This window comes from Orussus abietinus, unplaced genomic scaffold, assembly GCF_000612105.2.
Source record: "Orussus abietinus isolate OABI.00-Male unplaced genomic scaffold, Oabi_2.0 scaffold6, whole genome shotgun sequence".
NCBI classification, from domain to species: Eukaryota; Metazoa; Arthropoda; class Insecta; order Hymenoptera; family Orussidae; genus Orussus; species Orussus abietinus.
This window is the reverse complement of record NW_019396002.1, coordinates 2041868-2102815: the sequence shown is the minus strand read 5'-3', so window position 1 is coordinate 2102815 and position 60948 is coordinate 2041868. Positions and strand designations below refer to the sequence as shown.

The window sequence follows — 60948 nt, the reverse complement described above, 5'->3', positions numbered from 1 at the left end:
CCACCAGGCACCGGCGAGTACCTGTCACACGACAAGAACATTTTTACTCGATGTCCTTCACGTCTCTCTCCAGTTCTCCATATTTCTTTTTCTTAACAAAAAGCACATTATCTCCTCAACAAGGGACCCAACTTCGGGGCAGAATATTCATAGGGCCCGCGGATATGCACAGACTACTTCCTCCAAAATCCATGCTCATTATCTCCACCCTGACAGTGGCCTTCCCATCGCCATAACTGCATATCGGAATAGTTTTCAACTATCTCCCACTACATCCGGACAGCATGGCCCCGGAACAAATGCCTTATCTCTCGTCGCCAGAACGTAACTGGTAGTGTCCGTCCAACGTGACGGGGAAGCAAAGCCGCACCGAGGAGAGGAAAAACAAAACCCCAACAAGTACCTTGGACATCCTAGAACCATCGACAGGACATTTAAAATGTCTTTCTCCCTGAACAAACAGAAAAATTCCTGTGAAATACCTCCCATACCCGGTTCACTCCTCCTCCGTCCAATGGCGCGCGACGCAGTTTTCCCTTTCTGGGCGAGAACTCGCGTCGGGCCCTGGGCCCACGCCTACGCTCCGTTGCGAGGCCGTGGGGACTCGGGAATAAGGGATAAGGAAAAGCTACACAACCCAAGATGGCCGCCTCCCCACTCCGCGGGCCGCCCCTCTCGTCGGTCCCTTGGCGAAGACTGCTCAACGTGTGCGCTCGCTCTCTCCTTTTCTCCCCTACCGGTCGCCGCGAGAGGGACGAGGAAGGAGTCGCTTCCCTCCTTCCCCCTCTCCGGCGCTAGGGCCCAGCCCGCAGCGCGCAGCCCGCACGCTGTGCCGGCGCCCGGCTCGCCGCGGAGCGCGGCCCGCAATCAGTCGCAGTGCAACGTTCCGAGCGTGCGGACGTTTATCGCGGTCGATTGCCCCAGCCGACGGGATGTTATCTCCTGTTACGCGTCTCGGGGACCGTATGAGCCACCGATAGCGAACATTAGACGCTGCGAACATGCCCGACTCGCCTCTGCGGGAAGGAGACGAACTCGCGCTCGCCGTCTGAGAGCGTGGGCCAGTCTGCGCCCGACGCGACACCGCGACACTGCGGGGCCCGGTCCCCGTTGTCTCTTTCCGCGTTGACTCGATGCTTGGTGGACGATCGGCGCGCCCTGGGACTACCTGGTGATTCTTTCACGGATTCGTCCCTGCAATCGTAAGTATTTAAGTATTTAAGTATTTAAATATTTAAATATTTAAATATTTAAATATTTAAATATTTAAGTATTTAAGTATTTAAGTATTGTGAAATCGCGATGGTCAATACTCACGAGTCTTTGAGCCCGTTTTGGTGAGGGTCGTTTAGAACAGGGTCCTTTGAGTCTCTTCGTCGGTCCTCGAGTGCAAGACTTCGACTACCTGCTCGACCGTTGGACAGTGCAGGCAATGAGAGGGCACGTGGTGCAGGGGTGGCCCAAGGATGCCGAACCACGCGTTAAGGTGATATGAAAGGGTGAAAATGTTTATAAAACTTTTCTTCAAACCGGGTGCACCGAATCATTTGAAACTTCAGCACGTAACTGTGAAGGGTCCAAGGAAGAACACGATGTTCATGAAATTTTGATTTAAAAGAAAAAAAGAAACGTATGTATTCTTGGTTCTAGTCTGGGCTAAATAATAAAGTTTGTTATTAAAAATTAAATTTCACGAGGATCACGTCCTGAAGTTTCAAATGATTTTGTGCACAGAGTTTGGAGAAAAGTTTTATAAATATCTTGACGTTTTTATATATAGAATGACCCTTTCATCTCAACTTAATGGTTGTCGGGTTGATATCTATGTAAACATCGAAGACCTCTTTTGTGGATACGTGGGATTGCAGTCTGATCTTGATGACGAGCTTCGCGGGAACGCAGACGGGTGTTGTCCGAGACAATGTTTGAACTTGCCTATCTCGATATACGCGGACAATCGTTTAACGACCGCGTAATGTGCTCATGCATGCTGGGCTGAGGGATCGGGGAGGAAACTCACACCGGAGATTCGATACGCGTGGTAGAGCATGTTCGGCGCCGACTATGCGGCGACCACTGTGCCCGGCAGATTTCCCTGCTCAGTGGGCAATAACCTCGGCCCAAAGTGGGAATCCGATTCCCGTTGAGGCGGCACATATCTCCAAAAGTCAGAGTTACCTGGGTCTCGTGGGAGCCCGACGTGAAGGTCGATTTCTACTACCCGGTCGGACCTGGCGCGGAAACGGAGCGTTTCCGGCAATTCTTGAATTTTTGTATTCACTGTTCACACGAAAGTGGCGTTTATGAAACTTTTCCTCGGAATCGGGTGCACCGAATCGTTTGAAATCTTACCACGTGAATGCGGAGGCCACGAGGAAGGTCTTCACGCCCATGTATTTTTGTCCAACTTGTTTACATACATATTCTTTTTTAACTTTGTATGAAAATTAAATTTTATTAGGATCCTGGCCTTCCTTAAAGCCCCCGCTTTCACGTGATTAGATTGCAAACGATTCGGTGTATCCCGTCCGAAGAAAAGTTTAATCAGTTTCATAAACGAGTACCTTTAAATCCCACTTTCATGCCGCCTTAAGGTGAAGTGAAACCCCCTTCAAATCAGTCGATTCGAATACAACACTTTTTTTCAAGGATATTAGACCAAACTGTCCGAAACTTTGACACGTCACTCCTGATCATCTAAAAATTGTCTTGACACATCCAAAATTTGGATTTTTGGAAAAAATTGTTTAACTTAGGCCAGCCCTGAACATACAATTATCGAAGGCTCTGATAGGAGAAATTAAAGGGTCAGGACAATTTTACGACAATTTAGAACACTCTGGTAGTCGATAAACTCGCATTTTATCGGGATAAGGGCAAAATAAGTGTTGTATGCGCTTCTATGCTAAAACGATGGGAATACAAGGTCTCGGAGTGAACATTTAATTGACCTGGAAATCACAGATGGCGCAGGGGGTCCCTCTGCAGTCAATTAGGGCCCTTGAAAGCATGAACTCAGAGGATTTCTGGAGTTTTACTTCGATTTCTTGATATTTATTGTGCGAAAACGACAGGTGGAGTATGCCATTTGGTACAATACCCAATATAATTCGACACGGCTGTCAATATAAAAACGAACGTCGGCAACGTAGGCATTTAGAAAAATCTTTATCGACGTCGATCAAGTTCCTCGACGTGTTTCACTTCACCTTAATGTGTCGTATCCGCGCCGTGTCCAACGGAGGGTACGAGTCGACTTTAACGCGTTGTCGGGGGTCTCAGCGCGGACTGGGAAGCAAGAAGGTGTACTCGATGGGATGCCGAAGTCGTGTATGATTTTAACGCCTTGCCATTTTATTTCAGCACGGACACCTGAAAAGCAAGAAGTCGGATTCGGCAGGATGCTGAAGCACGTGTCGCTCTCGCCATGGCGGGGGCGAGCGGACAGTCTGAGCCTCGCATCGGGCACCGGCTGCGGGGGGCCCGGAGGGTGCGGGGACCCCGGTAGCTGCGGAAGCGGAAGTCCCACTCCAGGAGACACGCCGCCGCCCTCGAGGGCCTCGTCCTGCGCCTCCCTCGCAGCCCTCACCAGCCTCTCGCCAGCGGACGCAAAGTCCCAACAGGTTAGTCCAGAGTATGTCGTCCCTGTCCGGACAGACGTGACAATCGCATCGTGTATGCGGTTCACCTAAATTATCACCGTATCATCTGCAATACAAAGATGCCCTCATATGACAATTTCATCCTCCGTAACTCACTTCCATTCTCAAGCCGTAAAGAACTGATATAACGCGTTACACTTGGGAACGTGGGATATTTGTTTACAAACATAGTTTATATACTTTTTTATAAATTCATATATCGATACGTTTGATTTAGAAGTATAATCCTTGGTTGCTAACCAGTAATGCACTGAGTTATGTCGGACATATTAAATGAGATTTAAAATGTTAATGTGGAGGTATGCGAGTTCGGGGTCGTGCGCTATAGAGGGTTAAATTTGTGCTACATTTCAGCCAAATGTTCTGTTTATCTACGTACGGGTCTGCAGGCGGTATGTCAGACTCATATTGTCATTCAATGACTGCATTCATTCAATTTAATGTCCGATATGAAAGTCAAATTAGACGTCACAATGTGATTTTAATATGAGTGCAGTACGAGGACGCAGAAGAAGCGCATTGCTATGAAGAACACTGTGACTCATGAAGTGGTATGACAAGTAGAAGCATCTCGGATTATGGGCTTATGAACTGATATTCCAGTGCCTGCACATGCGTCGAAAGCAGCGCGGAGTTCCTTTTAACTTTTTTCAACTCGAATAACTTTTTAATTCTTCTAACCATTTCTGATGAAATTTTCGACGAAGCATATTGACGTCATAAGGTTTCTTTTTTTCCCCCATGAAAGTGCGACACCATTATGACATTCTTAAAATGACGTCATTTTGACATCACGCCGTTACGACATTTTTTAGCGACGTATCGGTCATAATCAGAATTTCACGAGAAAGCGAATGTGGTTAAAATTATCGCGCTAGGAGTTAGGTACGGAGTTGGTACCAATTAGCTATCTAGTTAATATGGGGATCAACGTAGGCAACGAGGATGATATATAACTTATCCCTGAACTTTGGACCAGGAGAAATTCAGCGCCCGATCGTAGAAACCTCGTCCTGGGAAGTGTGACGTTCTTAACCATGCAATTACGGTTGATTCAACACTTTCTCGGGACAGGTATGCGGCGGCAACGAGTTGTGACTAATCTCACCCGAACAAGTGCAGTCGGTAATACGGTCGGGCAGAATCCGTTTTGTCCATAAAGGGGGATGAATCAACCGGAATCGGATTTGTCGCGCGGCGGCGAAAACGCGCTTGGCGCGAAACGCAGCCGAGTGTCCCTGGCACGCCCGAGTCTCTTTGTTCGCCGGGGCATCGACTCTCATTGCCTGCGAATCTGGATGGGTTTAGTAGAACTTTCGGAGGGCTAAGTAAAAACGGGAGCGAGAGTAACGTCTGAGGATCCTTAATTGATGGGAACGAGTCGTAGAAGAGTCCCTTGGGTGCGTGGGTCCGCCTCTCTCGAGAGAAAGAGAGGAGCGGTTCTCTGGCGGATCGAAAAAACCGCAAGGGAGCCGAATGCGTCGAGCCGGGAATTGTCGCGCATATTGCGACCAGCTGAAGGCGGAAAAAAGGAGCCGCTGCGGATCGAGGGTCCTCGGGCCCCTCGAGACAGAGAGAGAGACCGCGAAGAATGGGAGCCGGCCGAGAGAACGGAGCAGGATCTCGACAATTATTTCTCTAAAATAATGAGAGGAAGAGAGAGAGGGAGGGAGGGAGAGGGACCGCCTTGAAATGCGTAGATCGCAAACTTTTTCTCAGGCCCGACAGTCGCGGAGAGTTTCACTCTCGGCTCTCGCACGCGCCAATTGGACGGCGGGCCCGCTGCGGTTTCCACGCTGTCGGACCCCGCAGACGACTTCCGCTCGTTTTCCCCGCTTCTAGCCACTCCCTCGTCGACCGACGTGAAAATCGCTACGATTTTCCAAACGAGAACCGCCTTTAAGCCGCAGCTCGGAGTCGAGGGAGACTTGCGATTCCTAACGATGAGCTGTGGTCGCTGACGTTTAATCGATTGCATTGTTTTGCATAATGACTGGATATCTGATGTCCGATAATATACATATTGCGATTATTAGAAGCAGGATTATGGGTCCATGAACTGATATTCTCGTTTTCGGTACGAGAATTGGATTTTGCGTTTTGTCGCGTGCGTTTAAAGCAGCGCGTCGTTCGACGTAATTACCTATACGTTAACATAAAAATTGCTATTGTGTATGTTTGCTACTATATCCATCACTATCAGGAAACTTGATAGGGTTTCGCGCCAAGTACTTGCACACTTGAAAATGTGTTTACTCTGAAACTACACATTGTTACAGTTGCTTTGCACGTGTATACGCCTTTCTTGGTACAATTCAGCGGCGATGACGTGTCTGCAATTTGTCGGAAAACTCTCTGTATGAAATGGGAATTTCAATTAGTGTAGGGATGAGTGGCCCGTTGTAAAGCTTTTCTTATCGTTGAGTACACAGGGTGTTACTCGGAGGGTATCTTTAAGGGCCAGGGAAAAGTATAACTTTTGAGCTCGGTTTCACGATAGGGAACGTTATCCCCTCGTGGCGGTCAAAACACGCCCTCCCACGGGGTACGAATCTTAAGATAAGGGGCACCGATGTTTCCCTTGGCTGTAATCGTGCCGGAGATTACGACGGGGCAGTAAACAATTGCAGATATAACGCGGCGCGAATTCCTCGGCGGCACGGAAAACGTCGTCCGCCGGTATTTATAGTCTCCATTCTAGCCACTCCTGATTAGTACGACGTTTCCGAGATCGTTTCGACTTCCGGCCATTTTAGGCATCGCGCGTTCCATCCGACAAGAAGCTGCCGGAGAAGTTGTAAAAATCCCGGTCGTTCGCGGAATTTACGTCACTCGTATCGAAGGAAAACGCCGGTTCCGGCAATCCGGGAACAAAGTGCCCCTAAGGCGACTCATTTTCGGATACTCACCGATGTAACGCGTAACTTTAAAATCTACAATTTCAAGTCCTTAACTTACACCGGTATCCGCTATGTCGTTGTTACCGAGGAACAAGAAATTGATCGTTAATGCCCACGACAATTGCCACTAGGCTAACAATGCGGTAGGTACGGCATTGCGTTTCTCTCTGTATAACGTACCACTTCTTTGTCAATGTTTCCTTGTTACGTATATTTTCCTCGTGGACGTAGGATATATGGAGCCTGAAAACTCCGCCATTTCCTCGATGTTCTTCAGACGGCAGCGGGAAGAAAAAAGAGGGGCAGAAGACTATCCCTCCTTTTTTTTTTCTCTCTGTATTGCCATTAAATAATCGTTAAATTAGCCGTCGCCATATTCCTTTGTGCATTTTTTTTTTTCACAAGAAAAGAGAGAACAACCTCCCCGTTATCGCTTTTTCGGTTCTGCTATCTTTCTAATCAAACCAGGGTATGGGGTTCATGTATCCTACGGCCATATATATACCATATATTCCTTCTCTTTATTTCACGTCGCCCTGCAATATCGATAACTCCGTCGCCATGGAAATTTCTCGTTTTTTGGTCCTTGGTCATGTTCCCATTAAGCCCGAGTTTTGCTATATTGAATATTTTCTTCGGTCAAGCGTTAGCTAACGCATTTTTTTTTTTTTTCGAGAGAGAGGGAGTATTTCACCTTTCCGACGTCATGTTGGATGTTTATAGTCTTCCGTTCCGAATTTCAAACCCACTGCCGAACTTCTTGGCATTTCCGCTGCGCGATCGGCGCGCCAGTCCCGGCCGGTAGAATCAGGTAGAAGGGAGAGTTCTACTTCAATTTACGTCTATGACGTTGGCCCGCATCCTGACGTGCGTGACCCGAGATCGACGCCATGTTGTTGTCGCGGCTAGCACGGAGGAACGCGTTGCGTCTATACACGAACGCTCACAATTGGCCCGTAATCAGGATACGAGTCGTAATATTCCGGGGGATCGTCCGACTAGATACATCCGGGTGTAGACACGTATAAGGCTGCCTCATCGCTCTCTCTTTCTCATTCGTCCTCCCGGATTTTTTTCTTTTTTTTCGTGGTCACTCGACGCATTGGAGCGTCACGTATGCGTATAATGTGTTTTTGAAAAGTGATAAGTACCAAAGAATTCAGGAGTTTCCATAGAAGTACTGATTTGATAATTACGCTTGATGCTCTAAATCGACTGACAAACCAAGATTAGGGGTAAAAGAGAGAACGCACGTGTCCTGCCCCATATCGCCATAAGATTAAGGGGATGTGAAAGTGGCGTCGAAGAGGTTTTGTTTATAAAACTTTTCTCTCAATTCGATTTACCGAATAGTTTGATACTTTACACCGTGAATAGGGAGACTGTAAGGAAGGTCCTGAAACTCATGAAATTTCCATTCTTTTCAAATTTGTTTATTGGTATTTTAAAAATAGTTTACAAAAAATGAAATTTCGCGAGTTTCAGGACCTACCTTAGGGTCTCCATATTCACGTTTTAAAGTATGAAACGATTTGAGAGACCCAGTACGTAGACAAGTTTTATGAACAATTGAGCTTTCGGATGCCGCTTTCACATCTTAAGAGAGACGGAGGGATGATCCCAACGCCGCTACCGGTTGGCTAACACACTAATTATTGAGCACGGCGGCTCACGTGTCCGTATCCTTTTGGTCTCGGGTGTTAGTTTTGAATTCTTTGCCAGTACTTAACGCCGAAAAGGTTAGCTATGTAAACCGGGCCCATGGATAGTTGGCGGTTCTTGTGGGAGGAGAGATACGACGTTTTTTACGAGTTTATGGTACCACGAGAGATTACGCGTAGCCTTCATGGGCGTAGGATGTTTGGGACTCCCAAATCCCCAACCCTTCTCTTGGTGTTCTTTCGGAGATTGAGAGAAGGAAAGAAGTCAAGCAGAGAAGACGCCTCCTTCTCTTTTGTCGGTAATCAATCATATCTCGCCATGCGCGATTGTTCGCGGAAAAAGAAGGGGGGGAGTGAAAGATCAGCCTCTTTGTCCTCGCTTTCATTTTTAATGCCTTCATTGTCGGATTAGGTTGCGTAGGCTGTATATCCTACGTCTATGGTTGCTTCGCAACCCTTTGAGGGGTGGCTGGAGGGGAGTTCCCGGAGTTTCCTGCGACGAGACGCAATCGGAGCGGCGAGTCGGTACGCAGGTGCGACGCACGTGCAACGATAACGCGCACACCGACATCCGCGTTCGCTCGTAGGACAACAAATCCGGGACAAAAACCCGGAGCCGGAGCCCGGGTAAATCTCGAGGTTCGGAAATAGACGCCGCGAAGGATCTACGAGCACGCGACCCTCCAAAAGTGGCGCTTTTTTGTGCCCAAATGAGCCCTCGCATTCGGGGAATGCGATCATTACGAGGTAAATCGGATGCATAGAAACCGGAAGCGATGTTTGCTATCAAGGCTCGGCTGCGTATGTGACTTGAATAGAGACTCAGGCTTATCCATATCGTGTCCGTGAAATGATCTATCTAACGTCTTCTTGGATTTATATCGGAGCGTTCATACCCTAGTAGCACAAAATATTTGTCTTATATTTTTAATATATTCAACGAATATCGTACATTTTGTTAATATTCAGCAGACATTTTAAATATTTGCAAAACGTTTACTGTAGAATATTATCTCTTCAATATTTATATAATATTAGCTCCATGTGTTTTCATGATATTTTCCTACCAGGTATACAAAACATATCGTTTGATTTTAATACAAGTATTTTTTTAATATTATCCACCGAATACATTATAAACGTTTTAAAAATACTTAAAATCAAAATCACACGTTTTGCTCCCATAATGAAATAGCGGAACGAAAATATTAGAAAAATTTCTCGTGATTTTTCATACCAAATGAAGTGTCCGATAATAGTCGTCAAGTAGGAAATGTATTTTTACTATGTTCATAGGTTAAAAAATATAATTTCTACATATGTTTATAAGTTATTGAAACTAAACGTGTCATTGAGATTTCCAAGAAATATTTCAAATATGTTCGAATGAAATCTACAAAAAATGTTAAAAAATCTGTCGCTTGAGATATTTAGCAGATTACGGAGAAATATTTATTAATTATTCTATGCTACTAGGGTACGTTTCTGAATAAGTATCCGTCCGTCCGTGTCAGTGGTCCGGTAGGGATCCAGAGCGAAATTTTCACGGAACGGACGTCACGGCGCCGGAACGGTATAGCATGTTTCAGTCTCCCTTCGTATCGGGGTATTTCTATATTTCCGTATCCGCGTTGATATAAAATTGATACGGAAATGTATGAATACTCTGATGTAAATCTAAGACGTTTCAGTCAGTTCACGGACGTGACATGTGAGGGCATGCCATGGACATCGTACGGACGCGTTCGAAGCGGCCTTAACACGTAATAAGAACGTCACCGCACTTGTTCGGCCAGATGGAAAAACGACCTAACCTGGAAGCTTTCGCGAAGCTACCGTACCCAGAAAGGCGTAAATACGTCGGTGGATCGTAAATCAACCGTGCCAGATGCTAGGCCACCCAACAAGGTTACGCGGCTTCCGTTTTTCGAAGACCCATTAGCCGGGAATACCGGGAAGAGACAAGCAACCGAAAATTAGTTTTAGAACGGTGATAAAGGCGGGCTGCGTCGACTACGAGTTCGTAGAGCTCCGGGTTAGAGAGGAATGAATGCCACCACTGTGTCGTTTCTACGTCCCTGGAAGATTCGATCTGAATCCTGGCCCTAGGCTCGGGTCAGATCTCGGGTCAAGTCGAGTCGTATCGGCTCGAGCTCCCAATCTGGCCCCGAGGCCGATACGCGATCTCCGATTACGATTCGATCGAAACTCTATAGCTATTAAGTTGAAGTGAAATACGCCAAGGAAGAAGATTTATCTAAATGCCTACGTCGCCGACGTTCGTTTTTATATTGACAGCTGTACCGAATTATATTGGGTATTGTACCAAATGGCATACTCCACCTGTCGTTCTCGTACAATAATTATAAAGAAATCGAAATAAAACTCCAGAGATCCTCTGAATTCATGCTTTCTGGAGAACTAATTGACTGCAGAGTGACCCCCTGCGCTATCTGTAATTTCCAGATCAATGAGATGTTCACTCCGAGACCTCGTATTCCCATCGTTTTAGCATAGAAGCGCATACAACACTTTTTTTGCCTTTATCCCGTTGAAATGCGAGTTTATCGGCTACCAGAGTGTTCTAAATTGTCGTAAAATTGTCCTGACCCTTTCGACTCTCACATCAGAGCCTTCGATAATTGTATATCAATCGAAATATGAGAGCTCGACGCCATTTTGGTTCTGGTCTGGGCTGTGTTAAAAAATTCAAATTTTCAATGTGTCAGGACAATTCTTAGATGATCAGGGGTGACGTGTCAAAGTTTCGGATAGTTTGGTATAATACCCTTAAAATAAGTGTTGTATTCGAATCGACTGATTTGAAGGGTGTTTCACTTCACCTTAATGCGCTATAAACGGTCGAATTCGTGGCAGCGTGCGCTTTCTTCCCGATTTGTTTATACGACATATGGGGAGCCGTAAACGAGGATTCGATGAGCGGGCAAATGTTGCACCTGTGCCGCACCTGTCCTACCCCCTAGAACCCGACGAGGGCTGTTTCCTTCCGATGGGAACTCCGAGAGTTCCCGGCCCATCGGACCGGTGGATCTTCCTCGAGGGTTCCGGAGCATGGTCGAGGTTACCAATGAAGGCTTGGGTTAGGACTTTGGGTCAGGAGGTGTGGAGATGGTGTAGTGTACCCATTTGTTGTTGTGTTTCATCCCGGGTCTGCCTGTGAGGACTCGTCAGTAAGGCTTTCAGGAAGACCCTGCCTTAGACACCGAAAAATTTCTCCTGAGCGGGATTTTCGAAAAAACCCGAGAGAGTACGTGGTATGAGCGTTGTGCGTAATCGCTGAGCTATCGAAAGCCCGCGTAGAAGGTAGAACTTCTGATATATATGCTATGACCACCACAAAGGTAACCGCGATTCGGGATAGGAATCCGCGTTTTCCCTTACGGAAATTATTCCGGGACCTCCGGATAAGTGAGAAGCCTCTGCATCGGCCTGGCTCTCGTTTACGGTCATGACGGAGGGATCCGTGCGGAACGGGCGCGGATTTAGACGAGGACGTGTCGCACCTGCGTCCGGGTTTTCATTCTCGGTTTCTACCCTGTAGACCGCCCCTGGTTTGAGGAAAGTCCAAGAATACCCGGGACCTTCTGGTGTCGCGGCTACTGGTGCACACGTTGCCGACCGGACCCCATTGACACTCGGTCAAGTGAAGTCAAGAGGCCGAGGTCGAGGCTCGCGCCGACTTGGCGCGAGCCTCGATTTTCGACGCGCAATCACCGCCGATCCTCTCCTCTCGCCTCCGGAATACTAAGGGTGGATGCACACGGAACGAAGGATCATTGCGAATCGATTTGCATGGAATTTACTCTGAGAGGAAATGTCGTCGAACCAATGAAATATTTCATTAAACGATACTAAAGAATTATTCTATCAATTCAAAGAATAATTATTTAACTCAAACTGGATGCAACGTTTAATCGGAATTATGACAATTTATTTGAAATCATTATTTTTTTTTTAAATCATACAATTTTCTTTAAAATCATTATTCTTGGGTATAACAAGATATTTCTTTGGTTGTTCTTCGGTGTTTGCATGCTCCCTCATTTGAATAATTCCCTCACATTGGTATGTCATATCAGTAAAGTAATGATAAAAAGATCGATGTAAAAATCCCGTGAATTCATGACTGTTTATATTTTGAAATGATCCGTAAACATTTTGCTCGCGTGCGAACTAAATGCCAACGCAGATATTTTTTTCGTAGACACTGCGGAACTCAATTCGACTGCTGGGATTACAAAATGCTACGATTTATCGGTACGTGTGGAGCAAGCTTTACTCAGCATGCGTGCAGAACGCACGGCGCGCCTTCGGCGCGCGTCACGCGCGTCCGCGTTCCGCGGCGGATCGCGACACCGCGGACTTCCCGCCGGCCTCGCGGATGACCACTCGCGTGGCGTCATCCAGACCGGCGGCGGTAAAAATAGCGATTGGAGGAAAAGTCGGATCGTCGGCTCCTCCCGGGCACCGCTATCGAGGAGGTGCCACCGGCTACTGTTTGCTTATCTGGAATTCACGTAGAAAGCGTGGATACGTAATGAGTAACGGGACAAAAAGGGTCAATGATGGGCTAACCATTAGCGCTACATGCCGCAGTAAGCCTGGTTGAGTAACTGCCGATCCGTTTTGGTCCAACAGCAGCTTGAACCGATGAAGCCTGACTCGTTGATCCTGCAGTCGGATGCTGATAGCGCTCGCCGAGTTTAGACGCATCTTATCGGGCCAGGGATATATACGGCTCTGGAAACTCTTATGATAGGGGGGCGGACAATTTTCATAGACATTCTTCACGACATGTTTAATTATCAGGGTCGCGGTAAGGTCTGTGACGTACAGGCGGAAATCAAGAAACGCGATGGAGCTTCGCACCACATGCATATGTGAACGGCGTATAAGAGCGAAACACTTATTCAGGCGTTATTTGTTTAGCCTGGGAGGTTAGATTGGACGAAAAAAATGTTTTCCTGAATTTTTCATCGAAATAACGGAGGCTTTCATAAGGAACTCTAGATCGCAATTGTTTCGTGTGATCATTTAACTTTGAAGGAATCCCATTGTATGGTTAATACCGAGGTATGCAGTGTTGAACATGTGAGAGTTCGACGTCGTTGATCTCTGTCCCCCTTGCGCTAACAGGCGGAGGATCAGTCAAGGTTGCGTTTGACAGAATCATCTCGTGACTGTAATTTCCGAAGAAAGGTGACAGGACGATAATTGACGGCCTCCTCCGGCGAAAATTGGGTTCCAGGACCCCTTATACCCGCGGAAAAAGAATGCACAGTTATAGCAAGAAATTTAACTTGCAGCAACGAACGCGAAAATGGGCCAGCCGAATTTCGAGGTCCTAATGTAGGAGTCCATCAGCTGCTATCGAGCAATCTGAAATCTACGACTTGTGTGATGTCTCGAAGGTCTAGTGTTCGCTCATTATCGGTCGCGTCGTTCACCCGTTCACGTTCGAGAGTCCTTTCGATCGTCGCCGACCTTCCGGCGAAGGACGGTCGGCGGCATCGCCGCGAGCGCGAATGGTTCGCGCGTTCACGTTAATAATCGCGCGTGTCGCTCGCCGGCGGCCTGGAGGACGGTCGCTCGAATTGGCCGAGTTGTTCTCGTTTAAAACAATCAACGTTAGAAGGAAGGACCAATTAAAGAGACGCGAGCCGGCGCGTCGGGGAGTCGCCGCGACATGTCGCGCCGAGCCGGCCCTGGAGGCCCTAGAGGTGCGCTCTTGCCAACGAAAAAAAAGAAGAAAAAAAGGAAGAAGAAAAATCTCGACCAGAGAAAGACAGGGAAAAGGCGCGAGCTGCGTTGTGTCTCGATACACGCCGCGAAAAAAGAGGGCGAGCAAAATCGCAGCTGTCGAGGGCCAGGATGTACCGAGTCGAGCCAGACCTCCCTCGCGTACACATAAACACGCGCTCGTGGTTACGAGCAGCTGATTCTTCGCGCACATGGCGTCTTACACCGAAAATAGAGCATCGCGAGCAGATATTGCCGTGTAAACGCCTACTTCGTACGTCTGAACTTGTTACGCAAAGAGGAGTTCCGAGAAACCAGTCTACCGGGTCGACTGCGCCCTCGTCCTCCAGAATCCACGGATGGAGATCATCCCTAAAAGGGAAGATCTCTTCGTAAGCGGAAACGGTGGCTCGTATAGGTGCAAAAACACGGTAATCGAGTATTTTAATTTTATTTTTGCCACATCGGGACGCGGGATGCATCGACGCCGAACGTGGATACGTAGAAACTTCCTCAGAATCGGTAATTCAATTTTTTGTAACGACGAATACATGTATTCATAATTGTTACGAAATTGTGAGAAATGAACCCGAGGGGCGGTGAAAATTAGTTGTTCTACACGTAATCATAATGTATCATTTATTACACGTAAATTGTAACTCCGGCTAGATTTCCCTTTTATGAACATACTGGTTATACATGTAATTACTTTTTATTTCTCATTTACAAACATACTAGTCATTGATGAAATCAGAACCGTAATTATATATCATAATTCTATTTTCCATTCTTACGACGTTGTTCACGTTTTACACGTTTTCCGTCGCTCTTATTCCGTGGAAGTCGAGATCAGTCGAATTTTGTTTTTTGCAATCAAATCGATGTATCGTAATTCATTTCTCTGTCCCGTGTTGCATCGTCACGAAGGCGCGATAATTTCATAATTAGAGGATCCCTTCTGAAGGTGATATGAAAGTGACATCGAAGAGGTTTTGTTTATAAAACTTTTCTCTCAATTTGGTTTACCGAATAGTTTGATACTTTACACCGTGAATAGGGAAACTATATGGAAGGTCCTGAAGCTCATGAAATTTCAATTCTTTTCAAATTTCTTTATTAGTATTTTAAAAATAGTTTATAAAAAATGAAATTTCCGGAGTTTCAGGACCAACCTTTGGGTCTCCATATTCACGCTTTAAAGTATGAAACGATTTGAGAGACCCAGTTCGTAGAAAAGTTTTATGAACGATTGAGCTTTCGGATGCCACTTTCACATCCCCTTAAGGTACGATCAATTCCTTGGGGTACGATTAATCGAAACTACAAAGTTTCTGACCTGCACGCAGGTTTACTGGTGCGTGATCCGGAAGGTCCGGACAGATCCGGGTCGACCGGAAGTCGGAGCTCGAAAAGGAACGGATTATCGTCAGTAGTCGGTGACGCTCCATTGTCCGCTTGAGAACCCTTCCGGGCGTGCTTGAAAAAACATTCGACGGTACACAGCTCGTCAGTAAAACTGTCTACAACCCTAACGGTGGATCGCAGAGACGCGTCGATGGAAAAACATCCACCGCCTTTGGAGTTAGGGTCATTAAACGCACCTCCCTTTCTTCTAGTCCTGCGAAGCTTCGCGGGTAAACATAATTTTTTAGGGGAAATTATCTCGTTCTTGGAGTAAGGATGGGACACTTATAGAAACGGAGAGGACACTTCTATACGTGTACATGTTGAGATGTCTCCTCGGTTTTTATAAGCTCTATTAAGCTTTCTCGGAGTCAAACTCCTTGACAACCATGAAATTTCATTTTCTTCATTTCTATGTAAACATTTTTAATTCTGTATTATATGTATATAAAAGAAAAGAAAAAAAATAACGAAATTTCACGGATGTTCAGGATTTACCTTAAGGCCTCCGCGTTTAAATGATACAAATTTCAAAAGATTCGGTATGTACAGTTCGGATAAAAGTTCCATAAACGGTTAACTCGGTAGATGCGAATTGCGTATTAGTTTAACCCTTTTAGTGCCGGTCGAAGTCGTTAGGACTTGTGAAACGACGATATATCGTTGTTCGGTACTAAGGGGGTTAAATTTTGACTTTAACACGACATTGATAGAACGTTTTCAGGGGAGTATTAATTTTTCTCGTTTGTACCCTCGAGTCATCCCATCTTCCCCTTCACTGAATCTTTCCGAGCCTTAGGGCACGAGTGCAGGTACGCATGGTTTAAAGCACGTGGGGAAAGGTACGCCGCGACATCTGGAGGCAGGAATCGGTATCTCCGGGATAGAAGCCACGGAGGCGGCGCGGCCGGAAGCTCGTAGGAGGGCGCTCGTCGAGAGGGAAACTCACTCCGTGAGCCCAGCTGTCGTTTCCTACGGGCGGAGGGCACGCGCCGCTAAGTGTTCTCTTCCTTTCGGCTGCTCGCCCGGGCTCGCCTCGTCGCGCCCTCTCGATCGCTCGCAGGAAGCCGAGGCGCGGGCCCGGTCGTTTATCGTCGCGTCGTATTCCACGGGAGACGGAGAGGAGAAAAGGTACTGCGAGAAAGAGGAAGAGAGATGAAAGGACGTCCCGATAGCCCCCTCTCTGGGGGGGCGCAGGGGTCAGAGGGGGATCTCGGCGCGCGCCGTGCATGTAGATCAGGGCTTCGGGAAACCCGGTCTATTGTCACGGAGTGCCGAATCCGCGCGGGTAGTTTTGGGACGAAGGGGTCGGTTACTTTCAAAGGAGACTTTTGAAGGAAACCCGCTCCAGGGATGCGACAAGCCGAATACTTGTCCTCGTTAAGGTGGTACGAAAGGCTCGTTCTATATATCAATCTGTGAAAACATTTGTAAAACTTTTCACCAACTGAGCGAGTGGAATGATTTGAAACTTCGGCACGTGATTAGAAAGGCCCTAAGGAAGAACGCGAGGTTCGTGAAACGGTCAGGTCCTTGGCTCCTGGCCTTACGCGTTACACGCGTTCCGCGCCTATCGGAAGCTAGCATAGGCAGTCGATAAAGTATTCGACTCGTCGCATCGCTGGTCCTCCTGCAAGAGGGACGTGGATACATCCGAACGAGAGAGGCGCGACTCGGCGAGAAATGGGAATTTTTCGGGGAGAGGGAAAGTGGGACTAGCCTTGGCGTGGATTGCCCACACGGTGTCGCGTCGCCTACGAGGGGAGAGGAAATGAAAGGAAAGAGGCACGCCGAGGAAGGCCGCGGACACGAGGGAGGGCCTCGTCCACCTACGGGGCACCTTGTGAGGTAACTCGCGTGCCGCGGGCTTTCCCGGGCACGAGTCTGTTGCGACGTCGTCGACCTGCCCATTGCCAGGTGGATTCCGCGTCCCACTGGAACCTTCTTAACCCTTTAACTACGAAACGCCTCTAAAGTGGCTTCCGCCTGACCAACGTTTTTTTCTTTTTTTATGAAGCGTCCCTAGTGGCCACCTTTATTCCCATGCATTCTTAGCGACAAATGAATACCGTACTCATATAAAATATTAGCAACTCGCGAGTCGCAGGCTTTCCTAAGTATGACTTTCCTGCGTGTCGTCGACCTGCCTATTGCCAAGTGGATTCCGCGTCCCACGACTCCGGACCTCTCTAAGTTCCTCGAAGAAGCGGAAGAAGGTTCGAGAGGAGGAAGGTAACGAAGTGCCCACTCGATGTCCGAGGAGGGGCGGGAAGAGGACGACGAGGAAGGCCGCAGGACACGACGCAGGAGGGCCGACACCATATGGCTCGCATCCTGCCCCGAGAGGCGTCGTGCCACGGGCACGCAGGAAGGGCCGAAGCCAGCGTCGCGGCGCCTCGGCACGCGTCGAACCGCCGGAAGGACCCGTTGATGTAGAATGCATGGAGGCCAACCATGATCATATTCATATCGAGGAAGCGAAAGGGAAAGCGCGAACAGAAGGGTTCTCTCTTTTTTCTCCCCCTAGACAGTCGATAGGCGGTCGCCATATTGCGCCGCAACCCAAACGTTTCGCATAGAAAAAGAGAGAAAGGGCGAAAATACAGCCCCTCTATTTCCTCCTTTATGGTTCTGCTATTTTCGTGGGTAGATCGGTGTTATATGTCCATTATCCTCCATCCATGGAGCTCATGCGCCTCGGGTGTGAACTTTAGACACGTGCAGCCTGCAAACCCTCTCTTGAAATTCTTGCGAAGGCGGCGAAGATAAAGAAAGACCAAACCTCCCTGTATTCTTTCTCTCTTTCTCCTCCTTTCTCTTGCTATTAGATAGACCATCGTCCCGTCGCGGTGCGTAGCTGTTTTATGCAGCAGCAGGGAGAGTCCAGAGGGAGAGAGAACAGAGGATTCTTCCCCTCTTTTCCTCTCTTTCTCGGTATTTCTCTCAATTTCGCTTTACAGTCAGATCGCGGTGCGGGGAACATATAGCCTACGTTTATGGAAGAATCGCGCTATAGACGCAGGAAAGTTGCGCGGATCCGTGCGAATCGTGCCGTGCGACGCGCGACTCGGCGAGAGGACCGAGAGGCGAAGCAGCGAACAAAGAGCTCTCTCTCTCTCTCTCCCCCTCCCTCTTTCTCTCTTTTTCTCTCTCCCTCCGTCCGATTTGGAGAACCGAAACGCTCGCGCGAGTCCGCCGACGCATCTCGCTTTCCCAGAGGTCTCTCTGAATGCTGTGCCGGGAACCGGCTGACTTTCGCACGCGGTTACGCGGACCGGAGAAGTCTCGTCTTTTGACGCGATTTTATCGAAGCATGGGTATGGTAGGGATTGGAAAGCGAGGGACTAGCACCAAAATGGAAGGAAGCGACGACAACGAGGGCTTCGCGTACCCATCTCGAGTCGATGAAGAGCGTGATCGCGACCGGACGTTGCCGGCCGCAAGGGCTTTCGCCGGTGAATGACTTCGCCCGAAACGTTTGAATGCTTGAATGAAACGGGAAATGCCGACGTAAATGATATCTCGCAGATGCTGCCCTCGGGAACGCTCGCATTCTGCTAAATTTCACGCGATGCGGTATAAGGGAAGGGTTATTCGAGGCAACTCAAAGGGAAGAATGAGGCGTTCACGCAATCGTTCCGTACAACTCCGTCGTCCTGGATTTATGCTTTATAGCCACTATAGTGGGTGACTTTTCAGAGATATTATATTTAACGGAATGTCCCTGTCGTGGATGGCTTCTTTATCACGCGTTCAATTATGATGCGAATGTCGTCGATTCGTCATCCGTGACAGAGCTGTCCGGACAGGCGGCTCTTCATCTCGGCCACATCCACCGCAGGAGGCGGACTCGGGAATTAGAGAAATTAGATGCGGTCTACAGCGTGATCTGTCCTCATAGACGGAAGTGAGGAACTAATTTAGCGCTTGTGCATTACTCATTACATGCATTACAGTTCGCTCACCGACTGGTACGTCACGATCGTCCGACCACGCGTAACATACGACTGCGTATAACCCAACTCGTTAGCCATTTTAACTGCAAATCTTCGAGTAACATTAGATGATCTTTCTCTTCAGTAATATTATTTATGAATATTATTCGATTTAAACGTCTTCCGGAAAATGTCGTAATACTTCTGTTATTACGGAGTGGTCGGTGGAAATATTATTTCCAAGTAAAGCCGTACACCGAAGACATACAAGAAGCACGCAGCATTTATCCCACCACAAAGCAATTCATTCAACAAATGACTGTTTTATAAGCGGAGGTATACTCAAATATTAGGTTGAGGAATAAGTTATCGCCGTTTTTAACGTAACGTGATGCAATTAAAACAGCGGGGAGATATTCCTAATAGACAGTTGCACTAAATATTTAAGTATCTGCCGTGTACCTACGGTATGCGGCTTTACTAGCAGTAAGTGTGCGGCTGATTGTGATAGTTGCCTAAGTCATTTATATCGTATTTTACACGTATGTAACACGAACTATGGGAGAAATCCATTTTCTCTAGATTTTCTTCTTAGCCCACTGTCACAATTACCGGTACTTATTGCCTGTAATAAATTCGTGGCGAGCGACTGTAGTCACCCATAGTATATGAATGGTGTTTTTTTTCGGCCATAGTTACCCATAATAGCTAAACGAGCGTTGAGATCTGTTCTTTGATCCACAATTTCGGATGTGGAACAACGGAAACTCGTTGGGCGCAATCGATGCCCACGCGACAAGTTAAACGGGTGTCTTTTGCAGTGACCGATCGGTGTCGGTTCGCCGGTTATCGATCGATTGCGCCACTCTTGCTTTGGCTGATAGATTTCACAGTTGCCACAGTGTCGGTTAATCCGATCCGGCCCTATTTGGGACTCTTGGGCGCAGACCAAACATTCCCGCTTGTCGTGGGCTGGTTGCACCAAACTCGACGCGAGTTGTCATCGACGATGAGAATGTCGCGTCGCAAGCAGACGCGTCGGTTTAGAGTTTATTCGACGAACAATAATAACGTCGGCTAAAGACAACGGCGAGGATATACGACACGCGGCGCTGCCGACAAACCCGATAGTGCTTCGACAAAACTGCTGATGGCGGCTACGCCGGGTCGGATGGCTCCCAAGGGACGAACAGGAGTGACGGCAATCCTTCCAGGTCGTACACGAACAGGGTTCATGACGTTTCGTCCTCGTCGTTTTTCGATATTCAATATCCACGCTGATACGTTAAGACGTATGATCGTATGATCGTACGTGTGCGGTAATATCGAAATCTATAGATAGTAACGAGCAAAGTTGGTCTTGATCTTACAGTCTTGCAGAAAATTTCTTTTGCACCCGCAAGGTCGAGTCTTGCAAATACGGCCACCATACATTGGCAGCACATTATCCATAAGAAAGGCATTCATGTCCGCCAGTGTACAGACGGTGAGCATAACCGCTGGGCTATCGAAGGCCCGGGAAGAAGTAGATACTTCCGATATATATGTGTTATAACCGCCATAGTACCTCTTCGTCAGTGACAGCGATGTGGTGTACAATGGCGGGCATGAATGCCTCCTCTGCAGATACGGCATCGCCTGTGCAGGATGGGAGGGCATTTATGTCTCCCAGTCTACGCTAGCGGTTGAAGTGTGAGCACTTTTCTTCATCACTTCTTCACGCGAGGACGCTTATTAACGAAGAAAAATATCAATTAATTCCTACTCTTCTGGTATCAAAATATTATTCTAAAGTTTATTACCCGTTTAGCTGAAATTATAAAAAAAATTACGAAGTGGGCCCGGCTGATGCCAAGGTTCAACATAATTCAACATAATACAATTTTTTACATTTAGCCTAAACCTAACTTCTGGGTAATAAAAACGGTTCGTTACAAAAATCATTATAACGTGATATGATGTATAATATAAACAGTGGCCGGGAATGCTTAATATAAACGTCTCGCTTCACCTGAACGCGGCTCGGATTCTGCTCGTATTCTATTCGACCTATCTTTCCAAGGAGTCCTTTGTCCGCCAACATGTGTCGGTCGCGATTTTGGCGCCGGCAGAGTTGGAGCTGGACAGGTGCCGATATAGGACTCGATGCCTTGGTGAAAATTGCCGCGTTATCGCGACAGTCGTTATCACTGGAGTCGTGGCCGTCGAATGTAACCGGGGACCTTTGGTTACAAGACTGCCGGGATTTGGAGAAAGATATGAATGCCTCATACCCACCCAAAACGTTGAGTTCGGTATCTAGGGACTATACGTGGCCGATATCGACGTCCCCTTATCGGGGGACCGACATTCTGCCGGCCGATTCCTGCGGTTTTACCCTTTTTCCGCCATTACGCTCCACCGGAAGCTGGCGAGGGTAAGGACCTGCGGGAACAGAAGCGGCGAGATCTACGGGTCGCAGTCTACGCATCTAAGAAACGCTCTCGAGTTTTGTCTTTTGCTTCATCTCGCGTTCTTCTATCCGCTTTCAGTGGCGGCGGCTCGAAGGAAACGGGGAGATCGATCGGCGGAAAAGAATCGCAAAGAAAACGCCACGTTTGGTCGCGGGGTTCTTCTGGGAGCGCTGAACTCCCTGATCTCTGTACTGGATATCTATTACCCCATAAGGTGGCGTGGCGATTATAACTGACTACGGTATATCGAATTATCGATTGATACGGATCATGAGTCATCTCACGGTCTCAATAAATTCTCGCATGTCCGTACATTAGCAGTAATTTTCTCCGCCACGTATTCCTATTTAATTCGATCGAAAATCTCGGAATCTCGAAATCAACTGACATGTCTTTTAGCAGCGCGGCTCACGTTCATCATTACATGTGTGTCTCCGAATTTGTACAAAACTCCGTTTAGAGCGAATAGGAATCACCTGTTCGGTTATTATAGAGATCAGGGTTTGGTCCCCATCGACGACGTCAATACCGCATCCATGTCAGAAGAGACGCTTCTATCTTGGGACACCTTCCGATATCCTTCTTCCCAGTTTGGCTGACAGTATTTCATTCTTCCTGAAGAAGACCGCAGGGTCAAATTTTTTCCGACCACCTCTTGGAACGGTCCTTACTTGGTTTCGCGGTCGAACGTCTATTACACGCGTCAGACTCTAACTTAGAAATGTCGAATTGGTTAATGCACATCACGAAGGTGAATCTTGGTGGGCCGTTCGCGTAAATATGTCCACCCACGCAGGACTCCGAAATTACGATCCTCTTTCTTTTTCCTCCGCAGACGACGATCAAGGTCTACGCGAACTGCCTGCGGCCCGACATCGAGTACAAGACCCTGAGCATCACCTACGCGACGACGTGTCGCGAGATCGTCCGCAACCTCCTCAACAAATATCGCATGAGGCATCGAGATCCGAAGCTCTTCTACATGACAATGGAGGTGACGGTCAGGAGAGCCAACGTCCGCACGATTTTGCCCCTCGACGAGGACGCGAGACCTGCGGTGCTTCAATCTTGCCACCCTCGTGGGGACTCCAGGTTGGTTTCCACATAGTTAAGCTACCTTTTCATTTGCTGCCACGCATCTCTGTAGATATTAAATCGACAAAAACAAAAGGTAATAAATGAGCACAATATACAAGTCTTTATGGCGTAAGTATGTTTTCCGAATTTTTTTTTTCTGCTAAAAAGTTGGTCTAACTAGTTGCAAGAGCTGTATTCCGCGGTATACCGATTTCGCAGGAAAATCAGGCCCAATTGAAACATGTTTTGCTCCATGCTGCAAGTGAGGGGGTAGCATTAGTATCTCTATTTTCCGATTGCGTGGATTCTTTTTTAAGAACTATTATTTAGGATTCTTAAGGTGGACTACAGATTTGCATATTCTTGCAGGTTCTCGCTGCAGACGCGACGCGGAGGCCTCGTCAAGATCTACGACAGCGCTCTGATGTCAGGGGTGAGTAAAGAGGAGACTGGGCTTGAGAATGCACGGGAGTCCGCGATTCGGCGAATCCTCGGGTTTTCGGTGTCACCGGGACATCCGATCGAATCGTAGATTCGAGTTCTGGAAATCCTCCAAGAGCTGGTCCCGCGCCGCCTTAATGCGTTCCAGCTCCGCTTAGCGGTAGTATTTTTAGGACTCGCTCGTGCCCGGGATGACAATGCGCACCGGTGAAGCTACCACGGCGAACGTGCCTCCGAAGTATCTTAGATCCAGATATCGCGGTTTATCTCCGAGTACACGGAGTTCCTTTCGCTTTCCAGTCTAAGTACAAGAGCCTCCTGATTTCGGAGCGGACCACCGTGGACGAGCTGATTCAGATGCTTCTGAGCTGCTACGGCTCCACGGAGAGGGTGGAACGGTTCTCCCTCTACGAGGTCTGCGAAGCCGAGGAGTACCAGAGAAAGCTGCACCCCGACGACTCGCCTCTGAGAGTTACCCAGAGGTGGACCGACTCGGATCACCACCTGCGGATCAGGCGCAACCCTGATTACGTCCCCCACGTGAGAAAGGTGGGCACGGTGCACCTACTCTACAGCTGACGCCTTGACCGTAGATAGCCCCTAGAGGTGTGAGGCATTTTTCCGGGGGAAGCTTACTCGAGGCTCGAGTTTCGCATTTTAAATGGCGTTTTGCTTTTTGCGAGCTTGCCTCCTCGGGGAAGTAGGATTTTAAAGGCGACTTCTTGACCGCAGAGCACGTGGACCTCGGACTCGGCCGTGGCGATGGCCATGTCGAGGCTGCACCTGCGGACCGCGACGCAACTCCGCGCCAACTCGGATGACCACGACCGCAACGACGAGGATGCCCTTTCGCCCCACCAGCAGCATCGGCGCCACCACAGCCACCAGTACAACAACAGGTCCGTGGCAAGAGACGACAACAACAACAACGACAACGACCCGAAGAGCGACCACGACGCCGACCGGAGGAAGGAGGCCCTGTCCAGGATGCAGACCGCGAGGCCGCCGACGAGCGTCGCTCAATTTTCCCGAGGAGTTCCTTCCTCCCCGATCACGGCGAGTCACCTGTCCAAGTCGTCGCCCTACTCCACCTACGAGAACTACTTCTTTATCTGAAGAAACCCGGGCGAAAGCGACGGTCGCCGGCTGTCCTTTCCGTGGAAACGATAATCCCAACTTTGATGCGTCAGGGCGAAGCTCTGCTTGTCCGAGCGAGCATCCCCCACTCCGGCGACCGGGCCATGCGACTCCGCGCGGTGGGGAGAGAAGCAATGGAGAGCCGAGCTCCATTATCCGGGAACGAAGATGCCAGGTTAACCTGCGCGTAGGAATGTAAGAAAAAGTCGGCAACGGAGGAAACTATACCAAAGGTAGGCGCAAGGACTTCGCAGTGGTCCGTGTAAATAGCGCCGAAGAGACAGAGGTGACGGACGCGAGGTCCGTTGGACGGTTCTAATGCGCCTATAAAAGGATCGCTTTGTGACGCGCACGGAGCCCCCGGGACCCGTTCGATAGGGAGCTTTCTATGCGTCCTTTGTGCTCGCGCTCGCATAAGTACACGCACGCATACACGAGACAAGTTATTTATTATTGCACGCGTCGCTAGTTAAGCGCCAGATCGTACGTAAGGAGTAGAAATCGCCTTGACCTTCTGCCTGTTACCGACGACGTTGGACGAATCTCGAAGAACGGTTCCTTCGAGGCTTCGGGGATCCAAAACGTGAGAAGCTGGGAGTTTAATCGGGGTATCGCGGTCAAATCCGACCAATTAACGTGTCTTAGTTTAATTAACTGACTAATCTAATCGCATTTCCTCTCCCCGTGGAACCGTTCTTCAACGCGCGTCCGATTTCCCTCGCAGCTTCTTCCCCGTTCTATCCAGAGTTGCCAATTATAATGTAATTAAGGTATTCCACTACAATGTCTCGCATGCGGAGAGCGGACCGTAAAAGCCAATAATGGTAGGCCGTAGCCATTAAAGTATTATAGTACGGAATCTGGGGCGGAAGTCGTGTCGCGCGGTGATGTGGTCGATGACGAAGAGCGCATCGGTGGTACCTCCAGGGTCTACATCCCTCTTAGGTCGTTTCCGAATGCGACCAACGATTCGGACGAGGGTTGTTTAACTCCTGTAATGCGACTCGGTCGTTTGCACGAGCGATTTCAGCGTTCGGTTTCAAGTATTAGGTCACCGACGACTGCCAACCTCACCCAGCGAGGAGGATTACGAGACACGAAGACGTTTCTTCGACGATGCGCGTGGAGTGGCGGATTTCGCGTATAAGGGGAGCTGCACCGTGTCGTAGGTTGTCACCTATATTTCTGTAAAGTCGTGTACAGTATCGTTACGTCGGGTCGGTTGGCAACTCTGGGCTCGCCGCGAACAGTGCCGAATGGATTACGGGGTGAAATTCCGTGAAATTCCGTGAAATTCGTTCCGTCTCGGTTGAAGGCCTGTGAAGAATTCCCCGCCGATTTCGGTGTCGGGTCTGAAGGTTGAGTACGAAGAGAGGGGTCGCTCCTCGCGCCTTGAGCGTTGTACCAAAGAGATGGCAATTCGCGACATGCACGTCGGAAGGTGAGGCCCCCTCGATGCGTGGGCGGTGGAGGTCAGCTTTTCAAGGCCGGTCCACTTGACGACGGAGATGATGAGCGATGCGTCGAATTCCAGCTGGTACCTAAGATAAGCGTGTAAATAGTGGTCGTATCATTTGTTTGTACTTTGTACTTGCCGAGGAGGCGAAATAAACGTTGTACCTTGGCTCGACGCGCATTGTTTCACCTAACGAGAGGCGTCCTTAATGGCATATCGTTAGCTGAGTGAACCTGGAATCCAGTCTGAGTCACAAAAACAATCAACAGGCTTATTGGAATGTTGCTGTGATGTAGAAATTTGTGCCATTTTATTTTTCTAACAAACACCAGAGCTGTTAAAAAAAGAATAAATTCCGTAAATGACCATTTTACCGTTTCCGAGGTTCTGGGAGGCTCTGAATTTTCCTACCGCCGGAGAAGCCATTATAGCAGAGATGAGTTGGGAGATTGCTCACGGACAGGATTGTGCGATCGCATCCTGTGCTGCCCTCTGGTTTTGTACGTTAGCTTTCACCGTTTTTTGCCCCCAAAGGCGGCGCAACGAATTTCTTATAGGAGCTCGCGCACTCACGATGGAGGCACCATCTACCAGTCGTCGTTGGCGGCTCACGTACTCGTGGTGGTAATACCATGAGGCAGTTGACGGTGGGGGCTTACCTACGATTACCGACACTGCTCGCTTTTCATGGAAAGGGAAGAACACTCGTGACGCTCCATTAGACTTTATCAACTTATCTACTGCTATTAAGTACATTGTTGTCCCGAAGTCGACGTGATGCGGAGCTTTGGGGCACGCGTCGGTGTCGCTTACGGAACTCTCGGAAAAAACGGTGAAAGCTAACGTACGAAACCAGAGGGCAGCACAGGATGCGATCGCACGATTCTGCCCGTGAGCAATCTCCCAACTCATCTCTGATTATAGTCGAAAATCCATATTTCAACGATTTAGGAATTTGTTTTTCTTTTTGGACAGCTCTGGTTTTTGTAAAAAAAAAAATGCCATAAACAAAACTCAACTTGACGTAAACGTCTATATCGTAGAAACATTCCAATAATCCTGTTAATTTTGTTTGTGCCTCAAACAGGATTTCAGGTTCACCCAGCCCAAGTCGTTGCAGGAGGCCTGGTGAGTCATTGGACACCTTTGACACCCAAGGAGACATTTGTCATTCAAGATACCTGTCCTTAGAAGAATTGAGACCCTCCGTCAATTTTCGAAGCATATACGCACACGAGTCGGACTTCCCCAAGTACACAGACACACACAGGCACACGGGCTCATGACGTATGTGATAATAAAAATTTTATTTACAAATGCAACAGGTGTAGGAATCTCGAGTTTGGTGATTTTTCGAAAAGAGGACCCATCTCGTGCCGAGGTACAATGGTGGACATGAATGCCTCCCCTGCAGATACGGCATCGCTTATGCAGGATGGTAGGGCATTGATGTCTCCCAGTGGTACGTGCATCGTGCAGTGACTTCGCGAAGCGCGCGCAGAAGGCTCCTCGTTTCCGGGGGACTCCCCCAAGCCGTGTCCTCTGACGAAGAACCACTAATTCTCGCAAGAAAAATCACTGCCACCGATGAAACGGCTCTCTTATTCTCTCTCTCTTTCGCTCTATCTCTCTCTCTCTCTCGCTCTCTCGCTCTTTACATTAAGTACGATTAGAATTTAACGGTTCGAGGGTTACGCGGGGCACACTCGTGGAAACATCGATTCCTCGAAGAGCGAGCTCTCCTCGCGTCCGGCCTCGACGAGCCCTCGAAGGCTCCAAGGCGTCTCGAATTCCGGTCGTTAAGGGTGCCCTATGAATTTTCTCTAAGCATAGGATGCTAGCCGTCGACGGGTTTTGACATAAGTATTCGGTATGGCTATGGGGTGGAAGGCGGAATTTAAATTGGTGGCCCGGTTAATGGCGGGAATTTCGAAGGTCCTTGCGGCCTCGAGGGCGCGTCCTCGCTGGACAGGACGAAGTCCTCGAAACCGAGACGCATCGAGACCGGTGAGGTGGTAGACACTGTTTTCAAAGTTTCCAGGGGTAACATCACAGCATCGGTAATATCGGTATATCGACATAGAAACGATCTTGCGGGAGCCTTTTCTCGGGAGAGCGCGTCGAGGCCCGTTCTTTTCCTTTCGGCGGTTTCGCGGCGCCTCTATCCGGCTGGACCGAAACGATTCTGGAGATCCGGAGATTTCCGTCCTATTAGGAGCACTTATGGCTAAATTAAAGAGACATCGAGGGGGTCACCCCGTCGCGGTGACAAGATCCCGCGGATAAAGATGGCCGAGGTCGCGTTCGGTCTCTCTCATATCGCGCGGCGATTTCGCCCGGTCGAAAGTAGTCGCGAACTTCTCGTAAATCACCGATCGAAAAGTATCGATAAAAGGGAGATGGATAGTAAAGGATATTATTCACCGCAGAAGGAGTCGGAGGGCGGGGGAAGTATCGGGTTGTTCCGTGAGTTCGGGGAGAGATTTGCAAAGGTAGAGATATTAATTGGTTTTTTTCTTCTTTTTTTTCCTTTTTCAATAAAGAGAAACACGTAATAAGGGGGTTAGTGGGTTGCGAAATGTACGTTTTAACCAGTTAACTGCGTTTGACGAGGGTACGCGGCAAACGGAAACGTTATTTCGGTAAATTATGCAATTAACTGGTTAATCAAGGTGAGCTTAAAGGGAAACGAAGAGGTAATTATAGGAAATATTTTCTCTAGAGGGTGACTTTATTTGACTTTCTACGGAGGCTTTGTAAATAAAAAGAGTGTTTTAATATCTTTCATCTCGAACTCGTAAAGACTGGAAATTTCTGACTTTTTTGCACGTTGTACACGATTCCAGGATAGCGGCAAGTCAGGAACGAAAAGTTAAGGCGGTTCAGAAACTAAAAGAAATCGTTTGAGAACCGATGGCACGAACTTTTGACGAAACCTTTTGTTCAAAAGGTATCAACGATTAAAGCGCGAAAAGCATTGAAAAGAGGATTCCTGTCGGCGTCCGTTAACTAGAATCTGAATCCCTCTTTTATTGAAAAACCGTGTCATCGGATCTGATATAATTTTTCCTAATTTCCGAAGCCAGGAATTTTTTGTTTAAAACCTCCTTCATCTTGAACTCTCCTTAGAGCATCAAATAAAGGACCCCCTTAAGTAATTATTTTCAACGCCTTTTCAATCTCTCTTAACCCACATGGAATAAAACGTATGTCGCAACCTACTCAACCCCCTTATGAAATAATACAATATACGCGGTTAATCACTTCTTCCCACCTTCCCGGGAGTTTTACTCGAATGCGCAATTATCCGGATAGAATTAATTGCAAGGGAAACATGTCCGCGAACTTATGGAACGGACCAATAGTTCCCGGGGGAAGCGAGGACAAATTTCGGAAGAGACTTCTTTGAAGTCGGAAAGGAGACGAGAAAAGCTCGGCTCGTCCGACTCGGATTTGATCTCGAGGTCGAAATTCGTGATTCTAGGCGATCCCGTAGCTGGTTCCACGTTTGATTCCCTCAGACTAGAGGGAGGGAATGGAGGATTCGGCCGTTTCTATTGTGGGGTCGCGATCGCGAGGCCACGAGGGCGACTCCCTCGGGAGCGGGTCGCAATATGTCCTACACAGGCGAGGCTCCCGAGCTATCGTTTCTCGCATTACTTTCCGGATAAAGGGGGCACCTTGATCGAGAGAAAAGAATGTCTAGTCGGGGACAAGCAGGAGAAAAAAGCTCCGAGAATGGTACCGCGCCGTCGCCCGATGGACGACGCCGAAAACGACGGGACCGACGCGAGCGGTCGAGACCCTGAAGAAAAGGAACCTCGGAGGAGTACCTTGCTTCGCAATCTTTCTCATTAACCCTTTCATTCCCCATACGAGATATCTCACGATCTAATACCGATCTTGTTAACGTTTTGATATCTCGCGGTGCAATACTGGGCTTTTTACCAATTTTCACGAAATACTTCGCGACCCAATACCGACCGTTTAACCCTTTTCACGAAAATTTCGCGATCAAATCCTGACCTATTCAACGTTTTCGACTTGCCAGCTGACCCTGACATTATTCTGCATTTTTAATAAGCTTAGCAATTTTCTCGAGTGGTCTCTCTCCATTCCTGGTGCACACCTGTAAATATACAGGTCTTGGCTGAGATGAATTCGCTAGATACCTTTCGTTAAATAGTCGGCATTGGGTTTCGAGATATCTCGTGAAATGCGTTAAAAGGTCGATATAGGGTCGCAAAATACCTCGTCAAGAACGTTAAAGAGTCGGTATTGTTATTTCCCTCATGGTCTCGACACCTGGGGGTCCCGACGAGTAGGGTGGCTTTCTATCATTTCGTAATGGATGCTCAGGTGGAAAGTCAGGACGCGCGCAGCTATAATGACCGATTGACGCACCCAACCGGCACCTATTTCGCCTAGCTACGTAGTAACCGCGCGGGGGCACTGGTAAATCACCCTCCGCCTAAGTAGTCGCATCGTCGTTTATTTATAAGATTAATCGTTAATAATAATTACACGCGACTGCGAGCTCGGTGCGGCTGCGCCGGAGTATCGGGGGTGCAACGACGGACGCTAATGCCTTCCCTGTAGATGCGCACGATGTGGCACTGGTGTCCGTCGATGCACGTCGGAGGTGCCCGAGACGCACGCGAAGAGTCCCCGAAGAGACGACCGGGCCCAAGGCCCAATCTCGCCGGGGACTTTCAACGGTTTGACGAGTGGTCGGCTCCGATCGAACCGAGCACCCGACACCCGCGTAGTTCCTCTACATCGCTAGGGTAATCGATCATAGGACTCCCTGGACTGCGCGATACATAACCTAGATACGATCGCAAAGTCGCGGTAGAATCAAATCGCAGACACGAGAAGTTCTCACTTTACGAGGTCTTTATCATTGCGGATTCTCTCGCTTGGAATTTTAATTCCAATTCGTGCACGGTGATACTTATGAATCCTCGATTTAGGTGCGGATTAATTTGTAGAAATCCATGCGACGAATTCAGAGGAGGTGAGAATTAACCGCGTTGGAAAGGATACCGGGAGAGAGCCCTCAGCACTGAGAAAATAATAATATTGAACGTTATCACCCGAGCCGTGAAATAGACGCCAGTCTCTGAAAAGTATATGCCACGCGACTGCGATTTGAAGAGTTACGACTCGCAAAGTTGTTCCGTCCTTCCGTAGTTGCATATCGTATGCGTTTTGAGGACTGGCGTCTGTTTGGCGATTTATTTTTCCTCAGCGTGGAATATAGATCTCTTCGAGGGTGTGGGATTTCCCTTTCCAGGGACTTGGAGGTCTGCCAGCGACGTAGAGGATTACGCGCGTGGCACCCGGTGGCGGCCGCAACAGGCAGCGCCGAAACGGATCTGGATCGGAGTTCCGACCCCCTAAGAGCTTTTCTTACACTATGTACAGCGACGCGTCGTCTATGGAGCCGTCTCTCGACGTGGACGAGAAAGCTTCGCGTCGACTAGCCGCTCGCGAGCTTCGAATTCCGATTAACGACCTCATCTAAGATCGCCGTCGAGGGTCCAAGTGATGCTCCGCGCGACCGTACTTTTGGCGAAACTCGAATCGCGCAGGGCGGACGGGAAACCATTACGGATTCGGCATCGGAAACAGAAACCGCAAATCGAAATCCGAGATTCTAAAGCGAGGGTCGACGCGATGCAACCATGCCGTAGAACTTATAGGAATGGAGGGTGTCAACCGGGAGGTGATCGTGCTCGGAGGAGACCGGACGGAGAGCCGTCTCTTCTTTCTAGAGATTCCGCGAGATTCGTTGTGCGAGTTCACTACTACAGCTTACGTTGACCTACTGTATAGCGCGCGCGCCTCGCCTGCACTTAGAGCGAATGGCCCTTAATAAGCATAGGTCGGAAATGCCACGTAAGTTAAGTCGACTTGGGTAATGAAACGTCGCGCGGGAAGCGTACCGTATATTCCCGGAAAGTTTAGAGACAAAAGCCGGCCACCCTCTCGAGTCTCTTTGGGCACTCTTCCTACGTAGCGCGCCAGGCAAGGACGCGAAGGGAGGGTCGTTAACGATACGCGATTCGTCCGATCGTGGTGTATGCTCGGAGTAATCTGGACTAGAGACCCTCTAGGTCGGGTCTGGTCTCAACTTTCGACTAGGTACCGCCGGTTACGGGACGGTCGACTAAGGTAACCGCTGGCTAATCGCCTGGGTACCGTCTATCGTTGTTGGCGGGGCCCAAAGTGGCCGGATCGGCTACTGGATCGGGTCCTAGCTAGCCGGGACACCCGGCAAAATGTGCGTCCTAGCGAGTGCCTCTCCGTTTCTATTAAGCTCTACGGCTCGCTCGCGGTGAGGATGGTCTCAGAGAGGCGGTCCGAGAGGTCAGGACGCCGCGCGGTGTGCGTCGTGGATCAAGGTGGGTCTTTCTCGGGGCCCGAGAGGACGCGGCTCGAAAACAAAGGGCCCCGGGGCTCTTTTCGACTGTTAATCGGGGCGCCGCGCTCCTTCTGCCTTCGGAGTGGACACTTATGGCGCCGGACTCGCGGGATGCGTCCTTGCCGCCTCCTGGACGACGCCGCGGATCGCTGGAGACCGGACATTTCTACATCCCGGACAGATGACACGGTGTCGGTTACCTTTAATCATTAATAACTCGACGAATTAATTATTCGAGGAAAAAGTGAAACAGGAGATCTCATCAACTTCCGTCGGTTTCAGGGATTACCACGAGTTCCGGGACAACTTGACCCTTGCCTCTACCGTTTCCTCTCTCAATCACGACTCGAATCAGGGAGGTCCCAGCGGTTCCGGCGCGCCGTGTAGGTGACGGCTCGGTCACCCGGACGAACCCCTCCGGTTAAGTGGCCACTCCGGGATCTGCTCGAGGGGCTGCGCGCGGCGCGAGGGTGGCCCGACTGCGGATCGGACTAGAGGGCGGTCGTGCGCAGGTGCGGACAGCGCTGCAGCGACAGGCCCCGGGGCCCCGGCTCCTAGATGGCTCCGAGAGCTCTCGCGTCTTGCTGCTGGCGACGTCGCGGCGCTCCTCCGTACTCGGCGCTTCCCACGTAGGAGTCCTCCTCGACGATGCCCCCTCCGCCTCCCCCATAGTCGTGCTCCCCGCGGTCCGCGCCTCGGTCCCGCTCCAGTCTCTCGAGCCTCGACCTCCTGGTGCTGCCACCTATCGTGTGGCCGCCGCCGCCTCCGCCGTAGCTCGACGATCCTACCCCCGGACAGAGAGGAATCGGATTAAATGCTGCCCGAGTTCTTTGCCCGAATCTGCGACCTCGAAGTCACCCATGCGTGCGTCGCCGGGGTTTCGGCCCGGAACCTGGGACTCGGGGCCCAGGAATTGGACCGATCGACCTCGAGCACGCATGGGTGACCTCATCCGGGAAATGTATGGAAAAGACGAAGGTGGCGAGGTGCACACTTTTACCTCATGTGAGCCATTAACAGATCAAAAGGACTCCCTGAACACCAATTTTATTGTTTTCCTTACCCTCCCCTGTGGGTACATCTTGTCCATACTCACGCTTTTTTCATTGTTGGCTTTATAATGTTTGGAAAAATTCACGGCTAATTCTAACAACGGTTAAGATGTTCAGAAAGAGATCAGGGGTGTCACGGAAACGAGGCTGGATTTCTAGTAAGTTAAAACCTTGCAAACTTCCATACATTTCCTCGGTGGAAAAGATTCATCGGCGAGACGACACGGGCCAAGGTGGTGCTCTTCAGGATCTCATCTCGAAGACCAACGGTGTCGACTCGCGAGTTCTACCCAAACACCGTGCACGAATACCTACATGTTAGTAGTAAAGCGTTAGAGCGAAAGCGTCGAATCCCAGACAAACAAACGTGGGCCCGTAAGGCCCATCTCGGGCGACGTGCATGCACCGTGCAAGCGTCCATCGGTAGCATTAAGAGGTTAGGATGCGAGGCGACTCATCGAAACGAAGCCTGGACGTTCGGCAAAGACCCGCGAAAAGGAAAGAAAAGAAAGTAAAGAGAGACAGAGGGAGAGAGAGAAAAAAAATGAGAAAAGAAAAGAAGAAGGGTGCCGATCGAGGAGGTTCTCCTTAGCGACGAGGAACTCGGTGGACCAGTCGGGCCCATTATTCGGGGCCTTGTTCCCGAATCCCTCCCGAACCACGTCCCCGCGACTCCGAGTCGAGAATTGCGCCCTGAAGTGGACGGATCCCGGATTGACAACCGTACACAGCGCCTTACTCTCTATCGTTATTCGACTAATCTAGGTCCTAGTCTATGTGAGAGCGTGTATAGTTCGTGGAGGCTACAGAGGTCAACCGAAAACCAACAAACAGTGGGACGAGAGGGTGGCAGGGGTGTTTGGGGACACGTCAACTAGCCAAGAGACAAACGAAACACGGGCTGGAAGTAGGGGCGGGACGGGGTGCTCCAAAACGAGCGAAGTCAGGACGTGAGTCAAATTCTAGACCAAAACTCAGGTAGAAGGTGAAAAAGTACGTTATAGTTACGGGGGGCCACCGAGCCGAGAGTCGATGAGACTCGTGATTCCTTCCCGTCCGTTGCGCTCGTCCACTTTACTCTTAGCTTGCCTTAAAGGGGGGTTGATTCTCGGGGTGAGTAGAAAACTGGTTGGTTTCTCATCCGGGCCCATGCATCAAACCCATCCTCGTACTTACTAGGGGCAAGCTAGCCTTTCCCTCTTTCCCCGCACCCCTCCCCGGTCCTCTGTCCTGCTCGCGGAATCGATCGATCGCAATCCGTGGACGTACGCAACTGGACCGATTTCGTCTTACCACGTGCTCGGGAGAAAAGGAGCTTTAGAGACGAAATTTCGGAGTACGTCCTCGGCCATCGTACAAGTAACGTGGTTCTCTCTTGTAGGACGAAATAGAAAAGGACCGCGTTACTTGTGCGATGGACCGATACGTACCTTGAAACAACTTGTCAAAGTGACTCCGCTGCGTTGAATAGCTTCTCCCACAGTGCGAGTAGGGGAAGCTATTAGACATCGCGGAGCCACTTCGCCCGATGCCGTTTTATTGAAAAAAAAAAAAAAAAAAATCGAACGTTCGCACGAATTGAGGTCCAGTCGATCTACGCGAGTCGAACGCTGCGTTTCTGACGTTCCTTTCCTGTTTCCTTCTCTAAGCTCCGTTTCCGCGACCTCGTTGCTCGGCCAAATCGTGCACGTCCAAGGTGCGATCCGTACCCTCGGTCGAGCGGGAGAAAAGGCCTACTCTAGACGACCGATTTAGACTTCCGGCCGATATTCCCTCCGATTTCCGGCTCGGCCGGACATGGTCGGGGGCCCCTTCTCTGTCCCCCGGGTTCTCGGCCTAGAGCTACGACACTAGGATCTTCTGAGTGCGCGCGGGCCTAGGCTATTGTCTTCCGAGAAAGTGCGGCCAAGAGTGGTAGAAGAAGTGGAGGACAGTTAGCCCGGTTGGGCTAACTCGACTCGTCGCCCTCGCCCTCGGGCCGGGAACGGGGCCGGGGTCGGATTTTGGAGTCGCGCAAGCTGAGGCGACCCTGCTTGCGGATCACTCCCGTAGCAGCCACCGCCTCCACGGCTTTTGCACACACGAAACAGAACAAGATCACGTGTAGAGCAACCAGTGGTTAGGGCTGGACCGGGAGGCCTTGCTTTTCCCCCCAGCAGACGGGGAACTTGCCCATAGAGCTTATAGAAATGAAATAGACACATAAGGTTGACAACATTAACAGCCTCCACAGAAAGTTAGGCGGGATATACTTCCGTTTATAAATTTTTCCGGAGGCTTTTATCCGGCCAGTATAGAGCATGTAACGTTTTATTTTGAAAGAGAGATACCACAAAATTAATACATTTTTTATTGAAGACGACAAGTTTCTTTAGATATTCTTTATCACTCATCCTATCACTTAGGTGAATGCGGCGTCAAAGAGGTCTCGTTTATGAAACTTTTCTCCGAAATGGGCGTACCGAATTGTTTAGAACTTTACAACATGAACATGGAGGCTATAAGGAAAGTCCTGAGGCCCACGAAGTTTCAATTTTTTTTTAATTTGTTTATAGACATTTAAAAGATTTGGTACGAGGGATGAAATTTCATGAGCGGCAAGACCTTCCTTATGGTCTCCATATTCGCGTCGTAAAGTTTGAAAAGATTCAGTACTTCGGAGGTAATTTCCATGAACAATTAAGATGCCGCTTCCATAACCTCTTTAATTTAGACTGAAATTTAAGTAATATGCGTGCTGTTCTGGAAAAGTTTAAAAACGGAAGATTTCTCGGTATCTAATCTCCTATGGATACCTGAACAAGTACTTATGTTATACCCTCTCCATTCCTATAAGCTCCATGATTCCATTTTCGGGTCTATGCACTTCTGCAGCTAGGAACCCAACATTCAGTTAATATCTTCCCGTAGATGCTTCCAACCAAAATGCGAAGTGCACCTCCAGCCTTGACAACCACGTTATTCCTGGTGCCTGATAACTTGGAACTCTTGACAGAGACAAACTACTTAGATGACCGACTTGCTAGGTCTATAGACCATTCCAAGAGTTCTGTCGTGTTATAGACGAACTTTGAAGTAACATCCCAAACAGAACACCGATAGTAACGCAATCCACCGTCATTGTCTGTCTTATCTCATCTGGAAACGTGATTGTCAATGCCGGTTCAGATTCTAACAATTATGTGTTCATACGAGAACTTTGAAGCAACGTCACGAGCAGGGTAGCGAAAGTTACTTAGCAATTACCGTCATTGTCTATATCCTAAATACTCAGGATCTCGGCAAAAAGGGTTGCTAGAAAACGACATAACTTTTCGAATGATATGGGAAGAGTGAATATGTTGGGTTTCTTGAAGCCGTAAGTCAGGATGGACCCTGAGACAGTTCCCGTCGTCGCGTAAGCCCTTACATCGGTCAGGCCTTGAGCTAGTTTATACGGGGAGATTAGTCCTGGCTATTAAGACTTGCTGGTTACGGTTAAGGCTCCTGCCGGGTCCTAGAGTCCCTTGTTCAGGGCGGGGTTAGACTTCTTTCTGTCATTCCACTATAGCGGACTCGACTCCAAAGGGTCATGCACAGTCACGGAGCCCAAATCGAAAAGCGACTTTTAACGTTGAAAGAGTTTCTTCCGATTCAGTCCGACATAAAGGGTTCCACGAAACGTTTTCCTTCTATATCCAATTCAAGGAGATTCGTCATTTCCCTAGGGAGTAACTTCGTTTGGCAATCAATCGTCCGCTACGAGGTTAGGTTGAATTTCTTTTTTTTTTTACATCGATTTTAAGCCTCCTGCAAAAGTCGTTTAGAATTTAATCACATTGGCGGCTTAATTGACCCCCGAATTTAATAAAACCCGTAATTACTTAGGGCCGTGCAAGCGATCCACTCTGACTAATCAATTTACATCACCGGAATTGCATCGCCGTCAAACGAGCCGCCGCTAATTTGCATTTTACTTGATAATTGATTAATTGATTAGCCGGCCAATGGCGTCCGCGCGAGTGCGATGGTCATGCCCGGTTCCACTAGCCTCGGTTAAATCATTACCTAACCGTAGGTTAAAGTTAACGTCTAAGTTAATCATGGGTTAAAAACGTAAATGTTCCACCACATTTATTTGGAGCGTGATTGGCTGATACTCCGATCGACTAGAAAGCAAAATAGAAACTTATCGGGCGATTACTGGAAATTAACCAGCTTTTAGAATGTGATGGAACGTGCGACTCGTAACCGAGGATTAACTTTTTCACCGAGGTTGGTGGAACCGGGCATCAGTGCCGATTCTTCAAAAAGATTTGACTTGGTGACAGGTGACTCATCGCGGCTCCGGTTAAAGGGACCGGGTACCGAATAAAGAAGAAAATAAAGATACGAGTGGACGAGAAAAGAAAGAAGAAGAAAGTTTCCCATCTCCGTGCAGCAGCGACGACGCGCGCAGCGTCTGTCGTCCAGGGCGAATAAGAGGAGAAGGAAAGAGGCTAACCAAGCCGAGCCGAGCCGAGCCGAGTCGAGAGCAGCGTCTAGCGTCGAGCGGAACAATGAAACGAGAGACGAAGAGGAAAGGATCGACACGGAGAGCGCAACCAGAAGACCGAACTCGAAAATGGACCGCCACCCGAGTCCAGGTTACAAAACTTCGGGAAAACATTTCTACACACAATCTAGGCATGTTCGGTCTCCTAATTGCCAGGCGCTTTTGTCGGTTATTACCAATAGTGAGATAGTACTTAGAAACAGAGACCCTATAACGAGATTAATTCGAGGATGGGAATTGGAACGACGAAGCTTAATTAACTTTTCGGACGAAAACCGAGGGGTTATTCACTCGGAAATCGGTGAAAACGATTTCCTTCTTTGGGAACCGATTGCCTTTGATAAACAGTAATACGATTCGGTAACGAGCGACAGTAGGCCTTAAAATCGTGGCCATGTTTTGATGGTCTCCAACGATTTCCGGTGATTTCTGCTTTCGATTTCCAGATGATTTTCAACGTTACTTCGGGCATTAAAATCCAGGATTTCCTGGATGATTAACCCCTCGGTGGAAATCTTATGGATGTAGGATATATGGAGCTTGTAAACGCAATGAAGGCAGCGAAAAGGAAAGAGCGCGAACTTAGAGGCTATCCTTACTCCTTTTCTCTCGTTTAGTCGTTAGATAGGTTGTCGCTATATCGCGCTACGCAATCGTTTCGTGTAAAAAGAAAGAGAAACAGGAAAAAGTAACTTCTCCGTTCTCTCTCTTTTTTTTTCTTTTCTGATTTTGCTGTCTTTACAGCAATATCAGCGGTATGTACCCATAATCGTACAACCATGGAAATTGCGCGTCTCGTGTATGGACAGAGGATGTATCTTAATTGGAAAATTTCAAGTGTTTCAGGTTATTAACCCTTTTAGTGCCGGCCGAAATCGTTAGCATTTATCAAACGACGATATATCGTTGTCCGGCACTAATCATCAATAGTAAATGTTTCGCACGCAAAGTATCGGAGTTCTTAACAACTGCCGAAAGTAGTGCTCGCATCGTTAGATCAGCGAAAATCCGAAATTCCTGGGTTTTCATTCTGGGATCACTTTCCGTGAACTCGACCATAGACGTTGCATCTTCTTTTACTACTTTCCGCTCCATACTAAAGAATTCAGATTCCATAAAAGCTCAGATCCTATATTAGCGTTTAATGCTCTGAAAGTTAGCTAACAAATCAGGAGTGGGGGATAAAAGAGAGATCGCACGTGTCAGCCAACGGCATCTCACGTACAGGAGGAAGAGAGACGCGCATAGAAAGTCGGGTACTGTGAGTGAGATAATGAAAAAATGCAATTGGCTGTACGTCGCCATAAAATTAAAGGAGATGGAGAGATGATTACAGTGCCTCCATCCGGTGGCTATTTATCGAGAATCAAACGTCCGTATACCTCTGGGTAGAGTTTTCAGTACGTCATATTACGGGGAATATAACCGACGATAAGTTCTCAACAAATCTTCGAGAATTTATAAGAATTTAATTTCTGTTCAATAACACTCGAGTTATTCTCGATAATTCTAACAAACTACGAGTGATCAATGTGCCGCGTGAAAACTCGAATTGTACCTGCGAAGATTAAAATTGTTTAAACTTCCAATACCAGAATGTCGGAACTTTCAATAACTTAGCAAGCCACAGTTAATCGGTTAACTTAACCCCTTCAGCCTTTTGTGCATCTTGGGATAAACAAGAGGAGCAACAGAAACTGCGAAACTAGAAAGTCATCGCAAGCAAGATAAGACTCAGAAAAAAAACGGCCACTATTTATAAAAAGTACCGTGACTTCATGAATTTTACTTATTGAAAGTGTTTAACTAACCTTTGGAAATAACTTAAACGCAATTTCTCGGAGTTCCCTTGAATTCCCTTAGATTACTGTTACATTCTCGGTTAAATTAATCGAATTCTCAAGAATTGAAAGAGACCGTTTCTGGGCATTTATGGAGATTTCTGAATTCTTTGATATACATACATCCTATGTCCATGGGAAGCTCACGTTACGAGTCTCTGTCTCAGTCGGTCATAACCGACGCCGTTGAGAAAACACCTGTGGCGCCATCTCCACGGGGACGGGGAAAGTCGGTGGGGGACTCGGCGAGGAGCGCGAGAAGCCGAATAGTGGCGGTACCTGGTGTCGCGCCGCGAGGAGCGAGCGCGTCGACCGGCGCGTCCGGCGGCGGAATCGCCCGCGGGATCGGCGCGACGATCGGGGGATGCGTCGCCCGCCAATAGGCTTCCAGATATTCGGCCACGTGCTCGCACGCCTCGTCCAGTTGGTTCTCGTCGAGAATCACGTCAAACATTTCGGGCGGGCACTGAGCGAGCTTCTCGGCCGCTACCATTTGCACGTTGAGGTGGCGCGTCTGCGACTTTCCGCGGGACTTTATCAGCCTCTGGAGGACCTTCGGCGAGGAGATCTTGAGATAAACGATCGTGGGAGCCAGGCTGGTCTTGGCCAGCTGCGACGGGTGGTTGATCGTGTCGCAGTCGAGCACGACGAGCTGTAAATGGTCGATTTTAAGGTTAAGAGTGCTTCTACTGGCACCAGTCATCATTTTAGGTTAACGCGTTCCCTACCACGACAGAGCGCGCAATGCAACCCACACTCGATTCCGCCCAAACCGTTTGGCGTTTCCGCTATTAAGTGCAATATTTTCACTTTCACATTTTAGAGATTTTTAAAACATTGCCCGAGTGTCGCATATATTGTATATAAAGAAAAAAAAAAAAAGAATTAGAGTAATCGCGATAACCATTGCCATTTATGTACCTTAGTCGCGAACGACGAAGAGGTCTTGCATACGGAAATATTAATTCTTACGAGTTTAACATGCCCGAACTTGGCGTTAAGAACTCTGCGACGTTTTTACATGTACATGGCTCCGCGCCTAAGTCTGTACGCACATGTAAACGTATTTGTCGCGAGACGTTACCGAGTATCCCGATACAATGTAAGTCGTAACGCGTGGCGGATACGATGCAATCTGCGTCAAACCGTAGATCATTGAGATTCGGTTTGACGAGGAACGCATTGTCGAGAATCAAGAGGTGGTACCTGCAAGGTCCTAGCCAGCTCGAAGATCCTCTCGATCTCCTTTTGGACCTCCGCTAGGCAGTTGTTTCTGCTCGTGGAGCGCTCCATGATCGCTCGCTTGGTCGGGTTGTTCAGCAGGGATCTCTTGGCCAGCGAGATGTCGGCCATTACTCTGGTAATGATGATCCTTGGGATCGAGGTAAAGGAAATGAGTAAAACGGTGGACCTCTCTTTACCGCACGAACGGCGACGGGTGGCGGTGCGTTAGCTTTACGGGGCCCATTAGAGATAGTTGGGGCAGGAAGAAGAATGGCGTTATAGGTTTGCACGCAATCGAAACGACGACGTCGCGGCAAGTCGTAACGACCGGTGCCCATCTCCGTTCTCAAGGAATACTCGGCTCGCCGGTTACCTGCCCTCGAAGCGGTGCTTGAGGAAGTCGAAGAGCGCCTTCTGCATCATGTCCGTGACCTCGTATCCCTTGAGCGAGGGTCCCACGAGGACGACCGGCCTCATGGACGGTACCACATCGTATGGCGTCGCCGTCTCCTGCAAGGGGCATAATTTATCCGTTAGAACCGGGGACCCTCCTCCTCCGGGCTCTACCTCGAACTCCCAGGATAGTCTCACTTACGTAGGACTTGGCGAGCACGGAATGCAACGTTGAAACATTGAAAACGGTTAATGACGGTGGCCGCGCGTCGAGCTTCGCGGGGGACCGAAGCTCGACCGAGGAAGGGGAGGGCAAAGCTCCGCGTTCCTTCGGAGGAGCTTCGGTCCAAAAGGACGACCGAGGACGAGCGGAAGGAACGCTGGACAGCGGTTCGCAAGAGGAACCTGGACCGGAAGTCCGGATCGGAAGAGGGATCGAGGCAATGCGGAGAGCACGAGAGAGAACCTAAACGCGCCGCGAGCGTTTACCGGCTTTTTGAAGAAGTTCTTCCGCTTCTCCTTGGCGGGTGGAGTGGTCAGGGTCGTCTTGCCGGGCCGAACGTTGCCCACGCTGTCGCTCTCGTCACCTGCGACGAGGAAATGTTTCTAGATTACTAAAGTGTTCTAAATTGTCGTACAATTGTCCTGACACCTTCGCATATCATATCAGAGCCTTCGATACTTCTACATCGATCGAAATATCAGAGCTCGACGCCATTCTGGTTCTTGTCCAGGCTAAGTCAAAAAATGTTCTTTCGAAAATCCAAATTCTCAAAGTGTCAGGACAATTCGATCGAATACAATTAAAAAAAGGTCTTATTGGAGTCTACTGATTTGAGGGGGAGTTTCGCTTCACCTTAACTCGGGCAATCGTTAACCAAGCTTTGTTCTCTCTGTCAAGACATTACCTGGTGTGGGCGGCGTAGAACCACGCGAGGGCATGCCGCTCTCGCCGAGGTTGCTGGACGATCCTCCCCTCGCGGAATAGAGCCCCTTGGTGCCGCGAGCCGCACTCGCCTGCAACCTCAGGGCTTCCAACTTTACGGGCGAGGGGATGAATCCCACGTCGGAGCCCTCCTTCACCAGCCTCCCTATCCACCAGTTGTTGTCATACTTCTCCTGCTCGACAGGTTTCGGATGAGAGACCCTCCGGATCGTCGATTCGCGCACGAAAGTTGTGAGATAAAAAGGAAGGAGCCGTACCTTGATGTGCAAGAAGTCCCGAACGTCGAAGCTGACGGCCGAGCCATGGACTGGCGAGTCGTCGTCGATGGAGCCGTCATAGCTCACGTTCGTTCGCACCGCGAACGCCACCGACTTGGTCTGTAAATTGCCCGGATGCGGAGTAAATTGACGAGTAATGCGTGCCGATACAAGTAATCAGGGACGAGGCGACGATTTCACGGCCCAGGGAGCAACGGTCGAGTAAAATTGTTCTACAAGGCTGTTTTATACGAGTGGTGTTGCGCAGAACACCGTCACACCCCAAATATCGTCCATCGACACCTGGACCGATCAGGTAAAAGCTCAGACATATATACCTACTCAGAGAAAAGATTTCATTGATCCGAGAAAAAAATAATTTCCTTGAACAATGCTCATTTGGATGAAATAATTGTGTCTCGGTGGAAAGAACCGCGTAATTACCCCGAAAGAAATATTTGTTTTTCATTTACAGAGATTATAATATTTCAGGAATTTTGTATAAAACTGTAACGGTTTAATTGTAACAGACAACTGTGGAATATTGCATTCGATCTAATGAATAAAAGGGTTCCTTAGAATGGAATATTCCTCGTAAAAATCGGATGGAATCTCGAAGGATGTTATTCTATACGATTTATAGAATTTTTACATTATTGCTTTTAAATTTACTTCCTATTCGAGGCTATATTTGTATTGGTTGGTTAGTAAACACCGCGACGTTTTGCAAGTACTCTATGACTGGTCCAACAGAAACGCCGCGCGATGGCACATCTTTTGCATCGAGTTTACGTACATTGGACGAGGGTTTTTTCTATTATTTCTAGAGAAACAAATGCCGTGTGCAAAGCTGTATGGGTGTCTTCCGTGCGACCTGACCGACGCGTGAATTTCCAGCTTGCCACTTTCCCTCTTCGAAAAGGTCCCCATAAAGGGAAAAGAATCGATCTCATTTGCTTCCCCCGAGTGAAAAGCCCACCTTTAGTACTGTCCTTCCCTTCGTTATCGCTCGTTACTTACCCTAGCTTTTTCGAGTTGACAGAGGGCCTGCCTCTCCTTCTCGCGTCGTAAACTCTCCTTCTCCTCGTCCAGCGAGAGGTCCGAGCTCGGCTGAGAGTAGTTAGAGTCCGCCGAGCCCTGAAAGCCACCCAAAAATAATCGCTAATTAGGAGACCCATTTTGCCGATAGTCCGCGACTTTCGATCAGTCCAACCATTCGCAACGAATCGATCGCGACCGATCGGCGGTCGCGGATCGCGGTAATTCGGTGGCCGTGAAAATCACGGACGGATTTGTCGCGCCAACAATCATCGGCGAGACTTATTGTTAGCGGTCGTGCGAAACGTTGCCTCGGTTGCTCCGAAACGCCAAACGATTAAACGCAAGGATAACGCGAGATAGCAGGCGCTATAGCACCTCGAAGAGGCGACGCATGTACGCCATTAACTGATACATTAGAAGACTAACGTATAATGCGAAACGTTAACGGTGTCACGTGATCGCGTGACACGCTTTCGATCAGCTGGAGCGGCAGTGCTCGCTTACACGGGTGACGAACCATTGCCCCTGTTCGGCGGAGGGTTGGGCACCCCCCTGGAACGAACGACAGAACAATCGTCGACCATCGTTCCAAGGCTTTTAAGGTGTTACGAAAGGGTCATTCTATATGTATCGAAACGTCAAAATATGTATAAAACTGTTCTCCAAACCGGGTGCACCGAATCATTCGAAGCTTCGCCACGTGATCAGGGAGGTCCTAAAGAAGGTCCTTGTCCCCATGAAAAATTTTATATCTTATGAGAATGAAAAAATATGAAGAAATTTCTTAGAACATGGACATTCACGTGGTAGATTGTCAAGGAATTCGATATCCCCAGTTTAGAGAAAAGTTTCCTACCGTTTTAAGGTGATACGAAAGTGGCACCCAAGGGGTCAATCGGGGATGAAATTGAAATTCCCGGATGCGAGGACCTTCCTTAAGGTCTTCGTCCTCATTTGATAAAATTTCAAACTATCCTGTACTCCCTACTCGAAGAAAGGTTTCATAAACGATCGATCCGTGAAATGACTTTCACGTCATCTTAAGTGGCGAGATCCATTAAGGGCGAAAAAAGTGGTCAATTTGCCCCCCTTCGTCGTCTCGCTGGACTCGTCCGCGTCGTGGCCGGGGGATCTCGGTGACGGTCCGAACGACACGCAGGGGCGAGCAAGGTATACCTGCGTGAATAGCTTGTTGTAGCCGGAATTGTGCTGATTGTATCCGATCATTGCCAGGAGCGGTCGCGCGTCGTCTCCGGCAGGTTGGTCAGCGTTCGGCCCCTCCACCATGGGCCGGTCGCGCCCGCTAGCGCGACGTCGGTCACCCTCGTCGGCTTCGGCCACTCCTCGCGCACGGCTCCCTACCGCATTGCGCCCGGGAGCGGGCCGGCGTCCCGAGTGCGCGTCCAGAGTCCTTGCGCTTAAGCCATCTTCGGCCCCCCGGGACGAGGGTTCGGCCTAGACCGGGCTCGCACGCTTTTTGCGCTTCCTCTTGCAACCCATCCAAGAGGACTGGCGCGCGCGTCCGCGCGACCCTGCACGCCGTCCCGAGTCGGCGGGCGCCGCGACGTAGGAGCTCGAGCCGCGCGGCCGGCGGTCCCTCCGGGAGTCGCGGAGGGCGCCGATCGACCGGGCGAATTATCCACCGGCGAGCGCCCCCGGGGGTCGACTCGCTTCCCACGTCCCTGGCGTCGGCCGTGCGGCCGAGTCGCCTGGAAAATCCAATCCTCGGCCCCTGCCAGGAGGGGACGGGTCGGCCGCGACTCCGTCTCGGAGGGTTAGGGCATCGATCGCTCCGATACAGTCGCTCGATATCCGAGCCGGGGCGCGCCCGCCGCCGACGCGACCGACTCGACCGACCGGCACCCGGTCCTCAACGCCGAGACACTTTTAACCCTTTGCCCTCGATACCACCCTCCGAGTTCATCGCTCGACCCGACTCCCACTCCACCTTCGCCCTTTCCCTTTCTCTCTCTACCTCGCCTTCCTGCGCCTCTACCACTGCACGAGTCTGCAAGGTCGGCTCGCGATCGCGGGGTCTCGCGAGGTGAAGCCAACCCCCGTCCGCTCGAGCCTCCTCGACGCACTGAGACGACGCGCTGGCGGTCGAGTCGATGCCGGGGCGCAGTTGCCTCCCGTCGCCGCCATGGCGACGGCACGGCGACGGCTCGGCGACGCGACGCGACCCGATGCCACGGAAACGCCTTGCGCCTTTGCGGACCGCACGCCAGGTGGCGCTGGCGAGGAACGCGGAAGACACCCTCTCGGACGTATCGATCCAAGCGCCGCTGCGCGCGAGGCCGCCCCACCCCGCGACCGACCTGCAAGCCGAAGACCGATGCCGGACTCTTGAAAAATTCTTTATGGTTTACCTGGCGATTCGCCGGTACTTTGTGGCCTCCGCTTTTTCGGTTGCGGGTTATTTCAACCCCTATTAATATGAAAATTCCTGCACTTTCGGCCCGCGAAGATGCAGGAAAAGGGGTCTTATCGACCCCCACATTTCGTTTAGTTTCGGTTGTTTTACCCAGTTTTACGAGTTTTCTAGCCGAGGCGTTCGATTTTAATATCGCTTTTGGTGATGTCGATTGTCGACACAAAAATCTTCGGGTCGATAAAGAGTAGGAGTAATAATGAAAATCGGGAGGAAAAGTGATAATGCACGCTTGGGATTCGATAACGGAGAAGAACGTGGTTAAATTATAAATTTCATGCCTTCAAACTGAAACGACCTCCTCTTATTATGGTTTTCCGAATGAGTTTGTGGTTTCTTTTTTACGTCGCGTTAGAACTTTGTAAAATTGCGGAGGAATAATTACTACACTTATGTGCTAAAATTATAACGCCTTTGTGAAGTATACGTGTAAAGTGCTGTAAAAATAGTATATCAGCCTGAACACAAGCTTCCGAGAAAAATGTTATAAAATTATAATATTTCTTTTTTTATTGCGTGGTTTCTGCGCACCCGACTTCTGGGGAACTTCCGCAACCTAAGCTTAACTTCCAAGATGGGAGAACCTCGACTTCGCGAGTACCGTAAAGTAGAGAGAAGGTACAGCGGCAGTATTTATTACTTATTTCCGGCTTTATAATTTCGAGCCGCCCGCGCCGCCGAGTAATATCAGGAAGGCGCGATAAGAAGCTGGAAATACTCGTCGGGGAACTCCGGCGAGAAACGTATGTATGTAGGGCACTGGTCAAATTGATCGCACCCAGGAAAGCGTGCAAGGATTCTCGCAAGGATGAGGAGACCTGAGGATTTTGTAATAATGGGAAACTAATTTTATCGCGGGTAACCCCCCGTGCAAGAAGTGGGGCACGAGGAAACTTCGCCGCCCGTCATACGTCAGGTTTGAGTTTCGAGCATGGTCGACGTCCCCACATATGATCATTCCTCGACAATTGAGGATTCCAAGTTTCTGCCTAAACTTTCGCACCTCCTTAAGTCTCATAACCCAAGAACGAAGCACGCGCGATGTCCTCGCAGAAGGACTGCGCAAAACGTCCCGAAGTTCAAAGTTAATTAGTGACGCCCATCTCTGAACTTCGGAGCTCGATTCTTGGACAGTGCACCGAAACCTTGCGAAGGACGAGTTTTATCCCCTCGTCTATTTCGGCGTCGCGGCGCGACACGACGAACGGCCTCGATGGCGCTCCTCGTGTCTTGGAATTAGCCAAATGCGATAGCGGAAACGCGAAAAACCGTGTGAAAGGGACTGATGATCGAGCAGGTCGGTAGAATCCGAGGTGGATATCCTCCCCTTGACCGAGCACGTTGACAAAGGCGCGAGACTATCCTCATCGAGGCTTCTTATAATTAGCCGTTATCGCGCCATTTCATCCCCAACCGAACCCGACGAGAGTGACCTTGGCACTGCCTTTCGCGCCATTTTCGAGAGCGGCGACGTGGGCGAGGCGTCGTAACTTCTTTACCCCATTCAACCACCGTATAGAAATAATCCCCATAGCAGTGCGCCCTAATTAGCCGTTACAAGGGCGATACACCCCCGATGCGTCTCTACCCACGACTAGCGACCTTGAGGGTCTTTTCCTGCCTTTAAGATTCCTAGAGACGAAGCGACTTTACCTTCCTTTTGCCGAACGACTTGTAGTGGTCGCCCCTTATCGGTCGTCGTATACGGTGCGCCATTGCGTCAAACGCCGCGGAGCGCCTCGACGCCCCCTCGAAGACGAACGTGGGAAGCGCGACTTGTCGCCGACGAGTCCTACGAGGAGAGGTAGGACGAAGGAGAGGCGAGTCGCGCGTTTTCGACGACCTCCCTCATCGGATCGACCCCGGGCCCGAGGGGGACCGGAAGGGCCCCGGACGCGCACCGGAAGCGGCAGCGAACGCGGACCGACCTGGCCGACACCGCGTGGCGCCCGACGAGGACTCGACATACTGTCCGTCCGAGAGGTTTTCGACGGCACCGCGGCCTCCTCCGCTATAAATAAACTCGGCTACCGTTGCCAGCTGCGATTCTTCGTTATTTCGACGCCACCACCGCCGCCGTCGGAAACCCCCGACACGCGGACCTCGTCTCCGCGGACAACAAGTAAACCGACGTTTTCGTCCGAAAGCCGAAGTTTTGCCCTATTTTGCCCTCTTTTGCCCTTTTTTGCGGATTTTTCTGGTTAAAGATAATCATCCAAATTAGAAACCTCGCTTTGAGTAAAGTATATAAGTATATAAGTTCATTGAGTAAAGGTTATATTATATTAAGTTATATTGAGTAAGGTATAGAGTATATAAGTATTACTTTATTGAAGAGAATCTCGTAGAATGATATCAATAAACTACGCGGGATAACGCGCAATCCGTTTGAAGGGAAGTCTAAAACGCCGCCATGTTTGATCACCTACCAATGGAATCGTGGCGCCGAATACGAAGTAGGTTTAAAAATGGATTTAATTAAAAACTGCATAATTGGTAGCCATTCTTTTGGCATCACTCTGACGAGGGTCCAGATATTTCCAATTCCAAAAACGGAAATAATTCGTAACGGCCGTGTTGCAACATGGCGGCGTTTCGGAGAGCACGGAGTTATTAAATAAGTAAGAACTCCGCGAGGGGCAGGCTTTCATGACACTCGTGAAACCGCACGACGGAGGTGAATTTCTCTACGTTTCCGGTGTTTCAGAGAGTCCTTTCCTCCACCGTCAGGAAACTCGGTGGAGTTTCGCGCCAAGTACATAAAAGAGCACGCGCTAACGAATACTTAACGCCAAAGTTCGGCACTTCAATTAGATAAATATTTACCTCTCAATTCAGAGAACCTTATGAAGGTTCCATGTTTGGCATAACGAAGGTACATTGTATAAACACGGTTTCTTGTCTAGACAATGGCGAAGTTGATTCTCGGCGCGCGTCCAGCCATGGAATTGTTCGGAACTTCGTGGAGCTGTTTTGAATGGACCGTTTTTTTTTCAGGGAGCCGACCGACCGTCCGCGGATAATCCTGGAGAAGGTAATCAGACAGCGCGAGGCACAGAGCTCGCCTTTACCGACCCATGTTAAGATACAGGGTAGAGAGTTCTCCCTGATCCGCCGTGGCGCTCGCGCCGCCTCGCCTGAGGCCGACGGCGGTTAGGGGGACAGGTAGGTACTGTCTGGAGTTTATATTGTGTTATAACCGCATTGTAGTAGCCGCAGGTAGACGCGAGTAGGAGTCAGAAGCAGCGGTAGGTGTCACGCCGCCCGTTTTGCGCCAAACTCGAGGTCCGTCCATTACGTGGATGCGGTTGCGGTCACGGGCTCGGTCAGGGCCGCGATCGCCGATTCGAGAGAGCACCTTGCACCACTCCCCGACTTTCTCATCTGTATGTCGTAGATGTCACTACCGACCAATCCCTGTACACAATGAAACGAAATTCTCTTCGGATGCGAATAACGCAGCTCCGTCGTTTCAGATCGCGATCGGCAGCGGCCTTGAGATCGACGCCGCGGAACGATCGGCGGCCCGACGCTGCTTATTCACGTGAGTTACTTATTCATGTGACTTGTTTTTCGTAACCCCGGCTTATCGTAAGCAACTTTTTGCAGCCCGCATCGATGTAACCGCCCGAGACAAGGCGATAGAGTTATTCAGTGATCACTTAGCCGGTGGTTCGTTGCAAGAGGAGGCACCATCGGATGCCGAGGAGCTTTCTCTTTTCCCCCCGCAGTCGGATCGACCAATCGGTTATCCAGACTCGTGGGCGAAGGTACCTCGTACCTAAACAGGTCTACAAATATTCCTCCGGAGGGGATTCGGTAATGACACCGGACCCCAATTTCCATAAAGTTGGTTGAAGCCCCAAATACTGGCCCGCGGGTTAGAGGTAGGGAAATTCGAGGAATCTGAGAATTCTCCTGGATAAAAGGTTGAACGTTAACACATTAAGGACCGCTCACGTGGTCCGTGCGTTCCCGGGCGTATGTCTTATAGATTTCTTAGGGGTCCTTAACGTGTTAAGCGCGACGGTTAATCGGAAATTAGCGTCAATTGTTTCGTTATCCATTAGGCAGTCAGGAGGAGGACAGCAAAGTTTTGGGAATCGAGATCGCCGGGAAATGGTACGATGTCAGCGTAGATAGCGCACTCGTGCACCTCCCCGCCTGCCAACCTCCGGACCAACACACCTACCTGTGCACCCACCCACCTTCCTACCTACGCCAACGCCGACGCCACTTGAAGCGGTCCAAGCCGACCTTGATCTTGAGAGCGGTAAGGTGCATCTCGGCCCAGGGATAAAGGCAGCATTGAGGCGCCGTTACAAGAATCGCGATTCAGAGAAAGACCCTCAACTTACGAGACGAAAGTAAGATTATTATATCAAGGAGGTAGCGTATTTACCTACCCACCCAACATGCCGTATACGCCATGCGCCTATCTCCCCATCTGCCTACCCACGTCACCTCGGAGCGGTTTCGAGCCGACCTTGATCTTAAGAGCGGAAAGATGCACCGTGGCCCGCGAGAATAAAGGCTGCGTCGACGCGCCGTTTTATGAACCACTACCGGTAAAACGAGTCCGGAGCAAACCAAGACCCATAAGTTCGAACGTCACCGATTGACTTCGACTCCGTCGGTGCGGAGAGGGACTGCGACAGGAAACGGGGAAAAAAAAGAGACATCCAGTCTCCCGGAGAACAGACTCGCGACGTTTAGTGCCACTTTGACCCGTCTCTCCAGGAACCGAAAATAGTCACGAGCGCGGCCTAAGGTAATTCGGCGGTCGCGAAAAGACGAGTCGAGCCGGGCCGATAGCGAGACGGTGGCCGAGACCCGTAGAGATTCGTTCTCGCGGTACGACGCCGCGTATAATGGCAACGTGTTTTCGTCTAATGTACTTTTTGTGATGTCCTTGATGGAGGAGTCTGCGAATGCAGAACCGCAGGGCTCCGTGGGCACCGAGGACCGCGAGGGGGGAAGGGGGGGCGCCGGGAAAGGGGGGCGGCGCAGGGCCCGAGTGGGCCCCTTCGGCCCACCTCGGCTAACCTCGTCCGGGGACCTAGTCAAGGTCGCCTTGCCGCCGCCCCTCCAGCCGGCCTCCCGAAACTCCGCTACGCGCATTGCGCAGGCGCCGGGCCCGCGGGGCCCGTCTTGTCGATTTTTCGATCGCCGAGAGTTTGTTCCGCTCCCCGCGAGGCAGCAATTCAACGCGCCCGATTTCTACGGAGTTTAGGAATCGACGTTTCCACCGGGCCCCAGGAATCCCGGGGGGAGAAAAAAAGGTTGTACACGGGGACGGTAACTATTCGGGTTTTGGGACTTACGGGCGCGGGTGGGAGGTTAGAAAAGGCGGAGGCAGGTGGGAGAAGGCGGGAGAAGGTAGGTAATCCGAGCGCCCGAGGACGGGGAGGTTGTCGGGTACCGGAGCAAGAGATCGGATCCCGGACCCTGGGCCCGACATGGCGCGCGCTGGCCGGCGTCACTGCCGGACGCATCGAATTACCGGCCGGTAAAGAAGGGACCGCCCCGGGGTTCAACGGAGGCGCCATCCGGGGAGGATTCCCCGTTTCGCGAATCTTTCCTTTCGTGCCGGTTTCGGCCAAGATGGCGGCCGGTCGAGTCCTTTACGGATTCCCTCGTGCTCTGCGATAATATAGTATCGGAGCCGTAATCATTTTTTTTCTTTTTTTGCACATCCGTGTTATAGAATCGGGAGTAAAGAGAGTGGCCACTTAGGCCGGCGAGGCTCGATTTGATCGATAGCCGAGTCGGTGTCCCGAAAGCAGAAACAGGGCCGGGGGGCCGTTTTCGAAGGGAGTGCACGCGATGCGGTCACGAACCGCGTTGCGTCGCGGCGCTTCGCTCGTGTGCGCATAGAGCCGCCGCAGCGTCGAAACGTGACGCAGCTGCACGCCAAGATCTTATGGTGGCGGCCGCGGCCGCTCTCCAATTGTTCGTATTACGAGCCGCCGGGTGGAGGCGACGCGGTGGCCACCGCCACCACCTTCTGGGTCCGTACTCGTTATCCTTGAGGAACCGTATACTCTTTCGTTTTGTTTGGGCGCACGCTCGCGGGAGGGAGAAGGCCCCTGCCGCGGCGGGGCCCGGGAGTGGGGGGTAGTCGAATGTTGCAAAACCCGCCCGAGTGTCTTCCCCTCCGGGCCGGCGTAGACCAGAGTAGGTGCGAGTAGGCGAGAGCGAAAGAAACGGAAGGAGAGAGGGACCGTTCCTCCCCCCCCCCCCTCCCCCGTTTATTCTCGCAGATTCCTCTCCCCGCGGCGAGTCCTCGGAGGAAAGTTTAATTTCGCTCCCGCGACGGGCCCGGGGTCCGAGGAGGGACCACCCGAATCCGCCCTACTTTGACCTTCCCGTCACCCCCTGGTCGTGGGATTCGTCACATAGAGGTTTTTGGTGCACCTCATTGTGGAGGGGAAAGAGAGGGGAGGAGGGGAGAGAGGGTCCCCCCGACGGAGGAGCACCGAGATGGATGGCTCCCCGGCAAGAAGCGTACCACTCCGAGTGCATTTGGCGCGAGGCTCTACCGAGTTTTTTGACGCCGAGACGTCCATTGTTCGGAGGCCTTTACGGACGGAATCCTGGAAACGATTTCAACTCGCCCAAATGGCTCGCACGTCTCGAAACGGCGCAAACGCGCCTCTTGGCCCTCCGGGTGGGAGTTAGAAAACAATGGCGGATCGGGCCCCGTGCCCGGGCCCTTACGTCGCGGCCGGCGGTCGAAAAAGTTAGCGCGTCTACCTGCGTCCTTTTAAGTACCGAGCGGCCGCGTTATGGCCCCTCTAAAGCGCTAGAACAGGCTCCGGAGTACGTCCCGCCGATCCCCGCTAAGTGGACATTAGCGGGAGCATTGTGCCATCCGACGATTTGGCCATGCCGGGCCCGTCCGAGTCGGGCAGCACAAAGGACCGGGCAGGGTCTTACCACCTCGGATTTTCCAAAACGACTTTTTGCCCGCGACCTTCCCTTACCTGCCTCGGAAATCTTCGAGACATGCCCGGAAAACCGCCCCGGGCATTAGGACCCCTCCCTCCAACGCAACCAACTTACGCCATCCCAATCGATAAATCAAATCCGATCTAGACAACGGCGATCTTTTAAAGGATGATCCTATGTCCTCCCTCTTTCAAAAAATATGTATCTTGGTTGAGACATATGCGATCGAGATTATTATGAACTGGAAATTGTCTGTTTCGAGGCCGGAATCGGAATCGGCGAGGTCGGGGGGCCTTGGGAATCGATTTTCATCTCATTCGGACGAGTTTCGAGATCGGGCCCGATTTTGGGGCATCAGGCCCGCCGACGGCGCGGACGGGCCCGGAGGTGTCGCGGGCCCGCCATGGGGCGGCGACTTGCGCCTTCTCGCGCGTCAGTGGGCCAGCGGGTCAGCGCTGCGCGCGAGCGCGCGAGGACAAAGAGAGTCTTCTCCTTCCGTCCGCCCCGCTCGACTTCCTCGACGCGACTGCGGCCGCCTTCGCGATGCACGCTTACCTCCGGGCGATTCACTGATCGCTGCCGCAGCTGTCGGCGCACCGCGCAACGTTTTTGCGCATCTAAGTCAAAGTCGAAAATATGGAACGAGTGAAACATCGATGTCTGCATTTTTAATAAACCCAAAAGCTTTGATCAAAGGCTTTCAAACCTATCGCATACACCTCGTGCTTACAATAGTCCGATATATAATATGTATAATATATATATACCAACAAATCGAATTAAAGAAAATTTATTGCGGAGTCTTATTTCGGCGATTTTATTATCTAGCTTTTAATACTATGCTTATGGGTACCATTATGCGAGGTATGTGCGAAGGTCTTAATTCAAGCGTACATTAAATATGCGGCAAATTCTTAAAAAATCATTTAACACACCTATGCATTAGTGTATATCTATGCACATGCGGCAAGCATTTATGGCATGAACTGCGTCATATGGCGAAATAAATGCTGCGTCGAAAGGAGATTAGACAGAGGAGGACCTCCAATCTCAATTTTTTTTCGAAAGCACCCTGTATTAGAAGTCTTTTAACACGCGAAGTTTAAGCTGAAACGTGAATGTGGCTTCAATATGTTCTGCAATTGCGCAGCAAGTACTCTCGAAAAGTTAAGAGAGAAAATATGCTTTTCTTTCTAACCTCCTCTAACAACTCAGACCATGTACAGTAGACTCCCGTATAACACGCGTTATATGAAACAGTAGTCGCATTATCTTTTGCGCATTATAAGGATTCCCATTGTAAGAACTCCCACTAGGAAATTTTCAGGAAACAGAATAAATTTAACTGTGTGGGTTAAAGGTCGGTTCATGTGGTACATTCGTTTACCCCTTCGACTGCAATGCGAAGTCTACACATGTATGGTCTAAGCTTTGATCTTTACACGTACACGATGCACACTAGTTCACGTGGTAAATTCGAGTTTACTCCTACTGCAATGCGAAGTCTAGATATCTATGGTCTAAGAACAACTCCCTTAGGCCGCGTGTACACGACAGACAAAACCAGCGCCAACGCTGGTTTCGTCGCCGGTAATAATGTAAATAAATGAAAGTTACATTGTTTCCGGTAGAAAAGTCGCTGCCGGTGTGGGTGCAAGGAGCCTTGGATCGTTTCTTCCATTTCTACAAGCACTGTGGTACCACGAGAGACGCGGTCTAAAGATGGCGGACGATAGTCCGCTAATCTAGCACCTCGCCAAAGTGGCGTCGAAGTGCCTGGGCTGGATAAAGAATCTCCTCCCGGTTCTCTCTTTTGCCCCTCTCCCCCGAGCCGCGTTCCTAACCTAACTTCTCCCGAATGCGTTCACGCTGTGCACAAGCCGGCTCGTAATTTCGACTTTTCGGGTCTTCAAGGTGGTGCGCCCGGTGAATGGGCGTGGACCAGTCCTTAAGCTCAGGGTATCGTATCGCTCGCCGATCTCCTCGAGTATTGCTGCGTTTCCGTGGGACGCAAAAAGGACGACAAGCCAAGACGCAAGGGTGAGCAATTGAGGTATTTTCCGATTATACTTCTCCGTAAACTGGTACCCTGTAATTAAGGACCGTCGATCAGAAGCGAGATGAGCGGCAGCGAATTTTGGAGGTTAGGAAAAACGGGCCCCACGTGGCGGCCATAAAAGTAAAACCTCGCGCGATACCGTGTCAAATATTGGGCCTGTTGCGGGGCCTCGGCCGAGGGCAAATTCGGGCCTTGGTAGAGACTGGAGAAAGTTGAAAAGGGGATTCTAGGAGAATTTCGTCGAGCTTCAGCCGGCTAGGGCCTAGGGCCCAATAATTTTGACTCCGGTCAATACGGAGAGCTTGAAGAGCGAGCAAGAGGCGCGGTTAAGCGAGTTTGCAGGTAGATGAGATCCCTCGAGTACCTCCGACGCCTCCTCGGTCCAGCCCGTACGGACCCAACGGGCCCGACGGACGGGGCCTGGACAAACGAGTCGAACGGAAATTCTTTCTCGGTCGAAGGGCCCCGTCTCTCATAAAGGCGCGTATCTCTCCGAGAAATTACCGCGTGATTCGTCGGACATGTCGGATCCTGGAAGAGGATTCCACCGGCGAGCCCGCTGCCTCGGGAGGGCCGTAATTCCTTGGTGTTCGAGTAGAGCGTTTAATGGACCAAGGCTGGACAAAATAGTCCTTAATGGAACGTCATTTCGGGCCTGACATAATGACGCGCCTCGAGCTGTCGCTAGTTTCCTCAACGTGCACGGAGAACCTTTTTGGGCCTTACCCTATTCAATCATGCGTCGCCACTTTCCCCCCCGAAACAAGGGCCTCACGAGTCGAGAGATAACCTCGCTTAAAAGTAAAGCACCGTGTTACTCTTGGCGATAAGAAATTATTAATCCCGCTGCAGTCGTGGGAATAATTAATGGGGTCTCTCCGGGGAAATCGGAAACGACGATCGAGGGTTTTCCGGGCGTTCGTCGCTGCAGTGCTGACTGGACCGGCGGGGCCCGGTTTGGGCCTTGGTCTTGGTTTTTCGGTCTTTCGGAGTTAAGTGTCGACTGTAAGGACGCGAGGCGAAAGAGGGGCTCGGTGTATACCTGCTGCAGGATATTAAGGCTTCGCATCGGACCCTCGTCACTTCTGCCGACTCCTTCGGGCGCGTCTCCCTTCCTTGGACCCGGCCCCGGGTCCGGGCCCCGGGCCCACTCCCCGCCCCGCACCGAGCACTCGGCCAAGTACACTCCGCTCGTGTCTCTCTCTTTCCCTTTCAAATCGGACACGTCGGGGAGACGAGAGAGGATGCTGCACAACTGCAAAGTCAAACCTCGCCTCACCCTCCCCCCCCGAGTAGGCGAGTCGGACCCGAATCGGACCCCGATCGGGCCCCGACGGGCCCCGGTCTACCGAGACCGGCGCGCCGGCAAGGTGCATGCTTATACCGCATTCCAACACTAGAAGACTCTCTCTACTTTTATTCCACCGAGCACTCCCAAAAATGCTCCATTTCGGGGACTTAGGGCCCCGACTCTTGTGCCTTTACTGCGCGTCGCGTGACCGGGGCACCACTCCGCATTCTCACTTTCTTCCTTTCTTTACACAAATCGCCACACTCGATAGAATTGAGTGGGACAATTTTCTTTATGAAAATCGAAATTAGCCTTGAGAAATCCAACGTTCGAAAAATTTTTAGGATCCCTGTACACCGATTCGTCCATGAAGATAGCAAAAACGTAAGAGAGAAAATAAAAGGGTTATTTTCTCGCTCTTTCTCCCTCTTTTTATGGGACATAGCGCAGCCTAATGCAGAGACAGTTTATCTGAAAGCAAATGAGAACGAGAGAGAGAACGAATAACCCCTCTGTTTGCTCTCCTTCCTTTTCGCTGTTTTCACTGGAATGTCAAGGGAATGGCTGGGATTGCAGGCTCCATGTATCCTATGTCCATGCACGAGACGTGTAATTTCTGTGGATATAGGATATACCGATACATAAAGTTGATATGACTGTAAAGATAGCAAAACCGAAAGAAAGAAAACAGAGAGGGGATTTCCTCTCTCTTCCTCTCTTTTTACGGGGAGCAACTACCCGGCGCAGTATGGCGATAACCTATCTAACGGCAAGAGAGGGAGCGAGAAAAGACAATCAGCCTATTCCTTCTGATCCCTTTTCGCTGCTTTAAGGGGATGTGAAAGTGGCATCCGAAAGCTCAATCGTTCATAAAACTTTTCTACGAACTGGGTGTCTCAAATCGTTTCATATTTTAAAACGTGAATATAGAGACCTAAAGGTAGGTCCTGAAACTCGGGAAATTTCATTTTTTACAAACTATTTTTAAAATACCTATACATAAATTTTAAAAGAATTGAGCTTCAGGACCTTCCTTATAGTTTCCCTATTCACGTTGTAAAGTTTCAAAATATTCGGTAAATCGAGTTGCGAGAAAAGTTTTATAAACAAGACCTCTTCGACGCCACTTTCACATCACCTTAATAAGAATATGGATTATAAAGAATGGACGAGTTTGCAGTGTATCCTACGTCCACGACTCGGAGGCTGTTCGAAATCCCGAAATCGTAGGAGAGGATTCGGGTTTGCGCCGATAGGCGACGGCATGTATAATCAATACGGTTCTTAGTGTGGAGAAAAGTAGCCGCGAGCGATGTAGCCGGGCCGGCATTTGAATTTGAATTTCGGTACCGAGGAGGCTCTAGCATAATCTTCCTCGGTCACGCAGGCGCCATCTGACGGACGAATAAATTGCCGGTCTCTTCTTCCTCCTGGTCTATCCGCGCGTTAGCCTCCTCTTTCCATCCGGTCAGGATCTCTCACCCCCTCTGGACCACGTGACACCCCAACCAACGATATCTCCATTGAAAAGTAACAAAAGCCGAAGGGCTACGACCAAAGCAAGGCCGAGAGATCTTCCCGGCGGCCATTTTGGGCAACCAAGTCCATGGTGCACCATGACGAGACCAGCCCGTGACTATTCCCATCGGGCAGGTCCGGTCCACCTCGAGGGCCGAGGTGCCGCAGAAACAAAGAGCAAGAACGGGGACTGACCGCTGACCGGAGACAAGGACAAAAGTTCGGGGCCCAAAGATTGATGCAGGTGCCGGCGAAGGAGGTGCTCAGGCTTGTACTTGGCGTTGAAGTTAGGCAAAAAGTCATCCAAAGAGGAAGGGACGTTTTTGCGAGTCCTCCGCGACGAGCTTTAGGAATCCCGAGGACTCGTTCACCTTTTGGAAGAGCTTCGCAACCTTCGACGACGACGTCGTCTCCGGAGAGGTACGTTTAGAGGGTCCTTTAACGCGACGGTATCGAGGAGCCGAGATGAGATCAGGTGGGCTCATACGCCGGGTACCAGGTGCGCCGAAAACGTTTTTAACTTATTCATGAATCCGCTTAATCGCTTTCTGCACGTATACCCGTACCGCTCGGTTTTTATGCTTTTACCGGAGTGTGCGCGGACGGTAATCATCGTTAATTCGTAGAAACCATGCCGGTAACGGGGCCCATAAATTCTTTATTAGCCGCGAGCGCGTATACGCTCTCTCCCCCTCCGGTTCCCCGCTCCTCCCCTTCCTCGAGCCCCGAAAAGAAGACTCGTGTACGTCGTAACCGAGAACCGAGCCGATCCTATCCGAGAGTCCTAGATCGACCAGTGTGGAGAACGCGGCTCGTTTTTCGGGCCCAGGTAACCTTTCAATCGGCGCCGATCGAAACTCGAGGACTCGGGGCCTTAAAATCCTTACGCCGTTTCGCGCAGCGATCCCGCCTCTACTTCTTATTCCCTTGAAATCGTTCGCTCCACATTAGGGAACGTAATCTATAGCACCGATTACGTGGTGAGTCCCAAAATCGGGGACGGCGACAAGTAAGTTCGGCTCGTCGGGATCGAATAAAGGCGGCGGAAATATCCTCCCGATTCGCGAAGGACGAGAGCCGGAGCCGCCACTGTTGGGCCCCGTTCCCCCCGACGGGCCCAATCGGGGCCCGACGCGGGGCGGGCGAGGACCGGCGGCCGTAATGACGCGTCTAGCGTGCGGAAAGGGGCGAATTTTCAGGGGTGGTAGAGGGGCAGAGGGGGGCCGAGTCTACTCTCGAGGCAGCCCGAGTCTTACGGCTGCTTCTTGCTAGAAACGCATGAATAATGCAACAATTGGCCGAGCGACGATCCTTTGTTTTCGCAGACCCTTCGTTACCGTCCGCCAAATTGGTCCCCGTCTTCGTTTCTTCTCCGCTGCCGGGCTACCGCGTCGCGTATCTCGACCGCGCACCTCGACGGTACCCCGGGCCAGGGCCCGAAAGCGCTGGGGACTTATCGCGGGGCCCGAATCGGAGGAGCCCAATATCCCGGATCGAGGATTCATTCCCACAGTCCGAGACGGGCGAGGTCTAGGAGAGTCCGCGGAGCGGAGTTTCGCGGACCCCGAAAAAGCGGCGCTCGGTCGAGTGTCTTCCGGGAAGGAATTCGGTCCGCGCCCTCGTGGGGCCTCTCACGGGCCCGGGCCCCGGAGGAATCCCCGGTGGTGGCCTCTCGCAAACTTAATTATCCAGCTGGAATTTCAGTTGGATACACCGAGAGGGAGAAAGAGTCGGACCTGGAAGGCCTTCCAGGTAAACGCGATGCGTCCGTACGCACGGCACACGCACACGCGTATACGCGGTACGTCGCTTTGACCGGTCCAACGGAACGCCCACTCGGCCGAACTCGACCTAACCTGCTTACCCGTTCGATTTACCTGGCAAAGGAAGGAGCGTAACCAGGGGCCGCGCCGCCACCTCCTGGCACATCTCCCCGCACCATCTTTACCGGCCTTTTAAGGCCCAGCGGGCCCCTCCCTCCTCCACTCTCGCTCCCTCTCCCGCCCGGCGACATTCGCTAGGATTCCGAGAAGAGTAATTCTGCAATTTCGGGGCCGCGTCGGGCCCTTTTTCGCCCCGAATTCTGCAGGTGTACCGACGAACGGCGTACCCTGGCCCCGAGGGACACGAGGAACGCCGGCCCCGGTGCAACAAAACACGGCCCTATCGGTCGGGCCCAGACGCCCAGAAATAAGTAAGGCCCTCCGGTCTAGGCCCATGAGCACCGGGATTCGCGTGACTCGGACACAATGGCGTGCGGGATTCGCCTCCGAGTCCCTTTCTCGCTTCTCTTATCGGGACAAAAAATTATGAAAATTTGACGCTCGTGGGTCGCTTGTCCAAATTTCATGGCAAGAGCGTATTTGATTTGTCCGTGGACTTTGGATATGTAAAAGTCAGACTCAAACGTTTCTTTAATATTTTTGGGGAGGCGGTGATAAGGAACGCGAGCGATGCCGGATTCGCCTCCGAGTCCCACTCTTGCTTCTCTTATGAGGACAAAAAATTATGAAAATTCGGCGCTCGTGGGTCGTTTCTCCAAATTTCATGGCAAGAGCGTATTCGATTTATCCGTGGACTTTGAATATGTAAAAATCAGACTAAAACGTTTCTTTAATATTCTTGGGGAGGCGGTGATAAGGAACGCGAGCGAACAGAGGAGTCTGCCTGTCTCTCTTTTGCTGTTGGATAAGCCGTCGTATTAATGGGCTAAAGTACTAATTTATGAAAAAGGAGGAAAATGGAGAGGGAAACGGTCTCTTTGGTTTCTCTCGCGGTTCTGCTGCCTTCGTTGTCACATACGCGTTGTATATCCGTATGCTCTACGTTCTCGAGAATTACGCGCCTCGTGCATCGACTTTTTTTGTCATTTTAATACAGCACCTTTGTCCGTTTGCTCGGGTGTATGTTACGAAAAAGTGTGCCGTGGGATTTGAAGCACTTAATGGGTAGAGATTAGAAAATGGTAAGAGGCATTCCCTCTAATTCAGGGTCCTTGATTTCAGAAATTACAGGAATTCCTGTGTCGAACTCCTTTGGGACTCTGTACAGGCCCGTAGACTTCAAAATTTCGATATTTACAGTAGTGGCTAGAGCA

General features: G+C 50.2%; 2 protein-coding genes and 2 long non-coding RNA genes across 5 annotated transcripts; 2 read left to right on the top strand and 2 right to left on the bottom strand.

Moving 5' to 3' along the window:
- Positions 1 to 855: 855 nt before the first annotated feature.
- Positions 856 to 26060, top strand: LOC105704499. Its single transcript, XM_012433775.2, has 6 exons — positions 856 to 1202; positions 3364 to 3623; positions 22611 to 22867; positions 23222 to 23285; positions 23594 to 23842; positions 24026 to 26060. The coding sequence occupies exons 2-6, from the start codon at positions 3402 to 3404 to the stop codon at positions 24407 to 24409; spliced, it is 1176 nt and encodes a 391-aa protein (XP_012289198.1). The 5' UTR covers positions 856 to 1202; positions 3364 to 3401; the 3' UTR covers positions 24410 to 26060.
- On the bottom strand, positions 25831 to 26294 carry LOC105704500. Its single transcript, XR_001104462.1, has 3 exons — positions 26261 to 26294; positions 26051 to 26119; positions 25831 to 25971 (listed from the first exon to the last, which is right to left on the bottom strand). It is a non-coding gene; the product is annotated as an uncharacterized LOC105704500 (long non-coding RNA).
- An 880-nt stretch (positions 26295 to 27174) lies between these two features.
- On the bottom strand, positions 27175 to 47977 carry LOC105704497 (voltage-dependent L-type calcium channel subunit beta-2). 2 transcript variants are annotated; one of them, XM_012433772.1, is made up of 9 exons: positions 47686 to 47977; positions 43581 to 43697; positions 42561 to 42680; positions 42266 to 42476; positions 41847 to 41944; positions 41338 to 41474; positions 40947 to 41112; positions 40020 to 40392; positions 27175 to 33097 (listed from the first exon to the last, which is right to left on the bottom strand). In XM_012433772.1, the coding sequence occupies exons 1-9, from the start codon at positions 47746 to 47748 to the stop codon at positions 32868 to 32870; spliced, it is 1515 nt and encodes a 504-aa protein (XP_012289195.1). In that variant the 5' UTR covers positions 47749 to 47977; the 3' UTR covers positions 27175 to 32867. The 2 variants fall into 2 exon arrangements, with proteins under 2 accessions (XP_012289195.1, XP_012289197.1); XM_012433774.1 differs by lacking the exon at positions 27175 to 33097 and adding an exon at positions 34914 to 35435.
- A 1272-nt stretch (positions 47978 to 49249) lies between these two features.
- LOC105704498 lies at positions 49250 to 50954 on the top strand. Its single transcript, XR_001104461.1, has 4 exons — positions 49250 to 49418; positions 49509 to 49576; positions 49642 to 49919; positions 50103 to 50954. It is a non-coding gene; the product is annotated as an uncharacterized LOC105704498 (long non-coding RNA).
- The last annotated feature ends 9994 nt before the right edge of the window (positions 50955 to 60948 follow it).

What these genes read in the sequence shown, in the direction of transcription:
- LOC105704499 (XM_012433775.2), top strand. Translation starts at nt 3,402, where the DNA reads ATGCTGAAGCACGTGTCGCTCTCGCCATGGCGGGGGCGAGCGGACAGT. An exon ending in CACCCTCGTGGGGACTCCAG is followed by an intron (nt 22,868 to 23,221) that starts GTTGGTTTCCAC and finishes ATATTCTTGCAG; the next exon opens with GTTCTCGCTGCAGACGCGAC. An exon ending in ACAGCGCTCTGATGTCAGGG is followed by an intron (nt 23,286 to 23,593) that starts GTGAGTAAAGAG and finishes TTCGCTTTCCAG; the next exon opens with TCTAAGTACAAGAGCCTCCT.
- LOC105704497 (XM_012433772.1), bottom strand. Translation starts at nt 47,748, where the DNA reads ATGGCGCACCGTATACGACGACCGATAAGGGGCGACCACTACAAGTCG. An exon ending in AGAACTTCTTCAAAAAGCCG is followed by an intron (nt 41,475 to 41,846) that starts GTAAACGCTCGC and finishes TGCCCCTTGCAG; the next exon opens with GAGACGGCGACGCCATACGA. An exon ending in AGCTGGCTAGGACCTTGCAG is followed by an intron (nt 40,393 to 40,946) that starts GTACCACCTCTT and finishes GACCATTTACAG; the next exon opens with CTCGTCGTGCTCGACTGCGA.